General features: G+C 38.7%; 1 protein-coding gene and 1 non-coding gene across 2 annotated transcripts; both read left to right on the top strand.

Annotated features, from left to right (window-relative positions):
• The first annotated feature begins 35,261 nt into the window (after positions 1 to 35,261).
• Positions 35,262 to 41,761, top strand: TPT1 (tumor protein, translationally-controlled 1). Its single transcript, XM_053707996.1, has 6 exons — positions 35,262 to 35,418; positions 38,207 to 38,280; positions 39,144 to 39,331; positions 40,171 to 40,276; positions 40,498 to 40,614; positions 41,154 to 41,761. The coding sequence occupies exons 1-6, from the start codon at positions 35,391 to 35,393 to the stop codon at positions 41,154 to 41,156; spliced, it is 516 nt and encodes a 171-aa protein (XP_053563971.1). The 5' UTR covers positions 35,262 to 35,390; the 3' UTR covers positions 41,157 to 41,761.
• Positions 40,953 to 41,083, top strand: LOC128654769 (small nucleolar RNA SNORA31). The gene has a single exon (XR_008401496.1). It is a non-coding gene; the product is annotated as a small nucleolar RNA SNORA31 (small nucleolar RNA).
• Positions 41,762 to 72,089: the final 30,328 nt, after the last annotated feature.

Below are 72,089 nucleotides of genomic sequence, written 5' to 3'. Positions count from 1 at the left end.
AACGGCATCACAGTGTATTCATAAAGGCCGTAACGTGTACGGAAGGCTGTTAACCACTCATCCCCTGCTCTCATTCTAATCAAATTGTAGGCACCTCTAAGATCCAGTTTCGTATAAATAACAGCACCACGTAACCGTTCAATTAGTTCAGGAATGAGAGGCAGGGGGTATCTGTTTTTTTTTTGTACATTTGTTAAGTTGCCTATAGTCAATGATTGGACGAAGGCTACCATCCTTATTCTTAACAAAAAACATAGATGCTCCAACGGAGGATGTGGAGGGTCTAATGAAGCCTTTTTTCAAGTTATCATCCAGATAGTCTTTCAAATGAGCTAATTCTGGCTCTGAAAGCGGATATATATGACCAATAGGTATGGTACTGTCTGGTATGAGATCTATAGGACAATCATAAGACCTGTGTGGTGGTAGTTTGTCTGCCTCAACCTTATCAAAAACGTCACTAAATTCTTTATAACAATCAGGTAGGCTATGGACAGATAAATGGTATAAAGAGTGTTTAGTAAAACATGAATGTTTACAAAATGCAGAATCAAAGATCACAGAACCTTCACACCAAGAGATAGTGGGGTTATGTCTTATTAACCAGTTTAAGCCAAGTATCATAGGATAAACTGAAGTGGGAAGTACATCGAAAGACAACTGCTCAATATGACCAGACTTTGTTATCACAGTAATGGGAATGGTGTGATGTGTTATGGGACCTGAACTGAATAGAGAGCCATCAACCAAACGTATAGCAAGTGAAACACTCTTTTTTATTAGTGGGATCTTATTTTTAACAACAAACGAAATATCTACAAAATTCCCAGATGCGCCAGAGTCAACTACGGCCTGTACGTCTATCTTCCGATGATGCCACTGTAGGGAAAGAGGAAGGGACAAATGAGAATTGAAATCATGTACCATATTGATTATATGATAACTAGAAGGTGTCTTACCCTTCTTTTGGCGAAGAAGTAACGGACAATCCTTAACAGTATGATCTTTATCAGCACAGTATAGACAAAGGTTCAGTAATTTACGCCTAGCTTTTTCTTCGGGTTTTAGAGGACCACGAATCACTGCTACATCCATAGGTTCATCAGAGGACCTTGTTGGTAAGGTTGAAGGTGTAGCATGATAAGTGGATATTCTTCTGTAGCTTGCATCAGTAAAGGATCTTTCAGATTTTCTTTCCCTTAACCTTCGGTCTATACCTATGCTGAGTGCCATGAGAGCTTCTAAATCATCAGGAATGATACCACGTGCAAGCTCATCTTTTATTGCTTCACTGAGACCTAACCGGTATTGATTCCTTAAGGCTGGAGTGTTCCACTGAGTGTCCGGTGCCCAACGTTTGAAATCCGTGATATATTCTTCCACGACTCTTTTCCCTTGACGTAAGGACCTGATAGCTGTTTCTGCTGTGTTCTGTTTATTGTGATCCTCATAAAGCAGAGACATAGCAGAAAAGAATGCATCGAGAGAATTTAAGATGGGATCATCATTCTCATAAAAGGCATTAGCCCAAGACCTGGCCTCACCACGTAAGAATGAGATAACTGTTAATACCCTGACCCTATCTGTTGGGTATGATTTAGGTTTCAGAGTTAACATCAGTGTACAAGAGTTCTTGAAATCCCTAAACAAAGCTCTCTCCCCAGAGAATTTTTCAGGAGGGCTAATTACAGGTTCAGTTGAGGTTTCAGCTACGGGAGGCTTACTGGCAAGATGGTCATTAATGAATTTTCTGATGTTCTGGTTCTCCAATTGTATCTCCCTTAGTCCCTGTATCATGTGATCCATACTTTGAGCTAGGGAGCCAACCCTATTGTAAAGCTCTGTTATATCCATTTAACAAGGTACTAGTTATTTTTTATAAGGCTTGGTAATATGTTATGTTTAAGTATGAATTAGTACCCTTGTTTTTATGCAGGACCACTCAGTCTCACACCTTACCTCGGGTTCACTAAGATCTAACTTGTGGAACCCTGTTATGCTCATAGATCTGAGGGTCACTACTGTAGGATACAGTGTGAAGATGGTATACAAGAGAAATGGAATGAGCAAAATCACAATATAGTATGTAATGTAGGATAACTCCAATTCCAAAGTTTAGAGAGATTCAAAAACTTATTCACTTTCCAAAATAGTTGCAGACTCGCATCACGGACATATAAAATATTTACATAGCTTGCACACACACACACACTCTTTAGTTATAGTTGTGCAAGGTAAGTTCACAGGTCATTTACAGCCGGATATAAGATTTGCAGTAATAAGTAGTTGCTGAGTTAAAGTCAGTTTAAGCACATAAAGTACATCAGTGGTTAATGCTAGAGGGAGCAGTACCTTGAAGCATAATGTTAGATTTGCAGAAGTCACTATGCAAGTAAATGTAATGAACCACAAACGGAAGAAATGATTTCAAAGTTAGTACATGAAATAAGCTGGTTAATAGCTTGGTATGGCAGGTAAACTTGATTACTTGAGGCAAAGCAGAAACAATTGACATGAGAGGCAAGATATCCTTATTTGTACATTGGTAATACAGACCGGTAAATCCTGATGGTAGAATATACAAACCGGCTTCCCAATTAGTATCCTCAGCGTGGAGCAGAGCGGTATTACCGAAGAGGCAACGCAGACAGCGTGTGCTGAGATTCAGTGAGTGTGTGTGGCAGCTGCGGTTTCACACAGAGACAAGTCGGGTGTGACGTCACACGCCAACGGAACAGCATGCGAGTGTACAGGATGCAAGCAGCAGCGTGAGAGACAGGATCAGAGGTGAGGTGCTGCAATTCCACAAGTCTTGAGAAACTGGAAATTAGTATCAGTAGAAGGAAATCCCAACTTAGACAGGAGGGAATAGCTAGGTGTGTAGCGTTCAGGAACAGTGAGCAAATTACCAAGCAACGTTCAACACTAGGTGGAGCCTTAAATAGCAGTATGGTAATTAGAAGTTAAAGGTACAGAATGGTAAAACCCTGACAGGTAGGCAACTTCATCAAGGGAATGCAATGTGACATTTTAGAAAATCGGTCAACCACCATAAGGATAACAGTATTGCCATTGGAAACAGGGAGCTCAACAATGAAGTCCATGGAAAGATGTGTCCAAGGACGCTCACCATTAGCAATAGGTTGAAGAAGACCCACAGGAAGACGTTGAGGAGTCTTATTCTGTGCACAAACTGAGCAGGAGGCAACATACGCAGCAACATCAGAACGAAGACTTGGCCACCAGAATTGTCGAGTGACAGACCAAATCATTTGGTTCTTGCCTGGGTGACCTGCGGCTTTAGGATAGTGGTAAGTGTGCAAAAGTTTAGTTCGAAGATTCTCAGGAACAAAACACTTACCACTAGGTTTCTCAGGAGGTGCATTGGTTTGTGCAGCCAGGATCTCCTCCCCCAAGGGAGAAGCCAAATTAGTACGTATGGTAGCTAAAATATGGTCAGGCTCTCACTTCCCCTGCAAACTTTAGGCCCATTTCGTTATTAAACATAGACATTAAAATCCATTAGAATAGACATTAGAAGCGCGAGAAAACACCAACAAAGTGCTCCAGATACTAAACCACGCCCAAGTTGAGGGAGTGCCTATGGCTCTCTTTTCTACAGACGCAGAGAAGGCCTTCGGCCGCGTCGACTGGCTTTTTCTGCGTCAGGTTATGAAAGCAATGAACTTTGGGCAAGCCTTTATTAATATGACTTTTGCATTATATTCAGCCCCTAACGCACGCGTTAGACTAAATGGAATATTATCAGACAAATTCACTATATCAAATAGAACTCGGCAGGAATGCCCCCTGTCCCCACTTCTTTTTGCTCTCTCAATAGAAGCGCTAACGCAGAAGGTTAGAAAAAACCCAAACATCAATGGGATACAAGTTGGGAATGAAGAGCACAAACAGGCTTTATACGCCGATGATATCCTCTACACCCTTACGAATATTGATACCTCAATCCCCGAGCTTTTGAAGGAAATAGAAGAGTATGGCGCGCTGTCTAACTTTCATCTAAATTTATCAAAATCAGAACTTCTCAATATAAATGCCCCCATTGAACACATTCAGCTCTTAGCAACGAATTATAAGGTGCCCATAGCTGTTTCCAAACTGAAATATCTAGGTATATTCTTATCTGCAAACCCCTCAGACTTCTTTAAAAATAATTACTTAACCTTGCGGAAAGAGATAATTAATGATCTGTCCTCTTGGAGGAATAAGTCATTGTCTTGGTTGGGGAAGATAGGCCTAATCAAGATGAATATTTTACCACGTATATTGCACGTAATGCAAACAGTCCCAATTCATTTACCGACAGACTTTCTGCCCCACTTACAGAGAACCATAGAACAATTTATCTGGACAGGCACAAGGCCAAGAATACCTAAAAAGACGTTGTACCTTCATCGAGATAGGGGAGGCCTGGGCTTTCCAGACTTAGCATTATACAGAAGGGCCATTCTTTTACAGAGACTAGTTGAATGGTCTCATAACACCACACAAAAGCAATGGGTTAGAATAGACGGACAGATCCTTCAGTTAAATAATGTCGGAACCCTGGTGTGGATCCCTGCATCAAAACGTTCCAAACTAATCCAAAAATATCATCTTACACTCGAGACCCTACATGTATGGGACAGACTAATAGCCACGAGCACACATATATCATCCACTTTCTCACCAATGCTTCCTATCATAGAAAACCCCGAGACACCATATTACGAGCTAGGCAAACGCATGTGCACACCTTATAGTTTGAGAGCAGGAATTTTACACTTTGCACAGGAGGAGGGAAGGCTTCGATCACAACAAAAATTGCAGGAACAATTTGGGATCATTTTTTCCTCATGGTAAAGGTACCATCAGCTTTCACATTTCTTGATGTCCCATAAACAAAAGAACAAATTTATTAGAGACCTAACACCTTTTGAGACATTGTGCACAGGGACCATTCCGCCAAGGAGACTGATCTTGAAGGTGTATAAACTTCTTCTCACACCACCCGACACACAGTTACCTTCATACACTAGGGCATGGAATAGGGACCTTAGTAATACAATAGACGAAGATGAATGGCTCAAATCTTTCGGGCTGATTAAGCGTTCTTCTGTGTCAGCCAAAGTACAGGAAATACAGCTCAAGCTAGTGACCGGGTGGTACTATACACCTACCAGACTACACCAGTTATTTCCATCAGCCAATGCCGCATGCTGGAGACGGTGCAGAGAGTTGGGCACGCTCATACATATCTGGTGGGCTTGCCCCAGATTGACCAACTTTTGGGCGACAGTCTTAGGGGAAATGTCAGCTAAACTGAACACAATTATACCAAATACACCTGAAACCCTGTTGTTCCTACATCTTCCTAACATTAAAACTAACCACAACCGGGCCCTCCTTTTGTTAATGCTCACAGGAGCTAAGAAACTCATCCCAAAGATGTGGAAATCTAGGGAGGTCCCCACGCTGGCAGATTGGCGCTCCTCGGTAGAGGAGCTATTAATTATGGAAAAATTACATTACTTCAGGAGCAGCCAATTGGCTACATATGAATTGATGATGTCCGTTTGGAACCCTGCCCCTGTGTGTCGCCTGTAAATTACAATCCTTACCCATGAAACCACTCCCATAGGCCTGCAACCTTTCCATCCCCCTTTTTTTCTCTCTCTCTCTTCCTTTCCCCTCTCTCTTAACTAAAATGCAACCTTTCTTTTTCCTTCCCCGGTGTACTTTAAAACTTAATGAATGTAATATTTGTCTGTATAGGTTCGTATAATTATTGTTGAAAAATGTTAAAATGCCAAGCTTTTTCTCACTGTACTCTGAAACTGGTATGTGGGGATGCGCTGCGCACGCCATTACATTTATACTTTGTAAACTTTTATATGAACAGTGACTCAGTATTTCTGACTGATTTGTTGAATAAAGCTTGTTTAAACACAAAAAACAAAAAAATGGTCAGGAGGTATAACAGGAGTAGGTACAGACTCCTCCTTGGACAGAGGCGAAAATTGTCAAGAGAGGGCATCAGCCCTAACATTCTTACTACCAGGCAGGTAGGAGACCACATAATTAAACCGAGACAAAAATAGCACCCATCTTGCCTGTCGGGGCGACAAACATTTTGCTTCAGATAGATAAGTTAAATTCTTGTGGTCAGTAAGAATGAGCACTGGCACGCTAGTACCCTCGAGAAGATGCCTCCATTCCTTGAGTGCCAAAATTATGGCCAGTAATAACCTACTCCAGTCTCAGACGCATCGACCTCAAGAACGAAAGGCAGGACAGGGTAAGGATGAGCCAGAACTGGAGCGGCAGCAAAGGCAGTCTTAAGACTATCAAAGGCATTAATGGCAGTAGGTGACCAATGGAGTGGATCATTCTCTTTACGGGTCATGTCTGTGATAGGTTTGACCAAGGAAGAAAATAATAAACTTTCTATAGTAATTGGCGAACCCCAAAAAACGTTGAATAGACTGAAGACCAACTGGGCGAGGCCACTGCAGAACTGCAGATAACTTGTCAGGATCCATGGAGAACCCTGCAACGGAGATAACATAACCTAGGAAGGTTACTTGAGTCTGATGGAACTCACATTTCTCAAGTTTACAAAACAGACCGTTCTCACGTAGTCTCTGAAGAACCCGTGTAACATCAGAACGATGAGCCTCAAGTGTTGGTGAGTGTATGAGGATGTCGTCTAAGTACACCACAACACACTGTTGCAACATATCTCGTAGGACATCATTAATAAATTCCTGGAAAACAGCAGGAGCATTACATAGGCCAAAGGGCATTACAAGATACTCATAATGCCCGCTCCTGGTGTTAAACGCTGTTTTCCATTCGTGGCCCTCCTTGATCTTAACGAGATTGTACGCTCCTCTCAAATCAAGTTTAGTAAAGACCGTAGCTCCCTTGAGGCGGTCAAAGAGTTCCGTAATGAGCAGAATAGGGTAAGCATTCTTAATGGTAAGACGATTAAGACCCCTATAATCGATGCATGGTCTTAACTCACCACTCTTTTTCTTCACAAAGAAGAAGCCAGCCCCTGCAGGAGAGCAGGATTTGCGGATGATCCCCCGCGACAGAGCATCGGCAACATACTCCTCCATAGCACAATTCTCTGCAACAGACAGAGGGTAAACCCGGCCCTGAGGAGGAATGGCTCCGGGATGCAGGTCTATGGCACAATCGTAAGACCGGTAAGGAGGCAACGTACCGGCACGCACCTTGTCAAAAACGTCTAGGAACTCTCGGCACTCCTCTGGCAATTGAGATACGGAAGAAGTGCACAAGACTTTAACTGGTTTCTGAAGACAAGTGGAAATACATTGCGGGGACCACGACAAAATTTCGGACTTGCACCAGTCGAGACTGGGATTGTGCTTTTGGAGCCAGGGATAACCCAGAACAACCAGAAAATGCGGAGAGTTTATCACCTGGAACTGGAGGGTTTCAAAATGGAGAGCCCCAACAGCCATGGACAACGGAGCAGTTTCGTGAGCAACGAGTGCAGGCTGAAGGGGCCTGCCATCAATGGCCTCAATAGCAAGCAGAACGGACTGAGGCAAAACAGGAATGGAGTGCTTTGACACAAAAGCACTGTCAATAAAATAGCCCGCAGCACCGGAGTCAACAAGAGCCTGGGTGACTATGGAGGAGTCCACCCAGGAAAGGACAACCGTGACCAAAGGTTTCTCCTTAAGCGGTTCCGGGGACGAGGATAAACCACCCAAGGTCTGCCCCCGACAGGACCTTAGGTGTGAGCCTTTCCCGGCCGTGTAGGACAAGACTTCAAAAGGTGGCCCTGTAGCCCACAATAGAGGCAGAGCCCCTCCCTCCTCCTAAAGGCCCTCTCCGCTGCGGAGAGACGCATGAATCCCAACTGCATCGGCTCAGCAGCACCTGGTGACCCGGGACCAGTAGGCATGGGAGGAGAGGGAGGCATGGGTGGGAACGAACAAGTAGGAGACAACGGAACAGGAGGCTTTCACAAGTGCTCCTTGAAAGAGGGCCTCTCTCTTAGTCTGATGTCAATTAGGATAAAAAAAGACACCAATGCCTCGAGATCCTCTGGTAAATCTCTGGCAGCAACTTCGTCTTTAATCGCATCAGAGAGCCCATGAAAGAACGCGGCAACAAGGGCTTTATTGATCCAACCAACCACTGCGGCAAGCGTATGGAACTCAATAGCATACTGAGCAACAGATCTTGTACCTTGCTGAATGGACATGAGTCATTTAGCAGCAGAGGAGGAGCGAGCCGGAACATCAAATACCCTTCGAAAGGAGGCCACAAATTCAAGGTAATTTAAAATCACAGGTTTATTAGTCTCCCACAAGGGATTAGCCCAGGCAAGAGCTGTGTCAGAGAGTAACGAGATGAGAAATCCCACCTTAGCTCTGTCAGAGGGAAATGCCTGAAGAAACATCTCAAAGTAAATGGCCCCCTTGTTCAAAAACCCTCTGCACTGAATAGGATCGCCTCCATATCGCTGAGGTAGAGGTGCAGAACCGGACATGCTCCTGGTAGGACTAGGTGCAGCAGCGGAAACAGGAGCAGCCATAACTTGTGGGACACTTTGGTCCAAATGTGCAGTGCGAGTCAGCAGGGTTTGCAGGGCTAGTGCAAATTGATCCAAGCGGTGATCCTGTTCATCCATCCTGGAAATGATGGCAGGTAAAGGTGGATTATTAGCACCATCAGGATTCATGGCCTTTGCGTAATGTCAGGGTGCCAGGAATCAGACTGAGACGAGATGTGCAAAAATAATCACACCTTTATTAATAACAAAAAAATAATAAAAAGTCCACAATTCAAATAACAAGCCAGGAGTCAAAACCAGAGCTGGTAGTCAGACGAGCCGAGTCAGGAGCCAAAGCGAATAATCAGACGAGCCGGAATCAGGAACAAGGAAAACAGCAGAGTCAGGAACAAGCCAGGGATCAGGAACCATGAAGGACGTCAGACAGCCAGGTATTACACAGGAACTCTCACAAACAGGTCTGAAACAATGCAAAGGCAAAGCATACTGAACAGAGGCCCTTTAAATAATAAGTGATGACATCACAATTCTGAGACTGCATCCTGTCTCACACAGATGATGCACACAGTCTGGCCATAAAAGGAAGTGCAGGAAATGAGCAGCATTCCCCACAATGCACCATAGTCAGCAAGAGAGGTGAGTAAAATGGCTGCCAGCAGCACATGGCAAACAAAATAGGGAAAAAAACCCTGACAGGTACCTTCTTTTTAATTATGAAGAACTGTAACTCAAAAGACATTATGAAATAATAAAACAGTTTTATTTGTTACAAAGTTCACAGAACATGTTTATAAATAAAAATATTACAATAAAATATATTAATAATAACAACAATAAATAACAAATATAAAATCACAACCAACCAAAAGTGCAATACAGTAAAAAATATAACAGTGCACTGTTTAATCATGAGGTACAACACTATGGGCTAGATTACATTTGACTGGTAATCTTTACCAATGCTCTCATTACATGTACAACCACATTAAAGTCTATGGAGTTGGAAATGTGAACAGAGAATTGGTAAAGCTTACCAATCAAATGTAATCTAAATCTAGTCCTATAATTGCAGGATAAGTGTTCATTGGAATTAACTTACTTTTTCCTATGAGTACTCTTCCTGCAATTATATAAGCTAAGTACAGGGCCGGATTGGCCTATGAGGATACCATTAGATTTCCTGGTGGGCTGCAGCAGTTGGGGCTGGAAAGCTACAATTTAAAGGGGTGATGCAATTGGGTTGTAGGGCTGTTATATAACATCAATCAGACATTTGTATTTATTACAAAGTAATATAATTTAATTCTAAAAAAAATATTGGGGAAGGAGTGTCCCAGTAAACCCCTTTGAGAAAAATGGGACATGTGCATTCTACCGACTTAACGGAAAATAGGGCTGGTCTTCATATTTTTCCAGGGCTGCTTTTTAATCCAAGTCCAGCCTTGGCTATGGATGTTCCTCAGAGTACAGAATGTTTTGAACATAATTGTGCAAGATGAGAACTAGCAGTATAACAGGCAATCTAGCAATTAGAATATTTTTTTTAAAGTTAGTGGCAAGTTCTTTTTAAGGAACAGAAGCATCTCTGCATGTTTAGCTATAATTCTGTTTTTGCTATTAGTAAGGTTCGACTCTAAGTTTCCATTATTGAGCTGGAAATCTCAGTTTATTAACTGTCCAGTACTCCATTGGTTTGTCTGAATGAAGTAAAGTAATCTCTCCTACAATAATACAAATAACAGCAATTTGTATTGGCAGAACAGTAGTAAACAATTTTTAGTTTAGTCTCCAATCCAGCTTAAAATGAAATGGGAACATGCAGTTTGAAAAAACGCCACAAGATAGCATATGGGTAGGAAGTGGAGGTATCGGTTTAAGTATTAGTGCATTTGCACGAGTACAAGTACTCATGCAAATACTTGGTATCGATACCGATACTAGTATCGGTGCAACCCTAGTATTTGTTAACTGTTCTAAATAATTATTTTTGTGAAATCTTTCCTAATTGCCAATGTGAATGTTTCGTTTGTTTATAAGTGTGTAATTTGTTGTTCTTGTTCTTTTCTACAGTGATGCAGATCCAAACGTATTTTTTGAATCCTCGTTTTGTGTAAATGTTATGTAGTATTTGTTGCAAATAATTGTGATTGTTGAATGTGAATCTGCTATGTTGTGTGAGCGATTGTTGTTTGTACATTTGACATGATTATTATTGGTGTTATTAAGTTGTGTGTAATGTGACAGAGCTATGTGTAGTTCTCGCAATATCGAGTATTAGATGAAAAATCTGTTTATTTTTCCATCGATCTCTATGGGGGAATCCATTACATGGCCGTGAATACGCAAGTGAAATAAACGCGGTATTCGTGTTAACGCGATGCATGACGACATTCTTTTAAGACTTGTAATACCTATGTTACGAAGAGTGCGCAATAAACATTACGCATAACACAAAACTAGTAATCTAGGCGAAAGTTTATGTTACATAATGTTTAGCTGTAATTTCTTCCAAACCTACTCCAACCCACTCCCGATGCTTACCGGGCGCTGGACAGGTCCGGCTAAAACTTACCGGGCCTTGAGGTCACTTAGGTTGAGAACCACTGACATAGACTACCCTTTGTGGATATACTTTACTTATGATCTTGACTACAATTTGAAAGTTCTGTGAAGACTTTGTTAAAAGGATAACTAAACACAGTAGAATAGCTTAATCAGTAAATACATAATAAAAAGACAGTGCAAAAGCACTTAGTTTGAATTTTAAACGAGTAGTAGATTTATTGCTGACAAATTTTAAAGTTAGTTTTATTTTCACTCCCACTGAATCATGTGATAGCCATAAGCCAATCACAAAATGAAAAAGGGTGGCTACTTTCTTCTATGGGATATTAATATCCTGTACACAAAATCTTCATCCTAAAAAGAAAAGAACACTCCAAAAGTTAAAAACATGTTTATTTAAATCACAAAAATAATTTAAAATACATATCATAGTATTTAACAGTATGACACATATACATAACACAGTGCATACACATGTACAATATACCCATAATCCCCAGCTCCTACAGGGTTATTATTTATATCCTATTTTCGCTATTGTTTGGCAACAAAAGAAGTTCAGTTCCGGCTGACATAAATTGTGTTGTCATTCAATACTCATTTACATTACACCTTCACTGCAGGTGGCGATGCTGCGTTTTAAAATTCCACCAGAGGCAGAGAAGCAGAGAGGTATAGTAAAACACCTCTTGATTAACCCCTTAACGACCGACTACGTATGCCATACGTCCTCAAAAAAAAAGCACTTAACGACCGAGGACGTATGGCATACGTCGTCGGTTTAACAGAGCACTGGAAGCGATCGAAATCGCTTCCAGCTGCTCTAACAGTATTGCAGGCTTGCCTTGAGGTCTAGGCATCCTGCAATACTGTTCCCGAGTGCCGGGACCGGATTGATCACTCCCCCACGAGTGATCACTTCCGGTTTCGCTCCACGTGGAGCCCGGCAGTGTTTCAGAGCATCGGAAGCGATCGGACACGCTTCCGATGCTCTGCTTGTGTGCTAAGTGCCTCGGTGGGTCGAGGCACTTAGTTAGTTGTAAAATAAAAGTTAAAAATAAAAAATAAAAAAACGAATAAAATAAAAAAAAAAGCCCTAAATAGCCCCCCCCTCCCCCTTCACTAGGCATCCAAGATGGCGATGCCCAGTGCATCATGGGGCCTCTGGGGGTGTCCCTAGCCTGCATCATCATAGGGGCAAGCTAGGGTCACCCAATCTGAGCCTCCCACCCTAAAAAAAAAAATAATAATAAAATACCCCATTTGTCTGATCATGTCAATATTTGTAAATATTGACTATGATCAGTGTGGATCTCCCTCCCTCTCCTCACTTGCCATTTTGTTGGAGAGAGAGAGAGACCTGTATTTAGCAGAGAGAGAGATTTATTTCTTTTATTTGTTAAAAAATATAGAACCAAAGGCTCTTTTCAGAGCCATTTTGCTGTCTGTGCGTTTTTTTAGGGGTTAATTTTGTTGTTGTAATTTTTTAAAAACCCAAAGGCTCTTTTCAGAAACATTTAGTTAATTTAATTTAATTTTCAGAGCCATTAACCCCTAGCTTGCCAGTGATCGCTATATATCACTGGCAGTAGCAAAGGTGCACTTTTTTTTTTGCTGCATTTTGCTGTCTGTGCATTTTTTTAGGGGTTAATTTTGTTGTTGTAATTTTTTAAAAACCCAAAGGCTCTTTTCAGAAACATTTAGTTAATTTAATTTTCAGAGCCATTAACCCCTAGCTTGCCAGTGATCGCTATAAATCACTGGCAGTTGCATAGCTGTACTTTTTTGCTGTCTGTGCATTTTTTTAGGGGTTAATTTTGTTGTTGTAATTTTTTAAAAACCCAAAGGCTCTTTTCAGAAACATTTAGTTAATTTAATTTAATTTTCAGAGCCATTAACCCCTAGCTTGCCAGTGATCGCTATATATCACTGGCAGTAGCAAAGGTGCACTTTTTTTTTTGCTGCATTTTGCTGTCTGTGCATTTTTTTAGGGGTTAATTTTGTTGTTGTAATTTTTTAAAAACCAAAAGGCTCTTTTCAGAAACATTTAGTTAATTTAATTTTCAGAGCCATTAACCCCTAGCTTGCCAGTGATCGCTATAAATCACTGGCAGTAGCATAGCTGTACTTTTTTGCTAGTTAATTTAGTTAATTAATTTAGGCCTAGATTTGGAGTTCGGCGGTAAAAGGGCTGTTAACGCTCCGCGGGCTTTTTTCTGGCCGCACCATAAAATTAACTCTGGTATCGAGAGTTCAAACAAATGCTGCGTTAGGCTCCAAAAAAGGAGCGTAGAGCATTTTTACCGCAAATGCAACTCTCGATACCAGAGTTGCTTACGGACGCGGCCGGCCTCAAAAACGTGCTCGTGCACGATTCCCCCATAGGAAACAATGGGGCTGTTTGAGCTGAAAAAAAAACTAACACCTGCAAAAAAGCAGCGTTCAGCTCCTAACGCAGCCCCATTGTTTCCTATGGGGAAACACTTCCTACGTCTGCACCTAACACTCTAACATGTACCCCGAGTATAAACACCCCTAACCTTACACTTATTAACCCCTAATCTGCCGCCCCCGCTATCGCTGACCCCTGCATATTTTTTTAAACCCCTAATCTGCCGCTCCGTAAACCGCCGCCACCTACGTTATCCCTATGTACCCCTAATCTGCTACCCCTAACACCGCCGACCCCTATATTATATTTATTAACCCCTAACCTGCCCCCCACAACGTCGCCGACACCTGCCTACACTTATTAACCCCTAATCTGCCGAGCGGACCTGAGCGCTACTATAATAAATGTATTAACCCCTAATCCGCCTCACTAACCCTATCATAAATAGTATTAACCCCTAATCTGCCCTCCCTAACATCGCCGACACCTAACTTCAATTATTAACCCCTAATCTGCCGACCGGAGCTCACCGCTATTCTAATAAATGTATTAACCCCTAAAGCTAAGTCTAACCCTAACACTAACACCCCCCTAAGTTAAATATAATTTAAATCTAACGAAATAAATTAACTCTTATTAAATAAATTATTCCTATTTAAAGCTAAATACTTACCTGTAAAATAAATCCTAATATAGCTACAATATAAATTATAATTATATTATAGCTATTTTAGGATTAATATTTATTTTACAGGCAACTTTGTAATTATTTTAACCAGGTACAATAGCTATTAAATAGTTAAGAACTATTTAATAGTTACCTAGTTAAAATAATAACAAATTTACCTGTAAAATAAATCCTAACCTAAGTTATAATTAAACCTAACACTACCCTATCAATAAAATAATTAAATAAACTACCTACAATTACCTACAATTAACCTAACACTACACTATCAATAAATTAATTAAACACAATTCCTACAAATAAATACAATTAAATAAACTAGCTAAAGTACAAAAAATAAAAAAGAACTAAGTTACAGAAAATAAAAAAATATTTACAAACATAAGAAAAATATTACAACAATTTTAAACTAATTACACCTACTCTAAGCTCCCTAATAAAATAACAAAGCCCCCCAAAATAAAAAATTCCCTACCCTATTCTAAATTAAAAAAGTTACAAGCTCTTTTACCTTACCAGCCCTGAACAGGGCCCTTTGCGGGGCATGCCCCAAGAATTTCAGCTCTTTTGCCTGTAAAAAAAAACATACAATACCCCCCCCCCCAACATTACAACCCACCACCCACATACCCCTAATCTAACCCAAACCCCCTTAAAGAAACCTAACACTAAGCCCCTGAAGATCTTCCTACCTTGTCTTCACCATACCAGGTTCACCGATCCGTCCTGGCTCCAACATCTTCATCCAACCCAAGCGGGGGTTGGCGATCCATAATCCGGTCCAGAAGAGGCTCCAAAGTCTTCCTCCTATCCGGCAAGAAGAGGACATCCGGACCGGCAAACATCTTCTCCAAGCGGCATCTTCGATCTTCTTCCATCCGGAGCGAAGCGGCAGGATCCTGAAGACATCCAGCGCGGAACATCCATCCGGACCGACGACTGAACGACGAATGACTGTTCCTTTAAGGGACGTCATCCAAGATGGCGTCCCTCGAATTCCGATTGGCTGATAGGATTCTATCAGCCAATCGGAATTAAGGTAGGAATTTTCTGATTGGCTGATGGAATCCTATCAGCCAATCGGAATTCGAGGGACGCCATCTTGGATGACGTCCTTTAAAGGAACAGTCATTCGTCGTTCAGTCGTCGGTCCGGATGGATGTTCCGTGCTGGATGTCTTCAGGATCCTGCCGCTTCGCTCCGGATGGAAGAAGATCGAAGATGCCGCTTGGAGAAGATGTTTGCCGGTCCGGATGTCCTCTTCTTGCCGGATAGGAGGAAGACTTTGGAGCCTCTTCTGGACCGGATTATGGATCGCCAACCCCCGCTTGGGTTGGATGAAGATGTTGGAGCCAGGACGGATCGGTGAACCTGGTATGGTGAAGACAAGGTAGGAAGATCTTCAGGGGCTTAGTGTTAGGTTTCTTTAAGGGGGTTTGGGTTAGATTAGGGGTATGTGGGTGGTGGGTTGTAATGTTGGGGGGGGGTATTGTATGTTTTTTTTTACAGGCAAAAGAGCTGAAATTCTTGGGGCATGCCCCGCAAAGGGCCCTGTTCAGGGCTGGTAAGGTAAAAGAGCTTGTAACTTTTTTAATTTAGAATAGGGTAGGGAATTTTTTATTTTGGGGGGCTTTGTTATTTTATTAGGGGGCTTAGAGTAGGTGTAATTAGTTTAAAATTGTTGTAATATTTTTCTTATGTTTGTAAATATTTTTTTATTTTCTGTAACTTAGTTCTTTTTTATTTTTTGTACTTTAGCTAGTTTATTTAATTGTATTTATTTGTAGGAATTGTGTTTAATTAATTTATTGATAGTGTAGTGTTAGGTTAATTGTAGGTAATTGTAGGTAGTTTATTTAATTATTTTATTGATAGGGTAGTGTTAGGTTTAATTATAACTTAGGTTAGGATTTATTTTACAGGTAAATTTGTTATTATTTTAACTAGGTAACTATTAAATAGTTCTTAACTATTTAATAGCTATTGTACCTGGTTAAAATAATTACAAAGTTGCCTGTAAAATAAATATTAATCCTAAAATAGCTATAATATAATTATAATTTATATTGTAGCTATATTAGGATTTATTTTACAGGTAAGTATTTAGCTTTAAATAGGAATAATTTATTTAATAAGAGTTAATTTATTTCGTTAGATTTAAATTATATTTAACTTAGGGGGGTGTTAGTGTTAGGGTTAGACTTAGCTTTAGGGGTTAATACATTTATTAGAATAGCGGTGAGCTCCGGTCGGCAGATTAGGGGTTAATAATTGAAGTTAGGTGTCGGCGATGTTAGGGAGGGCAGATTAGGGGTTAATACTATTTATGATAGGGTTAGTGAGGCGGGTTAGGGGTTAATAACTTTATTATAGTAGCGCTCAGGTCCGCTCGGCAGATTAGAGGTTAATAAGTGTAGGCAGGTGTCGGCGACGTTGAGGGGGGCAGATTAGGGGTTAATAAATATAATATAGGGGTCGGCGATGTTAGGGGTAGCAGATTAGGGGTACATAGGGATAACGTAGGTGGCGGCGATTTGCGGTCGGAAGATTAGGAGTTAATTATTTTAAGTAGCTTGCGGCGACGTTGTGGGGGGCAAGTTTGTGGTTAAGAAATATAATATAGGGGTCGGCGGGGTTAGGGGCAGCAGATTAGGGGTACATAAGTATAACGTAGGTGGCGGTCGGCAGATTAGGGGTTAAAAATTTAAATAGAGTGGCGGCGATGTGGGGGGACCTCGGTTTAGGGGTACATAGGTAGTTTATGGGTGTTAGTGTACTTTAGGGTACAGTAGTTAAGAGCTTTATAAACCGGCGTTAGCCAGAAAGCTCTTAACTCCTGCTATTTTCAGGCGGCTGGAATCTTGTCGTTAGAGCTCTAACGCTCACTTCAGAAACGACTCTAAATACCGGCGTTAGAAAGATCCCATTGAAAAGATAGGCTACGCAAATGGCGTAGGGGGATCTGCGGTATGGAAAAGTCGCGGCTGAAAAGTGAGCGTTAGACCCTTTCATCACTGACTCCAAATACCAGCGGGCGGCCAAAACCAGCGTTAGGAGCCTCTAACGCTGGTTTTGACGGCTACCGCCGAACTCTAAATCTAGGCCTTAGTTAATTTAATTTAATTTTCAGAGCCATTAACCCCTAGCTTGCCAGTGATCGCTATAAATCACTGGCAGTTGCATAGCTGTACTTTTTTGCTGTCTGTGCATTTTTTTAGGGGTTAATTTTGTTGTAATTTTTTAAAAACCCAAAGGCTCTTTTCAGAAACATTTAGTTAATTTAATTTAATTTTCAGAGCCATTAACCTCTAGCTTGCCAGTGATCGCTATAAATCACTGGCAGTAGCATAGCTGTACTTTTTTGCTAGTTAATTTAGTTAATTAATTTAGTTAATTTAATTTTTTTTAGTAATTGTTTTCTGTGATACAAAAATGTCACAGAAAAGATATAGTGCTGAGGAGGCGTATGCCATCCTTGCGTCAGAGTCAGATGCCTCTATTTCTGACTCAGACCCCAATTTTGACCCTGCCATGTGCTCAGATACATCACTAGATGCAGTCTCAACTGATAGTGATGTATCTGTGGCTGCTAGCCCCCCTGCCAGCCCCCCTGCCAGAAGGAGGCGTGTTGCTGCCATTGCTGCTGAAGAGTGGGTAACGCCTCATCTCCAGAGGCCAGATATCCCACCCTTCACAGCAAATGCTGGCATAAATATAGATGTGGCAGGTTTTAGCCCCCAGCAGTTTCTGGAAGTGTTTCTGGGCGATGATATATTGGGGAACATTGTCGCCCAAACTAATTTATATGCCCATCAGTTCCGTGCTGCAAAGCCTGGAACATATTTGGCAAAGCAGCAATGGGCCCCCATCAATGTGCCAGAATTCAAAAAATTCTGGGCATTGACTATGCTGATGGGCATCATAAAGAAACCCTCCATTCGCTCCTACTGGAGTACTAGCCCCATCTGCTCTACCCCCATTTTCTCCCAGACTATGTCGAGGAAGAGGTATGAAATGATTCTGCATTTCATGCACTTCAGCGACAACAGCCTGTGCCCCCCTAGGGAGCATCCCCAATTTGACAGGCTGTATAAAATCCGCCCCCTGATAACCCACTTTTCTGCCAGGTTTGCAGAGGCTTATACACCTGGAAGGAATATATGCGTTGATGAATCCCTAATGAAGTATAAGGGAAGGCTGGGATTCAAGCAGTATATTCCTTCCAAACGCTCCAGATATGGGGTAAAGGTGTATAAGCTCTGTGACAGCGAGACTGGGTATACTCAGGCCTTCCGGGTGTATGAGGGAAAGGATAGCCACCTTGACCCTCCAGGTTGCCCAGAACATATGGGAACCACTGGCAAGATTGTCTGGGACCTGATATTACCCCTAATGAACAAAGGGTATCACTTGTACTTAGACAATTTTTATACAAGTGTCCTTTTGTTCAAGCTACTGTATTGCTTTGATACAGTAGCTTGCGGTACAATTAAAAAGAACCGCGCAGGTTTCCCAGGACAGCTTGTACGCACCCGGCTACGAAGGGGGGAGACCTCAGCTCTGCGCCAAGAGGAGCTGTTGGCACTGAAGTACAGAGACAAGAAGGATGTATACCTTCTTACCACCATCCACACAGAGAGGACGGTGGCGGTTTCTGTACGTGGCAGAGCTGAGATCATAAGGAAGCCAGTGTGCATCAAGTCTTATAACCGGCATATGGGTGGGGTTGATCTGGCTGATCAGCTGCTGCAGCCCTACCTAATTATGCGGAAGACAAGGGCCTGGTACAAAAAGGTTGCAATTTACCTAATGCAGATTGCAACCCACAACGCTTTTTTGTTGTTCAAAAAAGCAAACCCCAGAGTTAAAAAGACTTTTTTACAGTTTCAGCTCCAGATTATTACGGGGATTTTGTACCATGATGCACCTTCTCCCCGGGCGGTGATGGGAGAGAGCAGAGTTGGGGCTACCCATTTTATTTTTAAAATCCCCCCTACTGCGACAAAGCAGAAACCACAAAAAAAATGCAGAGTCTGTACCAAGAGGGGGAAGAGAAGGGACACCATATATTACTGTCCTGATTGCCCTGGACAGCCTGCACTCTGCATTGGGGACTGCTTCAAGCGGTACCATACAATGGTCAATTTTTAAAAAAATAAATACATTTGCTGTTACATATATATATATATTTTTTGGTTATGTTTACAGTTAGATGTTTTTTTGTTTTTTTTACTTTTACTGTGCCAGATTTTTACATTTCACTACTCTATTTTTTTCTAAAATTGGGCCTGTTTTTTTTTTAACCAAAACCCCTGTCAAACCTATGCATGGGGGACATAGGTGTTCTCAGGGTGCCTTGCAGAAAACAACCTGAAGTATGTTTTTGTAATAACTTACAACAGTCTCTTCTAAATTATAGTCAAAAAGCAATGTGTCTGTAAAAATGAAAATTGAAAAATTACCACCATACACTTTCTCCAATTTTTTGGGCTAAAACGGTTGCTTCAAAGGCATCAAAGCACACCATATACAATACCTTGGGGTGTCAACATTTAAAAAATATACACTTTGAATGCAATAAATAAAAGTGGGGTATGCGATAGGCCCCAAACTAAAGATAGGCCTATCAGAAGAAATACTCTCATTTTTAATAACTAAAATCACAAGTCATAAAATTGTAACATAACCTTCCCAAAATCCTGGCAAACCTATGCATGGGGGGCATAGGTGTACTCAGGGTGCCTTGCAGAAAACAACCTGAAGTATTCTTTTGCAATAACTTACAACAATCTCTCCTAAATCATAGTCAAAAAGCAATGTGTCTGTAAAAATGAAAATTGAAAAATTACCACCATATACTTTCTCCAATTTTTTGGGCTAAAACGGTTGCTTCAAAGGCATCAAAGCACACCATATACAATACCTTGGGGTGTCAACATTTAAAAAATATACACTTTGAATGCAATAAATAAAAGTGGGGTATGTGATAGGCCCCAAACTAAAGATAGGCCTATCAGAAGAAATACTCTCATTTTTAATAACTAAAATCATGTAACATAACCTTCCCAAAATCCTGGCAAACCTATGCATGGGGGGCATAGGTGTACTCAGGGTGCCTTGCAGAAAACAACCTGAAGTATTCTTTTGCAATAACTTACAACAGTCTCTCCTAAATCATAGTAAAAAAGCAATGTGTCTGTAACAATGAAAATTGAAAAATTACCACCATATACTTTCTCCAATTTTTTGGGCTAAAACGGTTGCTTCAAAGGCATCAAAGCACACCATATACAATACCTTGGGGTGTCAACATTTAAAAAATATACACTTTGAATGTAATAAATAAAAGTGGGGTATGTGATAGGCCCCAAACTAAAGATAGGCCTATCAGAAGAAATACTCTCATTTTTAATAACTAAAATCACAAGTCATAAAATTGTAACATAACCTTCCCAAAATCCTGGCAAACCTATGCATGGGGGGCATAGGTGTACTCAGGGTGCCTTGCAGAAAACAACCTGAAGTATTCTTTTGCAATAACTTACAACAATCTCTCCTAAATCATAGTCAAAAAGCAATGTGTCTGTAAAAATGAAAATTGAAAAATTACCACCATATACTTTCTCCAATTTTTTGGGCTAAAACGGTTGCTTCAAAGGCATCAAAGCACACCATATACAATACCTTGGGGTGTCAAAATTTAAAAAATATACACTTTGAATGCAATAAATAAAAGTGGGGTATGTGATAGGCCCCAAACTAAAGATAGGCCTATCAGAAGAAATACTCTCATTTTTAATAACTAAAATCATGTAACATAACCTTCCCAAAATCCTGGCAAACCTATGCATGGGGGGCATAGGTGTACTCAGGGTGCCTTGCAGAAAACAACCTAAAGTATTCTTTTGCAATAACTTACAACAGTCTCTCCTAAATCATAGTAAAAAAGCAATGTGTCTGTAACAATGAAAATTGAAAAATTACCACCATATACTTTCTCCAATTTTTTGGGCTAAAACGGTTGCATCAAAGTCATCAAACCACTCCATGTATAATACCTTGGGGGGTCAACTTTTTAAATATAATCACATTTATGGAAAACAAATAAATTGGGGTATGTTAAAAGACCCCCAAAAAAAGACGATAGGCAAAGAAAATATGTTAAATGTGAAAAAAAATCACAAACACATGTCAGACATTTGGCATTGCACCGCCCAAACAAGCCACCAAACCTATGCATAGGTGGTATCACTGAACTCAGGAGATGTTGGTGACCACATATTGGTGTCTTCTTTGGTAGTAACACATAACAGGAGCTGTGAATCCATGTCTAAAGTACAATGTATGTGAAAAATAACACAAAGAAATGAATGCCCAATAGTTTGACAAAGACTAGTGGTTGAATTAGTGTATGGAAAGTGTTAAAACACCTGCATTTGAAATACCCTAGGATGTCTACTTTTCAAAAATATATGGTTTTATGGGGGTAAATTACATTGGCCGGCTTCAGAAATGTCTTAAATAGAACATGGGTGCATGGGATGTGAAAATGGGAAGTGTAAAAAATGGAATGCGCTTCCTAAAAATAAGGCCTTCTAGCCCCCAGAGAACCCAACACACCTATACATGGGTGGTATCACTGTACTCAGGAGATGTTGTTGAACACATATTGAGGTGTTTTTTGGCAGTAAACACATAACAGGAACTGAGAATCCATGCCTAAAGTACAATGTGTGTGAAAAATAACACAAAAAAATGACTACCCAAAAGTTTGACAAAGACTGGTGGTTAAATAAGTTCATGGAAAGTGTGAAAATACCAGCATTTCAAATACCCTAGGGTGTCTACTTCTCAAAAATATATGGTTTTATGGGGGTAAATTTCATTGACCGGCTTCAGAAATGTCCCAAATAGGACATGGGTGCATGATGACCGATGTGAAAATTCCAAGTTGAAAAACTGGAATGCGCTTCCTAAAAATAAGGCCTTCTAGCCCCCAGAGAACCCAACACACCTATACATGGGTGGTATCACTGTACTCAGGAGATGTTGTTGAACACATATTGAGGTGTTTTTTGGCAGTAAACACATAACAGGAACTGAGAATCCATGCCTAAAGTACAATGTGTGTGAAAAATAACACAAAAAAATGACTACCCAAAAGTTTGACAAAGACTGGTGGTTAAATAAGTTCATGGAAAGTGTGAAAATACCAGCATTTCAAATACCCTAGGGGGTCTACTTCTCAAAAATATATGGTTTTATGGGGGTAAATTTCATTGACCGGCTTCAGAAATGTCCCAAATAGGACATGGGTGCATGATGACCGATGTGAAAATTCCAAGTTGAAAAACTGGAATGCGCTTCCTAAAAATAAGGCCTTCTAGCCCCCAGAGAACCCAACACACCTATACATGGGTGGTATCACTGTACTCAGGAGATGTTGTTGAACACATATTGAGGTGTTTTTTGGCAGTAACACATAAAAGGAACTGAGAATCCATGCCTAAAGTACAATGTGTGTGAAAAATAACACAAAAAAATGACTACCCAAAAGTTTGACAAAGACTGGTGGTTGAATTAGTGCATGGAAAGTGTTAAAATACAAGCATTTGAAATACCCTAGGGTGTCTACTTTTCAAAAATATATGGTTTGATGGGGGTAAATTCCATTGACCAGCTTCAGAAATGTCCCAAATAGGACATGGGTGCATGATGACCGATGTGAAAATTCCAAGTTGAAAAACTGGAATGCGCTTCCTAAAATTAAGGCCTTTTAGCCCCCAGAGAACCCGACACACCTATACATGGGTGGTATCACTGTACTCAGGAGATGTTGTTGAACACATATTGAGGTTTTTTTTGGCAGTAACACATAACAGGAACTGAGAATCCATGCCTAAAGTACAATGTGTGTGAAAAATAACACAAAATAATGACTACCCAAAAGTTTGACAAAGACTGGTGGTTGAATTAGTGCATGGAAAGTGTTAAAATACAAGCATTTGAAATACCCTAGGGTGTCTACTTTTCAAAAATATATGGTTTGATGGGGGTAAATTCCATTGACCAGCTTCAGAAATGTCCCAAATAGGACATGGGTGCATGATGACCGATGTGAAAATTCCAAGTTGAAAAACTGGAATGCGCTTCCTAAAATTAAGGCCTTTTAGCCCCCAGAGAACCTGACACACCTATACATGGGTGGTATCACTGTACTCAGGAGATGTTGTTGAACACATATTGAGGTTTTTTTTGGCAGTAACACATAACAGGAACTGAGAATCCATGCCTAAAGTACAATGTGTGTGAAAAAATAACACAAAATAATGACTACCCAAAAGTTTGACAAAGACTGGTGGTTGAATTAGTGCATGGAAAGTGTTAAAATACAAGCATTTGAAATACCCTAGGGTGTCTACTTTTCAAAAATATATGGTTTGATGGGGGTAAATTCCATTGACCAGCTTCAGAAATGTCCCAAATAGGACATGGGTGCATGATGACCGATGTGAAAATTCCAAGTTGAAAAACTGGAATGCGCTTCCTAAAATTAAGGCCTTTTAGCCCCCAGAGAACCCGACACACCTATACATGGGTGGTATCACTGTACTCAGGAGATGTTGTTGAACACATATTGAGGTTTTTTTGGCAGTAACACATAACAGGAACTGAGAATCCATGCCTAAAGTACAATGTGTGTGAAAAATAACACAAAATAATGACTACCCAAATGTTTGACAAAGACTGGTGGTTGAATTAGTGCATGGAAAGTGTTAAAATACAAGCATTTGAAATACCCTAGGGTGTCTACTTTTCAAAAATATATGGTTTGATGGGGGTAAATTCCATTGACCAGCTTCAGAAATGTCCCAAATAGGACATGGGTGCATGATGACCGATGTGAAAATTCCAAGTTGAAAAACTGGAATGCGCTTCCTAAAATTAAGGCCTTTTAGCCCCCAGAGAACCCGACACACCTATACATGGGTGGTATCACTGTACTCAGGAGATGTTGTTGAACACATATTGAGGGTTTTTTTGGTAGTAACACATAACAGGAACTGAGAATCCATGCCTAAAGTACAATGTGTGTGAAAAATAACACAAAATAATGACTACCCAAAAGTTTGACAAAGACTGGTGGTTGAATTAGTGCATGGAAAGTGTTAAAATACAAGCATTTGAAATACCCTAGGGTGTCTACTTTTCAAAAATATATGGTTTGATGGGGGTAAATTCCATTGACCAGCTTCAGAAATGTCCCAAATAGGACATGGGTGCATGATGACCGATGTGAAAATTCCAAGTTGAAAAACTGGAATGCGCTTCCTAAAAATAAGGCCTTCTAGCCCCCAGAGAACCCAACACACCTATACATAGGTGGTATCGCTGTACTCAGGAGATGTTGTTGAACACATATTGAGGTGCTTTTTGGCAGTAACACATAACAGGAACTGAGAATCCATGCCTAAAATACGTGTGTGAAAAATAACACAAAAAAATGACTACCCAAAAGTTTGACAAAGACTGGTGGTTGAATTAGTGCATGGAAAGTGTTAAAATACCAGCATTTGAAATACCCTAGGGTGTCTACTTTTCAAAAATATATGGTTTGATGGGGGTAAATTCCATTGGCCAGCTTCAGAAATGTCCCAAATAGGACATGGGTGCATGATGACCGATGTGAAAATTCCAAGTTGAAAAACTGGAATGCGCTTCCTAAAATTAAGGCCTTTTAGCCCCCAGAGAACCTGACACACCTATACATGGGTGGTATCACTGTACTCAGGAGATGTTGTTGAACACATATTGAGGTTTTTTTTGGCAGTAACACATAACAGGAACTGAGAATCCATGCCTAAAGTACAATGTGTGTGAAAAATAACACAAAATAATGACTATCCAAAAGTTTGACAAAGACTGGTGGTTGAATTAGTGCATGGAAAGTGTTAAAATACAAGCATTTGAAATACCCTAGGGTGTCTACTTTTCAAAAATATATGGTTTGATGGGGGTAAATTCCATTGACCAGCTTCAGAAATGTCCCAAATAGGACATGGGTGCATGATGACCGATGTGAAAATTCCAAGTTGAAAAACTGGAATGCGCTCCCTAAAAATAAGAGCTTTTAGCCCCCCGAGAACCCGACACACCTATACATGGGTGGTATCACTGTACCCAGGAGATGCTGCTGAAGACATATGAGGGTGTTATTTGGCAGTAACCCTTAATATTATCAGTAAATGTATTCTTAAATTGCTATTTTGTCAAAAAATCAAATTATTTTTTTTTCCCCCCCAAACTTTGGCATAGATTGGTGGTAAAATGGTTGCATGAAAAAAGTCAAAATACCCCAAGTTTAATACCTTAGGTTGTCTTCTTTTAAAAAATATATACATTTGAAGGGTTATTCAGGGATTCATGACAGATATTGGTGTTACAATGTAACTATCGCCAATTTTGAAAAAACATGGTTTTGAAATAGCAAAGTGCTACTTGTACTTATTGCCCTATAACTTGCAAAAAAAGCAAAGAACATGTAAACATTGGGTATTTATAAACTCAGGACAAAATTTAGAAACTGTTTAGCATTGGTATTTTATGGTGGTTGTAGATGTGTAAGAGATTTTGGGGCTCAAAGTTAGAAAAAGTGCATTTTTTTTCATTTTTTCCTCATATTTTATATTTTTTTTTATAGTAAATTATAAGATATGATGAAAAAAATGGTATCTTTAGAAAGTCCATTTAATGGCGAGAAAAACAGTATATAATATGTGTGGGTACAGTAAATGAGTAAGAGGAAAATTACAGTTAAATACAAACATCGCAGAAATGCAAAAATAGCCTTGGTCCCAGATGGTCAACAAATTGAAAAGTGGTCTGGTCACTAAGGGGTTAAGCCGCCTTCAAATAATGATTTCAGCTCTTTATAAAAATTTTACAGCCAATCTTGATTGCAAAACAGATAAACGGGTGTACCCACCGGCTCATATTATACATTATTCATATTACTGGCATTTATCCAAATAGTGCAATACTGTAACAAAAGGTACTTTGGTTTCTCAGAATCTTTGAAAAAAAGATATTATGTATCCCACAGCAAGTTAATAGTTTATTAAATGTAATTGTTGTTCTCTTAAAGGGACATAATACTCAAAATACAAATATGGCTATGTGTCCGAAGCATTGCTTTTAAAACAGAACTATACATATTTGCAGTATAATGTTTCTTTTTTTTTCCAAAGTTCACTAATGTGTTACATGAATTGGCTCAAATCTCCATGTATATTTTATTTTAATCTAAAAGTGGTTCAACTGACGATTCCCCCTTAAACTGCATTTCTGAGGCTTGTAATGAAATAGGTGGATTTAGTTTTTGGTCGTACTGAAAAAGAGGACACTTCATTTTGTAACCCACACCCAGTCACAGGCACACCTCTTATGTATCATAGCATATATAAATATGAGCCAATTTCCTTGGGGCTAAACTGATTAATATTAAACTATAATATCAAACAATTTTTGATCTAATTTAGAAAAATAAGACTGTAATTATTATTGACTTCACGTCTTTCTGCACTGTGGGTAGGTACAGTAAAGTCAATATTAAACTTTGGTGATTCAGATAGAGTATATAGGTTTAAATGGACATTGTACACTTGATTTTTATTTGCATAAATGTTTTGTAGATGATACATTTATATAGCTTATCTGGGAGTGTTTTTGTAAAAATCTATAGTTTTGTTTATTTTTAAATAACATTGTGCTGATTTTCAGACTCCTAACCAAGCCCCAAAGTTTTAGATGTATACTGATGTCTACAGACTCCTGCTTGTGTAATGGGTCTTTTCATATATAGGGGAGTGGGAAGTTTCTGCTCTTCCTACTTTATCTACCCCTTTCAGTGGGTGTCCCAGGCTAATCTCATCAACAGTGCTAAACTGGGAGCTTATAAGTAAGTTTTTAAAAGTTTTATACTGGATTTTTAGATCAGTATCTGTGCATATTCTTCTTTATAGTAGTGTCTATTAAATGCAGTTAAATGAAAAATGGTGTATACTGTCCCTTTAACCCTTTAAGGACACAGCTTTCAGTTTGCTCAATTGTTTTATGACGGAAAAATTCCATCATATGTCCTTAAGAGGTTAAGCAAGTTTCCATTTACTTATGTTATCTAATTTGTTTCTTTTTCTTGGTATCTATTGTTGAAAACCATACCTAGGTAGGTTCAGAGCAGCACTTGTAGGAGCCATCTGCTGATTGCACATATATGCCTCTTTTCATTGGCTCACAAGATGTGTTCAGCTAGCTCCCAGATCAATGGTTCCAAAAGAATAAAGCAAATTTGATAAAAAAGTGAATTGGAAAGTTGTTTACAACTGTAAGCTCTATCATGATAAGAAACATTTTGGATTGCATATCTCTTTAACAAGTATAATTGCTCAAATATAAAATGCAAGCATTAGAGACTGCTCTGATCGGATAACACTGTATGTCAGCAGTAGAATTAAAAACGAAATCGCTATGCAAACATACGGCTAGATTACGAATATTTCGTTTTGAGTTGTGCGGTGCTAACAAGCAGTTTTTTCTCACCGCTCACTTACCTGCAGCGCTGGTATTACAGGTTTTTACAAACCCGACGTTAAAAGGCAAGAAGTGAGCATTGAGCAAAATTTTGCTCATTACCGCACTCCAATACCAGCGCTGCTTAACCCCTTAATGACCACAGCACTTTTCCATTTTCTGTCCGTTTGGGACCAAGGCTATTTTTACCTTTTTGAGGTGTTTGTGTTTAGCTGTAATTTTCCTCTTACTCATTTACTGTACCCACACATATTATATACCGTTTTTCTCGCCACTAAATGGACTTTCTAAAGATACCATTATTTTCATCATATCTTATAATTTACTATAAAAAAAAATATAAAATATGAGGAAAAATTGAAAAAAACACACTTTTTCTAACTTTGACCCCCAAAATCTGTTACATATCTACAATCACCAAAAAACACCCATGCTAAATAGTTTAAAAATTTTGTCCTGAGTTTAGAAATACCCAATGTTTACATGTTCTTTGCTTTTTGTGCAAGTTATAGGGCCATAAATACAAGTAGCACTTTGCTATTTCCAAGCCACTTTTTTCCAAAATTAGCGCTAGTTACATTAGAACACTAATATCTTTCAGGAATCCCTGAATATCCCTTGACATGTATATATTTTTTTTTAGTAGACATCCCAAAGTATTGATCTAGGACAATTTTGGTATATTTCATACCACCATTTCACCGCCAAATGCGATCAAATACAAAAAATCGTTCACTTTTTCACAAATTGTTTCACAAACTTTTGGTTTCTCACTGAAATTATTTACAAACAACTTGTGCAATTATGGCATAAATGGTTGTAAATTCTTCTCTGGGATCCCCTTTGTTCAGAAATAGCAGACATATATGGCTTTGGCGTTGCTTTTTGGTAATTAGAAGGCCGCTAAATGCCACTGCGCACCACAAGTGTATTATGCCCAGCAGTTAAGGGGTTAATTAGGGAGCTTTTAGGGAGCTTGTAGGGTTAATTTTAGCTTTAGTGTAGTATAGTAGACAACCCCAAGTATTGATCTAGGCACATTTTGGTATATTTCATGCCACCATTTCACCGCCAAATGCGATCAAATTGAAAAAAAAGTTAAATTTTTCACAATTTTAGGTTTCTCACTGAAATAATTTACAAACAGCTTGTGCAATTATGGCACAAATGGTTGTAAATACTTGTCTGGGATCCCCTTTGTTCAGAAATAGCAGACATATATGACTTTGGCGTTGCTTTCTGGTAATTAGAAGGCCGCTAAATCCTGCTGCGCCTCACACGTGTATTATGGCTAGCAGTGAAGGGGTTAATTAGGGAGTTTGTAGGGAGCTTGCAGGGTTAATTTTAGCTTTAGTGTAGAGATCAGCCTCCCACCTGACACATCCCACCCCCTGATCCCTCCCAAACAGCTCCCTTCCCTCCCCCACCCCACAATTGTCCCCGCCATCTTAAGTACTGGCAGAAAGTCTGCCAGTACTAAAATAAAAGGGTTTTTTAAAAAAAATAAAAATTTTTTTAGCATATTTACATATGCTAGGGTGTAGGATCCCCCCCCTTAGCCCCCAACCTCCCTGATCCCCCCCAAAACCGCTCTCTAACCCTCCCCTCTGCCTCATTGGGGGCCATCTTGGGTACTGGCAGCTGTCTGCCAGTACCCAGTTTGCAAAAAAAAGTGCTTTTTTTATTTTTTTTGGCTTTTTTCTGTAGTGTAGCTTCCCCCCCCACACAGACAATCCCCCACCACCTTGCTGATCTTTTTTTTTTTAAATTTATTATTATTATTTAGAAATTTATACATTTTTTATTAATTCATTTTCTGTAGTGTAGCGGTTCCCACCCGCTCCCTCCCCGTGCACCTGCCCGCCCCCGCTCGTCCCCGCCCACGATCCCGCCCCCCCTGCACATAACCAGGGCCATCGATGGCCGCCACCCGCCTCCCGGTCCGGCTCCCACCCAACAAAGCAGGGAGCCACCGATCTCCGGTGCAGAGAGGGCCACAGAGTGGCTCTCTCTGCACCGGATGGCTACCAAAGGTTATTGCAGGATGCCTCCATATCGAGGCATCACTGCAATAACCGGAAAGCAGCTGGAAGCGAGCAGGATCGCTTCCAGCTGCTTTCCACACCGAGGACGTGCAGGGTACGTTCTCAGGCATTAACTGCCTTTTTTTTGAGGACGTACCCTGCACGTCCTCGGTCGTTAAGGGGTTAAGTCAGTGGTGAGCTGGTCGTACGTGCTCGTGCACGATTTCCCCATAGCAATCAACGGGGAGAGCCGGCTGAGAAAAAGTCTAACACCTGCAAAAAAGCAGCGTAAAACTCAGTAACGCAGCCCCATTGATTCCTATGGGGAAACTAAAGTTTTGTTTACACCTAACACCCTAACATGAACCCCGAGTCTAAACACCCCTAATCTTACACTTAATAACCCTAATCTGCCGCCCCAACATCGCCGACACCATATTTATTAACCACTAATCTGCCGCTCAGGACACCGCCGCCACCTACATTATACTTATGAACTCCTAATCTGCTGCCCCCAACATCACCGACACCTACATAATATTTATTAACGCCTAATCTGCCGCCCCCAACATCGCCGACACCTACCTACATTTATTAACCCCTAATCTGCTGCCCCCAACATCGCCGCCACTATAATAAACATATTAACCCCTAAACCGCCGCACTCCCGCCTCGCAAGCATTAGTTAAATATTATTAACCTCTAATCTGCCGTCCCTAACTTTGAAGCCACCAACCTACATTTATTAACCCCCTAATCTGCCGCCCCCAACGTCGCCGCCACTATACTAAATGTATTAACCCCGAAACCTAAGTCTAACCCTAACACCCCCTAACTTAAATATAATTAAAATAAATGTAACTAAATATTCCTATCATTAACTAAATTATTCATATTAAAAACTAAATACTTGCCTATAAAATAAACCCTAAGCTAGCTACAATATAACTAATAGTTACATTGTAGCTATCTTAGGGTTTATTTTTATTTTACAGGCAAGTTTGTATTTATTTTAACTAGGTAAAATAGTTATTAAATAGTAATTAACTATTTAATAACTACCTGGCTAAAATAAATACAAAAATACCTGTAAAATAAAATCTAACCTAAGTTACAATATCACCTAACACTACACTATAATTAAATAAATTAACTAAATTAACAACAATTAAATAAATTAAAGGGACAGTCTACACCAGAATTGTTATTGTTTTAAAAGATAGATAATCCCTTGTTTACCCATTCCCTAGTTTTGCATAACCAACACAGTTATATTTATATATTTTTTACCTCTGTGATTATCTTGTATCTAAGCCTCTGCAGACTGCCCCTTTATTTCAGTTCTTTTGACAGACTTGCAAGTTTAGCCAATCAGTGATGGCTCCCAGGTAACTTCACGTGCACGAGCACAGAGTTATCTATATGAAAAACATGAACTAACACCCTCTAGTGGTGAAAAACCTGTTAAAATGCATTCTTAAGAGGCGGTCTTCAAGGTCTAAGAAATTAGCATATGAACCAACTAAGAATACCAAGAGAACAAAGAAAACTTGGTGATAAAAGTAAATTGGAAAATTGTTTAAAATGACATGCCCTATCTGAATCATGAACGTTTTTTTTTGGACTAGACTGTCCCTTTAAATTAAATTAGCTAAAGTACAAAAAAACAAAAACACAAAATTACAGAAAATAATAAACAAATTACAAGATATTTAAACTAATTACACCGAATCGAATAGCCCTATCAAAATACAAAAAGCCCCCCCAAAATAAAAAAAAACCCTAGCCTAAAATAGACTACCAATAGCCCTTAAAAGGGCCTTTTGCAGAAAACCCGTATCAGTAAAAGAGTTCTCATGAAACCACTGGGAAAGGGGGGGTTGGGGGTACCTTTAATCTCTCAATATTACAAAGCTGTAGTATTACAAAGGGTATTAGAATGGCATGAAAACAAGTATACCAAAGCTCGGACATTCATAGATGCACACCTGTTGGGTTTTCCGATGAACGGTCCGTTATGTTGAATTAAACACACAGGTAGACCCATTTTGGCTAAGACATCCCAGTTATATGCCCACTTTTTCCGCACATGGGACACAATGAGGCTTAAGACTAAGGGGATCACTACATTCATCTCCCCCATGATACCTGTTCCAATAAATGCAGAATTCAACAAGGGAATCATCCATACTGAGTCGTGTTCCCTAGATACGGGCCCGACAATTCCGTTTGCATGTCTAACAGAGGGAGGGAAATTGAAATTGAGATCTCAGCTTACAGAGCTTGCTGGCGGAGTTTTCTCGCAGTGGTTAAAACACGCTCAGTTAACACATTTAATAGGATCCTCACCCCATAAGCGAAATCTTTTGAGGAGCTTGACAAAGTTTGAGCGCCTTTGCTACGGGGGGGGGGGGGGGGGGGGGTTGGGGGTGGTACCCAGGGGGTCCTTGTCCATAACAAAAAAAATATTAGATGACACTCTCACTTTACCGCCATCCTCATATGACTCACATTGGCAATCTGAACTGGGCCTATCCATATCCAGAGAACAATGGGACAATATTTGCTATCACTCTTCTAAGTCATCCTCCTCCCCCAGGATCCTGGAATTGAATCACAAACCTCTGTTTCGGTGGTATCTTACCCCAGACAGGATTAAACGCATATACCCTAACTCCAACGCATCCTGTTGGAGGGGTTGTGGGTCGCCTGGTACTATAGCCCATATATGGTGGCACTGCCCGAAGTTGCTCCAATTTTGGGGAGAGATCACCAATCGCCTGAAGTCTGTCATGGGGGAGCAATTTGAGCTGCCCCCTGTCACGGCTCTCCTTAGTTATAAACCAAATAAGACATGCAAAATTAAATGGAAGCTCCTACAATATAGCTTAAACAGTGCTAGACTACTCATTGCCCGTAAATGGAAATCGCCTTTTGCCCCTACCCTACAGGAATGGTTACATAACACATCAGAGCTCCTTGAGGTGGAAGAATACTCTCATTTCATAAATGGCAGTCTTCCCCTATTCCATAATATACAGTTTTACTGGCAAACGCTCTTTAAAGGACCAGTAAACACAGCAGATTTGCATAATCAACAAATGCAAGATAACAAGACAATACAATAGCATTTGCTCTGAATTTCAGATGAGTAGTAGATTATTTTCTAACACATTTCAAAGTTATGTATATTTCCACTCCCCCTGTACCATGTGATAGCAATCAGCCAATCACAAATGCATATACGTATAGTCTGAGTTCTTGCACATGCTCAGTATCGCGCCATTAAACTGAATGTGCTCGCTCCTGCTTGGGTATGGTAGCGAGAGCGAGCTACATTCAGTTTAATGGCGCGATCGGGCGTGCTGTGACTAGACAGCGTGCCCGATGCGCTTAGGTAAAAAACAGACCCGCTCAGTAGAGCCAGGAGCGGCGTTCTGAAAAATAGATTATCGTAGGTAAATATCTTTGCTATACTCTGCTTTAGAAACGTGGCACTAGGCTAATGTTATATAATTCTGCACTGTGTGCATTATTATATAACCTTATTTGGTGGGGTTACTGGCCCTTTAAGGGTGTATTGGGTAGGTTTTATTTTTAGGTTAGGGCCGCAAAAGAGCTAACTGCCCTTTTAAGGGCAATGCCCATTCAAATGCCCTTTTCAGAGCAATGGGGAGCTTAGGTTTTTTTAGATAGTATTTTATTTGGGGGGTTGGTTGTGTGGGTGGTGGGTTTTACTGTTGGGGGGGTTGTTTGTATTTTTTTTTACAGGTAAAAGAGCTGATTACTTTGGGGCAATGCCCCGCAAAAGGCCCATTTAAGGGCTATTGGTAGTTTAGTTTAGGCTGTTTTTTTTATTGGGGGGGGGGCTTTTTTTATTTTGATAGGGCTATTAGATTAGGTGTAATTAGTTTAAATAGCTTGTAATTTATTTATTATTTTCTGTAATTTTGTGGGGGGGGGTTTGTACTTTAGCTAATTTATTTGTATTTATTTTAGCTAGGTAGTTATTAAATAGTTAATTACTATTTAATAACTATTTTACCTAGTTAAAATAAATACAAACTTGCCTGTAAAATGTAAAATAAAAATAAACCCTAAGATAGCTACAATAGGAATAATTTAGTTAATGATAGTAATATTTAGTAAGATTTATTTTAATTATATTTAAGTTAGGGGGTGTTAGGGTTAGACTTAGGTTTAGGGGGTTAATACATTTAGTATAGTGGCGGCAACAGATTAGGGGTTAATAAGTGTAGGTAGGTGGCGGTGATGTTAGGAACGGCAGATTAGGGGTTAATAATATTTAACTAATGTTTGTGAGGCGGGAGTGCGGCGGTTTAGGGGTTAATATGTTTATTATAGTGACGGCAACGTTGGGCGCGGCAGATTAGGGGTTAATAAGTGTAGGTAGATTGCAGCGACATTGAGGGTGGCAGATTAGGGGTTCATAAATATAATATAGGTGGCGGCAGTGTCCGGAGCGGCGGATTAGGGGTTAAAAATTGTATTTTAGTATTTGCGATGCGGGAGGGCCTCGGTTTAGGGGTCAATAGGTAGTTTATGGGTGTTAGTGTACTTTTTAGCACTTTAGTTATGAGTTTTATGTTACGGCGTTGTACCATAAAACTCTTAACTACTGACTTTTAAATGCGTTAGGACTCTTGACGGGGTAGGGTGTACCGCTCACTTTTTGGCCTCCCAGGACAGACTCGTAATACCGGCGCTATGGAAGTCCCATTGAAAAAAGACTTTACGAAGTTTATGTAAGTCGTTTTGCGGTAAGGCCAAAGAAGTGTGCGGTACACCTATACCTGCAAGACTCGTAATACCAGCGGGCATAAAAAAGCAGCGTTAGGACCTAACGCTGCTTTTTTACCCTAACGCACAACTCATAATCTAGCCGATTGTTTTGCCATTTATAATACCAAACGTGTTAAAAAGAAAAATTATAAAACATGTACATCTCACGTCAGAATATGAAACGTTAAAAAAAACTTGTATGAGAAAGTATGTACACGTTAGAAAACAGTTATAGTATTTTTTTTAATACTTTACAATGCATTTTACTTACTAAAAACTGATGTCTAAACACACAACTCTTAAACTCTGTGAAAGTGCACAGCTAAGTAAAATGTCAAGTAACTTCATTCTATTGCTATAGTAGTATCCCATTTTGCAGCGCAATTAAAAACATCAAACGATCTTCACCGAGTTGCTACGGTGAAGCTGTGTATTTATTACATGTTGTACACTTTATGATCTATAAGGAAGAAAAGCACACTCCGACCAAAGAGGGCGTTGCAGTCGCTTGTTGTGAAGAGACGTATTTGTAGTTGATACCACCCAGTTACTGACCACAGTGGTCACACTTCCAATCCTCCCCCCTTTCACTAGCGTTGCAAGCCCGGGGCTTCCCTTGTGTCTGCGCAGGGGTAATGACGTCACTGTGACCGCGCCGCGTCTATATGAGCAGAGTGAGGCGCTGACTCGTTCCTTTTTCTCTGCCCACCATCTGTCGGCGCTGAGCACAGAACAGACTGCTCCGGGGTCCCCGACACTTAAACCGCCAAAATGATCATCTACAAGGACATTCTCACCAGTAAGTAGAACTTATCTGTGAAGGTGGAAGCGCTGTTCGCGTATAAAATGTATAGATAAAGTAAAATGAATATACTCAGTTTATAGTTGGCTAATGTGGCGTCTCGTTGCAGTAGACGGAAGTGTATTGTGTGTAATATATATATTACTTAGAATTTACACTGATCGGATGGTCGGCCTCACGCCATAGTTTTCTTGCCTGTGCGAGCTTCTGGAAAGTTCTCGTGCAGGTTGCGGAGGTATGTGCCATTTTAGCTGGTGAGGGTGTACAAAAGGCTGCATGGCGGAAGGGGTGAGGTTGAATAGTCTGATGGGGCCTTCCTGAGCGAAATTATTATTAACCCTCTAACTGCCAGAGCAGCTGCAAGTTTCGGCAGTGTAATCTTCTGTCCAAGCGATATCTTATACTGTCTGCTACAAGGGTTTTTCTAAGAGTTGTGCAATGCGTTACTGACCAATTACACCGGTTTTAGAGCTATTGTGACGTCAAGTTTCCCGCACCCTGTTAATGCGTCACCACCGGAACTAGAGAAGGGCGTTTGGGTGGAGACTCTCGTGCTTTCATATTTTTTTTTATTATAGCGATTTAACCCCTCACCTCCCGGAATACTCAGCCTTGTATGCATTGAATTGCTATTGCTGTCATAGTTAAATTTAGCATTTCAGTCCATTGGATGTGAAAATAACTTGCGTTCCTGAAAAATGTTCACCTATCAGCATAGCAGTATTTTCTTTTGTATAACTTTTATATTACCGCTCTAAAGTGATTGTATCCTTTAAGCTAACCGGAAGTACGATTCTAAAATTGTGTGTGTGTGTGTATGTATATATATATATATATATATATATATATATATATATATATATATATATATATATATATATATATATATATATATATATATATATATATATATAAAAATCCATTTTAGATGGAACAAAATTGACTATTACATTCAAATTTGTATTGGCAATTTCCTGATCAAAACTTAAACAATTAAGACTTTTTTTTTTTCCTTTCTATACACACACATTAAATCCAGACCGTTCATTTTGCTTTTAAATTGTCAGCATACACAAATTTTCGTTTAACTGCATGTAATAAACACTACTATAAAGAATATGCACAGATACTGATATAAGAATCCAGTATATAACCTTTTTGTTTAAAAAAAAAATAAACTTCCAATTATTCACTGTTAAGGTAAATCTGGGATACTCACTGAAAGGGGCCGGTAGTAGACCCTCCCCCCTGCATATGAAAAGATCCATTATACAAACAAGTGATCTAATGTGTCTATACATCTAAAGCTTTGTGGCTTGGTTAGGAGTCTGAAAATAAGCACAATGTTATTTAAAAATAAGCAAAACTAAATTTTTACAAAAACAAGGCCAAATGGGCTTTATAAATAGATCTACAAAACATTTGTGCAAAGTCTTGTGTACAATGTCCCTTTAAGCAGGATATGTATGTACTGTTCATTGATGGCTGAGAACTTCACAGCTCTTTTGGTGGCTAATGTGTGTATCTATACTAAAATAATTAAAATGGCACTTTAAAGGTGCAACAGTACATTTCCATTCTCTTTAAAGTGAATGTAAATTTTCACGAATGAAAGCCCTGTTTTTAAAAACACTATTAAAAACAGGGGCATTTTATTTAAAGAGACAGTCTAGTATAAATTATTAATATAATATAGTATATTAATATAACTGTTAGTTGTGCAAAACTGGGGAATGGGTAATAAAGGGATTATATGTCTTTTTAAAACCATAACAATTCTATGGTAGACTGTCCCTTTAATGAAAATTTACATTGCAGCCATTAAAAAAAAAAATACCTTTTATTCCTTTCGAGCTTGGGACACCAGAGCAGCAATTCCCTTAGGTCAGAAATGACAAATCTAGCTTCCTCCAATAACGGCTTCTCCGCAAACATTACCCAAGGCTAAACCGTGATTGGAGGAAGCCGGATTCATAATTTCTGACGAGACGAACTGGGTGCGTGGGAATCGCTGCTCCGATGTTCCAAGCTTGAAAGGAATAAAAGGGATGTATTTAAAGGGACAGTCTAATCCAAAACAAACTTTCATTATTCAGATAGAGAATGTAATTTTAGCAAATTTCCCAATTTACTACTTTCACCAATTTTTCTTTATTCCTTTGGTATTCTTAGTTGAAAGCTAAATCTAGGAGGGGTTCGTATACTAATTTCTAAGCCCTTGAGGGCTGCCTCTTAGCTCAGGGCATTTTGAAAGATTTTCACCACTAGAGGTTGTTAGTTCATGTGTTTTCATATAGATAACACTGCTCATGCACGTGGAGTTACCTAGGAGCCCGCACTGATTGGCTAAAATGCAAGTCTGTCAAAAGAACTGAAATAAGGGGCAGTTTGCAGAGGTTTACATACAAGGTAATCACAGAGGTAAAACATGTATTATAACTGTTGGTTATGCAACACTAGGGAATGGGTAATAAAGGGATTATCTATCTTTTAAAACAATAAATTTTCTGGTGTAGACTGCAGCTGTTTTTTTTGAAGGTACAATGTAAACTTTCATGAATGAAACTGCCCCTGTTTTTAATAGTATTTTTAGAAACTGCTTTCGTTCGTGAAAATTTACATTCACTTTAATGTTACTATTTTGTATAATTAAAGCTTTTTTTTTTTTTTAATAATCTTGTACTCGGTCCGCATTGTCTCTCTTTAAATGCTTTTGCTCCTCAATATTTCTCTTAGCTGCCTGTGGAAGTCCATGTATGTAAAATATATATTTTTTTATTCTTAGACGATGAAATGTTCTCCGACATTTATAAAATCAAAGAAAGCTGTGGTGGGTTGTGTTTCGAAGTTGATGGCAAGGTGAGTCGCCTTTTTATTTATTTATTTATTTATTTATATATATATATATATATATATATATATATATATATATATATATATATATTCCAATATTTTTACATACTGGAGTGTAGTATTGATTCTTTACTTTATAATTTGCAACAGGTATTTCCTATTGTAACTTAAAGGTCCATTAAATACAATATAATTGCATAATTTAAAAGTGCATAATAAAACCATGCAATAACTTGGTTTGAATTTCAAACAAGCAGTAGATTATTTTGTTTTGACAGATTTTTCTTTTCGCTGGCACATTGTGTACTGTGACAACCTTCAGCTAATCAGAATAGTATACAAATTAACATGTGTACATGCTTTGTAGGAGCTGGTTTCTCTGAAAATGTGCAGAGAAATAGTGCTCAAAATTTGATAATGGAAGTTAATTAGAAAGTCTCTTAAATTTGCTCTATCTGAATCATAAACGTTCCATTTTTAATCTAGTGTCCCTTTAATTACTGGTTACAGACTCTCTTTAGATACAATAATGCTCCCAGTTGGTGCTTGTGACAGGCACTATAATGTTAGTTTTCCATTGCTCTATCTGGTGACTTCGGTAAATTGACAGAAAAGCAGGTCTGATTTCCCTGCTAGCTCAACCCATTTAATGGGTTGTGGTTCCAATTGGCAGTAACATATTTTTTTTTTTTTTTCATATACAAAACTATACCTAAAGATGAAATTTCCCTAAGTTTTAAAACTTGTAGCTGATGTAACAAGTAATTGTAAAGATATTACGTTGAAAGGGACAGTACTGTTTAAAAAAAAAAAAAAAAAAAAAAAAAACTAAGTCAGGATGAAAGTTAATTGGTACCTCTTTTATTTAGATGGTTACCAGAACAGAAGGCGAAATTGACGCTGCCCTTATTGGTGGAAATGCATCTTCCGAGACCCCAGATGAAGGGACGGACTCAACAACAGTCACTGGCGTTGACATAGTGTTGAACCACAAGCTTGTGGAAACTGGCTTCACCAAGGAATCTTACAAACGATATATTAAGGGCTACATGAAAGCGTAAGTAGACCATTTAAGTTTTGTAACCCCAGATATGCAAGTCCAGGCAGTGTTCACCACCACAGTGTAACTTGGCTCAGAGACCGATCAACCACTATTCAACAGTTTGGCTTCATTTTAAGGAACAAGTGTTAAATAGCTTGTTAGGTTTTAGCTTTTGTCCTCTGTCAAAGAAGCTAAAATGCAAATTTATTTGTTGGATACTGTAAAGAAAGCATATCTGTTCAGTGTTTGCAGACATTGCGGCTATTGCAATGCCTCACAATTGAATTTTTACTAATTTTTAAAGGGAAATAACATCCACAATTATAATTCACATTGAAGCATTTTTTGATAGCTTTTATTAGACGCATTGTTGCTAATACAGAACTATCTGTTTCAAAAGCATGCATTGTGCACTTGCTCAGAGCCTAATTTGAATCCTCTGGTAATTACTCAATTTAATAGTCATGATACATGCACCACTGCCTCTCTGAGCAGCCGCAGTATTTAAAATGCTGGTTCTCTGAGAATATTTAGCTATACCTTACATGCACGTGCAGAGAAAAATTAACTCTAAGGGATACCTTTTTACAAGAAGCATTTTTGCCGATACATGTATATTGCACATTTTTTCTATTCAAAGGTGTAATTCATACATGTGCATTTAAATTTTGACCAGAATGTCCCTTTAAGAAGACAAACTCAATGGTGTGGTGCTCTAAAACAGAACTGTGCAATGCCAATTTAATAAACTAGTATATGCCTTATAAGATTGAACATTTTGAAAAACTGTCAGATGTTAAATCCTGTCTGAACTACTTAGAAAGTTCTGTAACACATACACTGATTTTCTTTAGCATCAAAGACAAACTTGAAGAATCTAATCCAGAGAGAGTAAAACCCTTCATGTCAGGAGCTGCAGAGAAAATAAAGGCCATCCTTGGCAACTTCACTAACTATCAGGTAACTTGTTGATATTCTTACTCTAGTTAAAATAACAGTTGTTTGCAACACTTTATAAATAGTGATGCAAACTCCTTTAGAAATTACTAGTCCTTTGACTAGATGCCTTGTAGTAAACACTAATTGTTGTAAAGAATCTACATAGGCTTGTATTCTTCATCCATTATTGATTAATCAAACTGAGTTCTTGAAAATATAACTTGTATCTCCCCTGTTTCCAGTTTTATATGAGTGAGAGCATGAACCCAGATGGTATGGTGGCTTTGCTAGACTTCCGTGAGGATGGAGTTACTCCCTACTTAACATTCTTCAAGGATGGCTTGGAAATTGAAAAATGTGTAAGTTGGTTTTGGTGTATCACTTTATATAATTTTTTTTTTTTTTTTTAAATATAAAGCTGATATTTTATAATGAATAGACATGAGGGAAATTTCCCGCAGAGTATTTTTTTTTGCCATATTTGTAACAATGTACTTTTATTTTTTTTATTTTTTTACTATTGTTTCCATCTGTACTTGTCTAAGCGCACAAGTATTCAGAGATAATGGGGTTCAAAATTTGCCAACTTTGCTATTCAATAAAGCTGCCCATAGTGTCTAGCAATGGCTAGCGTAGAATTTTTTTTTATTTTTTTTTTTTTTAAATTTTATACCCCCCTTACTACATGCAGTTTCATAAGCATCTACTGATAGACCATAAGCTCCCATGGTTGCTTCTTGGTTTGCACTCAGATGCAAAAGAGAAATTTCTTGTGCTTTCTGTCAGTCTCGTTCAGTGACTTTCCAGATTGAACTGAGAAAGACAAATCCTTCCCAACAAAACTTGAGTTCTTAAGGCTAACTTTTTTTTTTCTTATTTTTCTTATTTTTCTTTGCAGTAACCAACCTTGGAATCGCCATTTATAGCAGATTTCTTCCGCTTTTCATCCATAAAACAGCAGGATTGGGCAAAGTTTCAAAGACACTGCATCTGGACTGACTCCATTGGGCTTCATTCGTTTGTTTTTTGGCTCCTAAATAATTGCAATGGGGACATTTTTTAAATTTATGTACCCACTTGTCATTGTGAAATAAAATTCATTGTAACCCACTGAAAGGCAGTGCCTCTTGGTTTGGTGTCTCCTGGGAATGTTAATTCTAAGGGTATAACCTGGGTTTAAGTTGGTTTGCACATAAATACCCTGCTCATTATGACTGTACTAAACGTGCACAAGGATGTGGACCTTCTGTTATGGACAACCTTCACATATATAAAGGAAATAACCCCTGGATTTTCAATTACTACACTCTTACAATTTGCCTTCTCAGCAGCCAGTTCTAGCTGTTCCATGTACTTCTCGCTTTTGGAGGGGGATCATGCTGTTAGCGCCAACTGATAGAGGATTAAAATGACTGTTGCCTGCTCAAACAGGTTTTTCCCCCTCATCATGAAGGGATCTTTCTTTTAAAGAGAAATATGACCCTCTAAAATAAAATCTCAAAACTCTTCTGTTGTGCAATGTGTTTTTTTTTTTTCCCCCCCTCCCTTGCAGCTTAATTGGAAACCCTGTGTACTTGGTTGCAAGGACGTTAAGGTGTCATGAAACCCACTTTTTTTCTTTTTTTTTTCTTTCATGATTCAGAAACAGCTTGTGTTTTTAAACAACTTTTCCTGTCTATGTAAATTTGTTTTGTTCTTTTGGTATCCTTTGTTGAAAGGATACCTAGGTACTCAGGAGCTGCTGATTGTTGGCTGCACATATATGCTTCATGTTCTTGGCTTGCCCAGTGTGTTAACTAGCTCCCAATCATGCATTGTTGCTTCTTCAACAAAGGATGCCACTAAAATTAAGTAAATTAGATAATATAAGTGAATTGGAAAGTTGTTTAAAATTGCATGTGCCATCTGAATTTTGACTTGAGTGTTTAATATTCTAATCACTTGTTCTGCTGGCTTACACTTAAAGGGACAATCTCTAAACTTTCATGGGGGAGTAGCATTAATAAATCTGCTTGCACTTATCACATGGAAGTGATTTGATGTCTGATATATCTACCAAAAACTTTCAAAGGGTTGAGAAATGCTAATACAATGGCTTTTAGTAACTAATTTGGAAGCTGTAGTGGACTCATTCTTAATAATTGGGGCACCCTGGAAACGACATCCTTAGAATAATGGAAAGTAATATGAATTGTAGAGGTTATTGAATAGTAGAATCTGTTTTGTGACTTCCACACACATTTTTACATTTAAATCACTATTCAGTAGATGTATTTGAATCCTTCCTTCAGATTCGAAGGTGGCTGATCTTAGCATTTGGCTCTTTGGAGCCAGATTTTTTTTGTGTGGAAGTTCTGGTTCCTGGTGTTGCACTTTCAATAGAATAAATCGGGCTCAAGAGCGAATGCCACGAGTTGCTGCCTTCATCTTTGGATCCTAACAGAGTATTCTGAATGCACACGTTTACTATTCAGTAAGACTAACTCATGGCTTTTTAAAAAAAGTTAGAATTTTAGAATAACTTCAGAATATGTAACTTTTTTTTTTTTTTTTTTTGTGATAGAAAACTTGACACTTGATTTTTCAGTGTTCATTGTGTGCGGACAGTCTAATTTATGTAAATCCCTGTATAGTGATTGATCACCAGATAAAACCATATTAAAGTATTACAGGAATTGCACTCATGCTTTTACCAGCACTGGCATCGTTGCTTCTACTGTCTGGAGTATATGATATAATTTTATTAAATGCCCATGACCTTTTAATTTATATTGGTGAAGCGTTTAGAGGATAACATTACAAATCAAATATCAGATGCAAAATTGAGATCCCGGTCTCTAACTTTCTATCAGCAGGAAACTATTGGCCAATTAAGATTTCAAGTGCCCTAAAAGAGGGTGGAGATGGAGAACACCTTTTCAAAAGTCAGCAGTGTACTGGATTTATTAACTTGGGCCAATGGTTTCTAAAGATTGTAACAATGATTTTGATCTATCTTTTTTACTTATACATGGAAATGTTGGATTACAGAATTTTTTATTTTTTTTTTAAATTTAAAAATTCTTTTAGCCATAATAGTTTTTAATTAACCCCTTAAGGACCAGCGACGTACCCTGTATGTCACTGGCCTTTTTTTGGGACTTGATTATTTTATAGCGCGGTCTTGCCACCAGCGTTGAGACTGCTCTATTCCACAGAGCCTGCTAGAGGGAGGGCATTAATAGCGTGTTCTTGCTAGACTTGTGCTATTATGTCCTGAAAAAACCCTTAACGACCAGTGACATACAGGGTACATTGTGGTCATTAAGGGGTTAAGTTTTTATACATACACATTTTAATAAAGGATGTCATTTAGAAAACATCCTAATGGTGATCTGTTGATAGTGGAGTACACCTAGCGCCTACTAAATAAGACATCTGGCTTTGATAATTTGACACCTAGTTGTCAAAATGGAAAGATGAAACTAATAAGGTATACCAAAGCGCCAACTATTCGAAGGCTGGGTCTGGACCTAATGCAATATTATCAAACTATTACAATAAACAATTTGAGTACACAATAAGTTAAAAACATGGATCCATGTATAAACAATCAAATTTATACAACAATAATAGCTAAATGAATAGTTAAAACAAATAGTTATGTAACAGATATAGCATTTAAAATTGTGCAAACATTGCTCTTAAAAATATTCCTAAAAAATTCAAAATTTAGTATAAGGCTCACAACAGAAATTCAACTTTGTGTTTACCACATACACAAATTTATACAGCAATAATAGCTAAATGAATAGTTAAAACAAATAGTTAAATAGCAGATATGGCATTTAAAATTGTGCAAACATTGTCTTAAAAAATATTCCTAAAAAAAATCAAAATTAAGTATAAGGCTCACAACAAAAATTCAACTTTGTGTCAACCACATACACATAATAGGTGAAATATATTAGTTATATAATATCTAACAATAATGTTCTCGATTCTATGCAATGCTCCTAAATATTGCCAATAGTGACTAATGTGTAAGGCTCAGAGTAAGACCTTTAACGGTGTGTTTAACACATACGCATTGTCAAGTAAATATTGTGACAGCAATAAGCCAATGTAAAAAATGTGTATCAAAAAAGTTGTGTACAAAAATTATTAATGGTCAAAAAAAATAGGTTGATCTTCAAACGTGAATTAAGAACAAAGATTATGAAAAACCAAAAATTTACAAAAACATTGATGTGTTCAAATAGTAACTTATATAAATGTAAATAATAGTCCAACAGTGAAAACTTAATAGAAAAAATAATCCAACAATAAATTATAAGTTGTGTCTCTTTAGGAAAAAACAATAATCCTTAAAGGGACAGTAAACCTAAACATTTTTATATAATTCTGCACATAGTGCAGAATTATATAACAGCCTTTTTTTCCCTTTTAATATTTAAAAAATATGCCGCTTTTACAGACCCGCTCTCTGCTGAGCGGGTCTGTTTTTTTAAGTCAGCGCATCGGGCCAGCTGTATAGTCACAGCCCGGCCCGACCGTGCCATAAAGTTATTATTTGAACACACCACAATGTTTTTGTAAATTTTTGGTTTTTCATTTTTCACAATCTTTGTTCTTAATTCATGTTTTTTTGAAGATCAACCTATTTTTTGACCATTAATAATTTTTGTACACAACTTTTTTGATACACATTTTTAACATTGGCTTATTGCGGTCACAATATTTTTTAATTGACAATGCGTATGTGTTAAACACACAGTTAAAGGTCTTACTCTGAGCCTTACACATTAGTCACTATTGGCAATATTTAGGAGCATTGCATAGAATCGAGAACATTATTGGTTAGATAATATTATATAACTGATTAATATATTTCACTTATTGTGTGTATGTGGTAAACACAAAGTTGAATTTTTGTTGTGAGCCTTATACTTAATTTGGAATTTTTTAGGAATATTTTTTAAGAGCAATGTTTGCACAATTTTAAATGCCATATCTGTTACATAACTATTTGTTTTAACTATTCATTTAGCTATTATTGTTGAATAAATTTGATTGTTTATACATGGATCCATGTTTTTAACTTATTGTGTACTCAATAAATTGTTTATTGTAATCGTTTGATAATATTGCATTAGGTCCAGACCCAGCCTTCGTATAGTTGGCGCTTTGGTATACCTTATTAGTCTAATGGTGATCTGTCACAGGAAGTAGAATTTCTGTACCTGTTTAGGGTATAAAAGACAACAAAGTTTGTATAGGTGCTGGCATGATTGTAGGACTGAAACGTCATGGGCTCTGCCATGAATTATTAATAATTTGTAGGCTGGAACTCCCCTTTGCTGGTATGATTTGGAGTTGGCAGCACAAAACCTACAATACATTACTGCCAGGAGGCATTAACAAAGTTTCTCTTTTATTCTATTCACGCTGTTTTGTACTTGCCAAGTATTTCTGCAACAGTCATTTGTACTTGGAGTCTTACTGTAATATGACAATGAGCAACGACAAAGTGACCTGAGCCGTAGTGGTTAGTGCCAAAAAGGGGCATACCCAAAAAAGTGAATGAGAGAAAAAGAATAAAGGGATGGGCAGGTGGGAGAAACGTAAAGAAAACATAAATGAGGTGAAAGACATAAGCAATGGCCAGCCTTCTTACTTGAACTCAGAGCCTTACTGTATTGTAACGATGTGCAACAAGAAATTGACCTGAGGTGTGCTGTAATCACATGGTCAGTATGCCTAAAAGGGTGCAAAAAGAGACAAAGTAGGATGAAGGTAAATGTTTATTCAATATTACAACAGAGTTAACTAAAAAAGAGAAGACATTTCAACTTGTGGATCAGGACAACATTTTGCAAAACAAGATGAATTCCATGTCCTAACCTCTTGCTTATGTGAACAGGGACCCCATGTCAAAAAGCTGCTGATGCAGCTCCTATTCTAAAGGAATGGCGAAGGTTAGGACCTAGATTTACTAAAAGTATGCAACAATCTTTAAAGGGACACTGAACCCAATTTTTTTTATTTTGTGATTCAGATAGAGCAATGCAATTTTCTAATTTACTCCTATTAATTTTTCTTCTCTTGCTATCTTTATTTGAAAAAGAAGGCATCTAAGCTAATGAGCCAGCCGATTTTTGGCTCAGTACCCTTGTCAGCACTTGTTTATTGGTGGGGGAATTTATCCACCAATCGGCAAAATGGGCCAGCATCTAAACTTAAACTTTGCAAATAAAGATACCAAGAGAATGAAGAAAATTTGATAATAGGAGTAAATTAGAAAGTTGCTTAAAATTGCATGCTCTATCTCATCACGAAAGAAAAAAATTGGGTTCAGTGTCCCTTTAATAAACTGAGTTGACGTAAAGGGAGCATAAGGTAAGAGTGGGCCATCCCTAGGTCTACCTGACAGCTGAAACATGAGCTGGTCCAAGGCAGCTATCGAGCACCAAGAGTTATTGGTCTTAAAATATGAACGTCAATGCAAGCCCCTGTCTGATGCGTCTTACAGGAATCCAGATGCAGACCCTAATGGTCAGGGAATCTGTCTGAGGACCACACAGGACTTATTACCAGTATACGTGAATTTACCTGGTCTCAAAAAAAACATAAAAGACCAATGGCCGCTTTTAGAGACTAAGTAACAAACCAAAAGGAGATTTGGACAATAGACCAGATAAGTTACGGAAAATCTCTCCAGTAATTGGAAGCCTTATAGGGGAGCTACTTTTCTGAATTCCTTTTTAAAATAGCTTTGATAGAATGCGCTATAAACAAGGAGGGTCTATCAGGGTACAACAAAGCTAGGAAATGTTGAATACCTGCTAAATACAGTTTAACGGTATTCTGAGAAAGTTTTAACTGAGTGGCAGTAGGCCACAAAAAACAACATATATTGAATATTACTATAGTCTAAATTAGGATATGAAGTCTAGAACAACTTGAAAATATTCCAAGCCGTATTATCTCTTCATAGTGTTAGATGACAAGGAATCATTTGTTAAAGTGACTGCGTGATGCCAGTAAGTATTTAGTCCATAGTTAACAAGTGATGAGGGACAGAAGTGGCTCTGTCATCTGCATCTCGAATCTGCTGAAAGAACAAGGGGAAATTAAATAGAGACAAAGCATCAGCAGCTGTGTTATCAATTGTACTGGAGGGACAACCAAATGAGCCTACGTAGAAAGGACATAAGTAATGAACTGGACCTACCCTTGTTAATAATGTCAGAAGTATCCTGATTGTCTGTAGAGTACACTATGGTATGGCCAGTCCACTGATGACCCCAAACCTGAGCAGCAGCAACTATGAGATAAATCTCAAAAAATTAAGAAGTCTGAGAAAACCTGTGTATTAACAGTACATCATCTGGCCAAGGCCCTGCCAGCCAATGAGTGCCAAAAATAGCAGTATAGCCTGTGGGGGCTGCAGCATCCGTAATTACTTTTGGAGAAGCATTCGAAACTGCCGGAATGAACATGGATATGCCATTTCAACATTGGAGAAACTTGTCCCACATATGTAAATCAGATAAGGCAGCAGAATCAAGTTTGGCACAAGAATCAGAGTCAAGGGCCAAAGGAAGCAGAGTCAAGAGCCTTGAAATGAAAGACCTCCCTTGGGGAATAATTCTCATAGCAAAATTAAAGGGACACTGAACCCAAATTTTTTCTTTCGTGATTCAGATAGAGCATGACATTTTAATCAACTTTCTAATTTACTCATATTATCAATTTTTTTTATTCTCTTGGTATCTTTATTTGAAATGTAAGTTTAGATGCCGGCCCATTTTTGGTTAACAACCTGGGTTGTCCTTGCTGATTGGTGGATAAATTCATCCACCAATAAAAAGGTGCTGTCCATTGTCTTGAACAAAAAAAATTGATAATAGGAGTAAATTAGAAAGTTGCTTAAAATTGCATGCTCTATCTGAATCATGAAAGAAAAACATTGGGTTCAGTGTCCCTTTAAGCATACCCAACAGTGACTGAAGCTGTTTCCTGGTACAAACTTGAGAGGCCATAAATTCATGAATATGATCTCTAATCCTAACTTCTCGGATGACAAAATAGCCTGCATGGACTGTTAGACTAACCTAATACCTAGAAAAGTATTGTAGCGGAACCCTCAACTTTATTGGCTGCTACTGGAACCTTGAGATCAGAAAAAACTAACAAAAGTTTCCATAGATCAGCAGGAAGCCTGAGAAGCACTTTCAATAAGTAGAAAATCATGAGTGTCTGACAGTGAATCATATAACTAAGAATTCAAAGAGGTGCCTGAGCAAAAATATCAAACAACCAAGGGCTACTTTTGGAACCAAAAGTAAGTTTAGTATAAACCCCTTAAGGACAAGGCCATTTTTCAGTTTCTTTCCCTTAAGGACCACGGCTATTTTTACATTTCTGCGGTGTTTGCGTTTAGCTGTAATTTTCCTCTTACACATTTACTGTACCCACACATATTATATACCTAGGCTGACCATATTGCCGCTTTAAGAAGGGACACATATGAAAAATACATATGTCAGGGTTCTTATACAAAACATTTCTGTAAAGAGCCCTGAAAACAGCCCTGACACATGTATTTTTCATATGTGTCCCTTTTTAAAGCGGCAATATGGTCAGCCTATATATACCGTTTTTCTCGCCATTAAATGGACTTTCAAAAGATACCATTATTTTCATCATATCTTATGATTTACCATAATTTATTTTATAAAATATGAGGAAAAAATGGAAAAAAACACACCCAAACAGCTCTATAACCCTCGCCCACTACCTATTTGCTGCCATCTTGAGTACTGGCAGCTGTCTGCCAGTACCCAATTTGCCTCCCAAAAAAGTTTTTTTTTAATGTAATTTACATTTTTCTGTAGTGTAGCTGCCCCTCCTCAATACCCCCTCCCTCTCCCAGATCCCTTTGATTATTCATCTCCCACTCTGCACTCATTGATGGCAGTGGTTGTTGCACAATCGCGCGCACACACTCCCTGCAGGCCCCCCGCGCTCCCGGCACCTGGCGTGCACATTCAGGAACCGGATGCCGGGTAGCGATGGGCCGCCCACCCGCCTCCCTGCAGTTGCTCTCACCCACCAACGATCGAGCCCATCGCTACCGGTGCAGAGAGGGCCACAGAGTGGCTCTCTCTGCATCGGTCTTGGGGGAAAAAGGTATTGCAGAGATGCCTCAATATCGAGGCATCACGGCAATACCTTCAAAGCGTCTGGAAGCGATCAGGGTCGCTTCCAGACGCTTTAAACCCTAATGTCGCACAGGGAGGGTACGTCTCTGGTCTTTAAAGACCAGTTTGTGTGTGACGTACCCTGTACGACATGTGTCGTTAAGGGGTTAAAATAATAAAACCCTCTCCATCGAATACCATGCCATTGCCAGAAGTAAGGTAAGATGGGTAGAAATTTAAAAGCATCAGAAATATCAGCTTTAGAAAGCCAAGCACCTTCACCTGCACTGATAATATATTGGATAGCCTGATCAACTGAAGCATACCAAAGCAAGAATTCCTCTGAAGGAATCAAGGAGTTAAATCTAGACGTGATGAATGAGGCGCTGACAAATTGTAAATCAAACAAAGTTTTTTGTAAAATTTACCTTTAACCAATCCAACTGTATTGACCCTCCAGTAGTGAAAAGGTGGTACAGAAAAAAGCCCAATAATAAAACCTTTATCCAAACTTACTCAGTGTGGCTAATTCAAAAAGAATTCGACCAAACTTCGACTCGACCAGACCACCTTTGTTTCGATTTGACCACCTTCGATTCCATGCGGTCTTGTTCGAATCGAAACAACCAACTTCAAACCGCCAATGAAAACTGGAAACGGAAACCAGGAAATGTAAAGAAAACATAGACAAGGTGAATAAGGCATGAGCAAGAATATATAGGTTAAGACTCCTACAAATTCAGACTAGCCAATGGCCAGTCTTCCTTTATATCTTTTTATTTTTTCAACATCCGATACATTACTCTGTAAAATAGAGTTAATTTCTGCATCTAGTTTTTGTGTTGATGACTCCAGAATTTGTAACAGGCTGTGTTATAAGCTGTAAGTGCTCTATATCTTTACAAGTTACAAGATACATATGTTCACTGTATCACTATCATTGATGCCAAGTAAAGTGTTCATTCCAAGTAACTTGATCTAAACTTGTAAGTAAGTGAGTAGTGTCCTTTAAATATGATGGCAACTGGAAAATGATGGACTGCAGAAGGGACTCAACCCAGCCTGAAAGGTTCTCAAACAAAAAGCCAATCCCAGACACAATGGGTCTGCCTTTTACATCCTCCAAGTATTTATGATCCTTGGGGAGGTGATGGAAAATCGGGATAACTGGAGAAGATACATAAAGAAATTCAAAAGTGTCTTGGTCAATAATCCCATCCTGCAGCCCATCGTCCAACATATCCATCAATTGGAGTTTAAATTCATTGATGTGGTCCCCATGTAATTGGAGATAAACATCAGGATCAAAGATTGGTCTTTCTGCCTCCGCTATATATATGTTTCTCTGTCAAGTATCACAATACTGCCCCCCCTTATCTGCTTGCCTGATGACTGTCATCTCGTTTGCTAATGCAATCCAAGGCCTGTTTTTGGTCCACAGTCAGATTATGGGGGGACCCTCTTGTGATACATAGTCAATTGTATTAAATCCTCCTCTATCCTATGGTGAAAGGCCTCTAAAAAGGGGCCTTCCCCTTCGTAGACTGATTTGACTGATTTGGGTTTATACCCATCATGGGAGGATTTGGTGTATATAGAGGGGGAAGAGGATTCACAACCCAATTCATGTAAGGTAATCACACCCTTCTTTAAAATCCATTATATCAATCATTTTTGGAATATCATATCCCTCAATATCAAAAAATTCATTTTGCAATCCAGACTGGACATGGTCCGTGGCTTGGAAATCTTTGTCCCAAAAATATTTCTTGAGAGTCAGATCCCTGACTAAGCGATTAACATCAATGATAGTCTCAAAGAGATTAAAATAAGTTTTTGGGACAAAGCCCAGACCCAGGCTAAGGACAGCTGTATCATGGACATGGTCCGTGGCTTGGAAATCTTTTTCCCAAAAATATTTCTTGAGAGTCAGATCCCTGACTAAGCGATTAACATCAATGATAGTCTCAAAGAGATTAAAATAAGTTTTTGGGACAAAGCCCAGACCCAGGCTAAGGACAGCTGTATCATCATTTGTCAGCTTGGATTTGGACAGATTCATTATTTTTATATTTTGTATCTTTGTTGATTACCCTGGCTAAACCCAAGGTTTATAGCAAAACAGAGAAACAAAGTGTCACTCTCGATCTGTGCCCATAAAACGTCACCTTTATTGACAACATGTTAAAAATAGGTATAATTGAGAGGAATCAAGTTCAAGGAGTCAGTGGTGATAACCGGCTTATGCGTTTCTGCCCTCAGGCCGTAATCATAACCATATGGTCAATCTCTATTAAACCCAAGTTTCCCTATAATACAGCAGTAGCCCCTGAGCTTTCATTGCTTACTGGTCTTTATCCGCTCAGGACTGTGTGATGGAGCCATGCATACTCTACCTTTAAGGGATAGGCACTCTACTATGCCCAGCTTTGCCTATTTTTAGAAAGATACAAATAAAAGTCAACATCAACATTTTTTTTCATTACGGCCTGTTATCTGTCTATTGTACCTGCTGGTCCTGACAACTTACTAAGGGCTAGATTACAAGTGGGCTTTTTCACACGTCGGGTTGCGCTCGTATTATGAGTTGAAAGTAAACTTTTCACTCACTCGCTAACCCGATGCGTGTCAAAAGACGAACTTAGAATATTGCACGCGCAATAACCTATTTCCCAATAGAAGTCAATGGAGCAAAAAAAGAGGAAAAAAACTAACACCCTACTAGTGGCAAACCTGACCTGAAAATATGAATATTTCACATTCCAATGATCTTCACATAGCAAAATATGTTCTATTTATTTATAAATACACATTTCTAAATATATCTGAAGGTTTTTAGGTATAATATATTCTACATATATCTGAAGGTTTTTAGGTATAATATATACTTATACCTATATATATATATATATATATATATATACACACACACACATGATTCTATTTAGGTAAAGATTTATATAGGTAGGATGAAGGTAAATGTTTATTCAATATTACAACAGAGTTAACCAAAAAAGAGAAGACATTATTTTTTTACTCTTGCTTATGTGAACAGGGACCCCATGTCGAAAAGCTGCTGATGCAGCTCCTATTCTAAAGGAATGGCGAAGGTTAGGATCTAGATTCACTAAAAGTATGCAACAATCTTTAAAGGGACACTGAACCCAATTTTTTTATTTTGTGATTCAGATAGAGCAATGCAATTTTAAGCAATTTTCTAATTTACTCCTATTATCAATTTTTCTTCTCTTGCTATCTTTATTTGAAAAAGAAGGCATCTAAGCTAAGGAGCCAGCCGATTTTTGGCTCAGTACCCTGGTCAGCACTTGTTTATTTTTTGGGGGAATTTATCCACCAATCAGCAAAATGGGCCAGCATCTAAACTTAAGCTTTGCAAATAAAGATACCAAGAGAATGAAGAAAATTTGATAATAGGAGTAAATTAGAAAGTTGCTTAAAATTGCATGCTCTATCTCATCACGAAAGAAAAAAATTGGGTTCAGTGTCTCTTTAATAAACTGATTTGACGTAACGGGAGCATAAGGTAAAGGTAAGAGTGGGCCATCCCTAGGTCTACCTGACAGCTGAAACATAAGCTGGTCCAAGGCAGCTATCGGGCACCAAGAGTTATTGGTCTTAAAATATTAACGTCAATGCCAGCCCCTGTCTGATGCGTCTTACAGGAATCCAGATGCAGACACTAATGGTCAGGGAATCTGTCTGAGGACCACACAGGACTTATTACCAGTATACGTGAATTTACCTGGTCTCAAAAAAAACATAAAAGACCAATGGCCGCTTTTAGAGACTAAACAAACCAAAAGGAGATTTGGACAATAGACCAGATAAGTTACGGAAAATCTCTCCAGTAATTGGAAGCCTGATAGGGGAGCTACTTTTCTGAATTCCTTTTTAAAATAGCTTTGATAGAATGCGCTATAAACAAGGAGGGTCTATCAGGGTACAACAAAGCTAGGAAATATTGAATACCTGCTAAATACAGTTTAACGGTATTCTGAGAAAGTTTTAACTGAGTGGCAGTAGGCCACAAAAAACAACATATATTGAATATTACTATAGTCTAAATTAGGATATGAAGTCTGGAACAACTTGAAAATATTCCAAGCCGTATTATCTCTTCATAGTGTTAGATGACAAGGAATCATTCGTTAAAGTGACTGCGTGATGCCAGTAAGTATTTAGTCCATAGTAACGAATGATGAGGGACAGGAGTGGCTCTGTCATCTGCATCTCGAATCTGCTGAAAGAACAAGGGGAAATTAAATAGAGACAAAGCATCAGCAGCTGTGTTATCAATTGTACTAGAGGGACAACCAAATGAGCCTACGTAGAAAGGACATAAGTAATGAACTGGACCTACCCTTGTTAATAATGTCAGAAGTAGCCTGATTGTCTGTAGGAGTACACTATGGTATGGCCAGTCCACTGATGACCCCAAACCTGAGCAGCAGCAACTATGGGATAAATCTCAAAAAATTAAGAAGTCTGAGCAAACCTGGGTATTAACAGTACATCATCTGGCCAAGGCCCTGCCAGCCAATGAGTGCCAAAAATAGCAGTATAGCCTGTGTGGAGGCTGCAGCATCCGTAATTACTTGAGGAGAAGCATTCGAAACTGCCGGAATGAACATGGATATGCCGTTTCAACATTGGAGAAACTTGTCCCACATATGTAAATCAGATAAGGCAACAGAATCAAGTTTGACACAAGAATCAGAGTCAAGGGCCGAAGGTAGCAGAGCCAAGAGCTCTGAAGGAATCAAGGAGTTAAATCTAGACATGTGATGAATGAGGCGCTGACAAATTGTAAATCAAACAAAGTTTTTTGGAAAATTTACCTTTAACCAATCCAACTGTATTGACCCTCCAGTAGTGAAAACGTGGTACAGAAAAAAGCCCAATAATAAAACCTTTATCCAATCTTTTACTCAGTGTGGCTAATTCGAAAAGAATTCAACCAAACTTTGACTCGACCAGACCACCTTTGTTTCGATTTGACCACCTTCGACCCGACCAACTTCAATTCCATGCGGTCTTGTTCGAATCGAAACAACCAACTTCAAACCGCCAATGAAAACTGGAAACGGAAACCAGGAAATGTAAAGAAAACGTAGACAAGGTGAATAAGGCATGAGCAAGAATATATAGGTTAAGACTCCTCCTACAAATTCAGGCTAGCCAATGGCCAGCCTTCCTTTATATCTTTTTATTTTTTCAACATCCGATACATTACTCTGTAAAATAGAGTTAATTTCTGCATCTAGTTTTTGTGTTGATGACTCCAGAATTTGTAACAGGCTGTGTTATAAGCTGTAAGCGCTCTATATCTTTACTAGTTACAAGATACATATTTTCACTGTATCACTATCATTGATGCCAAGTAAAGTGTTCATTCCAAGTAACTTGATCTAAACTTGTAAGTAAGTGAGCAGTGTCCTTTAAATATGATGGCAACTGGAAAATGATGGACTGCAGAAGGGACTCAACCCAGCCTGAAAGGTTCTCAAAAAAAAAAGCCAATCCCAGACACAATGGGTCTGCCTTTTACATCCTCCAAGTATTTATGATCCTTGGGGAGGTGATGGAAAATCGGGATAACTGGAGAAGAGGCTTGTGATACATAGTCAATTGTATTAAATCCTCCTCTATCCTATGGTGAAAGGCCTCTAAAAAGGGGCCTTCCCCTTCGTAGACTGATTTGACTGATTTGGATTTATACCCATCATGGGAGGATTTGGTGTATATAGAGGGGGAAGAGGATTCACAACCCAATTCATGTAAGGTAATCACACCCTTCTTTAAAATCCATTATATCAATCATTTTTGGAATATCATATCCCTCAATATCAAAAAATTCATTTTGCAACCCAGACTGGATATGGTCCGTGGCTTGGAAATCTTTGTCCCAAAAATATTTCTTGAAAGTCAGATCCCTGACTAAGCAATTAACATCAATGATAGTCTCAAAGAGATTAAAATAAGTTTTTGGGACAAAGCCCAGACCCAGGCTAAGGACAGCTGTATCATGGACATGGTCCGTGGCTTGGAAATCTTTGTCCCAAAAATATTTCTTGAGAGTCAGATCCCTGACTAAGCAATTAACATCAATGATAGTCTCAAAGAGATTAAAATAAGTTTTTGGGACAAAGCCCAGACCCAGGCTAAGGACAGCTGTATCATCATTTGTCAGCTTGGATTTGGACAGATTCATTATTTTTATATTTTGTATCTTTGTTGATTACCCTGGCTAAACCCAAGGTTTATAGCAAAACAGAGAAACAAAGTGTCACTCTCGATCTGTGCCCATAAAACGTCACCTTTATTGACAACATGTTAAAAATAGATATAATTGAGATGAATCAAGTTCAAGGAGTCTGTGGTGATAACCGGCTTACGCGTTTCTGCCCTCAGGCCGTAATCATAACCATATGGTCAATCTCTATTAAACCCAAGTTTCCCTGTAATACAGCAGTAGCCCCTGAGCTTTCATTGCTTACTGCCCAGCTTTGCCTATTTTTAGAAAGATACAAATAAAAGTCAACATCAACATTTTTTTTCATTAGGGCCTGTTATCTGTCTATTGTACCTGCTGGTCCTGACAACTTACTAAGGGCTAGATTACAAGTGGTCTTTTTCACACGTCGGGTTGCGCTCGTATTATGAGTTGAAAGTAAACTTTTCACTCACTCGCTAACCCGATGCGTGTCAAAAGACGAACTTAGAATATTGCACGCGCAATAACCTATTTCCCAATAGAAGTCAATGGAGCAAAAAAAGAGGAAAAAAACTAACACCCTACTAGTGCGCAAACCTGACCTGAAAATATGAATATTTCACATTCCAATGATCTTCACATAGCAAAATATGTTCTATTTATTTATAAATACACATTTCTACATATATCTGAAGGTTTTTAGGTATAATATATACTTATACCTATATATATACACACAGTATATATATATATATATATATATATATATATATTTGATTCTATTTAGGTAAAGATTTATATTGAAATATCTATTTACAAATACTTAGAACATATTCTGCAATATGCAGAACATTGGAATGTGGACTATAACACCTAATTAAATATGAATATTGCATAAATATGTTTTTTCATGTGCAAAGTGCTCCAATGCACTCCTATATATGTCTATATACTGTATGTGTGCATATGTATTTATGTGTTTATATGTGTACAGGGAGTGCAGAATTATTAGGCAAGTTGTATTTTTGAGGATTAATTTTATTATTGAACAACAACCATGTTCTCAATGAACCCAAAAAACTCATTAATATCAAAGCTGAATAGTTTTGTAAGTAGTTTTTAGTTTGTTTTTAGTTATAGCTATTTTAGGGGGATATCTGTGTGTGCAGGTGACTATTACTGTGCATAATTATTAGGCAACTTAACAAAAAACAAATATATACCCATTTCAATTATTTATTTTTACCAGTGAAACCAATATAACATCTCAACATTCACAAATATACATTTCTGACATTCAAAAAACAAAACAAAAACAAATCAGTGACCAATATAGCCACCTTTCTTTGCAAGGACACTCAAAAGCCTGCCATCCATGGATTCTGTCAGTGTTTTGATCTGTTCACCATCAACATTGCGTGCAGCAGCAACCACAGCCTCCCAGACACTGTTCAGAGAGGTGTACTGTTTTCCCTCCTTGTAAATCTCACATTTGATAATGGACCACAGGTTCTCAATGGGGTTCAGATCAGGTGAACAAGGAGGCCATGTCATTAGATTTTCTTCTTTTATACCCTTTCTTGCCAGCCACGCTGTGGAGTACTTGGACGCGTGTGATGGAGCATTGTCCTGCATGAAAATCATGTTTTTCTTGAAGGATGCAGACTTCTTCCTGTACCACTGCTTGAAGAAGGTGTCTTCCAGAAACTGGCAGTAGGACTGGGAGTTGAGCTTGACTCCATCCTCAACCCGAAAAGGCCCCACAAGCTCATCTTTGATGATACCAGCCCAAACCAGTACTCCACCTCCACCTTGCTGGCGTCTGAGTCAGACTGGAGCTCTCTGCCCTTTACCAATCCAGCCACGGGCCCATCCATCTGGCCCATCAAGACTCACTCTCATTTCATCAGTCCATAAAACCTTAGAAAAATCAGTCTTGAGATATTTCTTGGCCCAGTCTTGACGTTTCAGCTTGTGTGTCTTGTTCAGTGGTGGTCGTCTTTCAGCCTTTCTTACCTTGGCCATGTCTCTGAGTATTGCACACCTTGTGCTTTTGGGCACTCCAGTGATGTTGCAGCTCTGAAATATGGCCAAACTGGTGGCAAGTGGCATCTTGGTAGCTGCACGCTTGACTTTTCTCAGTTCATGGGCAGTTATTTTGCGCCTTGGTTTTTCCACACGCTTCTTGCGACCCTGTTGACTATTTTGAATGAAACGCTTGATTGTTCGATGATCACGCTTCAGAAGCTTTGCAATTTTAAGAGTGCTGCATCCCTCTGCAAGATATCTCACTATTTTTGACTTTTCTGAGCCTGTCAAGTCCTTCTTTTGACCCATTTTGCCAAAGGAAAGGAAGTTGCCTAATAATTATGCACACCTGATATAGGGTGTTGATGTCATTAGACCACACCCCTTCTCATTACAGAGATGCACATCACCTAATATGCTTAATTGGTAGTAGGCTTTCGAGCCTATCCAGCTTGGAGTAAGACAACATGCATAAAGAGGATGATGTGGTCAAAATACTAATTTGCCTAATAATTCTGCACTCCCTGTATATATGTCTGTAAATACATATATACACATTACATACATATGTACACATACAGTATATATATATATATATATATATATATACACATACATACATACATACATAGACATCTTTAGACATGTATATGTATGTATCTCAATGTTAAAGCCCTTTGCCTGCCTTTTTTTTTAAACACGTGAGACCTCATATCTTTGAGCCTTTATAAGTTTTTTGTGCTATATTTTTTTATATATTTTTTATTAGATGGTGTTATGAGTGTAAGTGTACTTCGTAATGTATTTTTGATGTTTTGTGCAGCTTTTTTGTTTTGCGAAACAGTTAACCAGAGATCTGAGGTTGTGCTGACCCGACGTGCCTTAACTTCAATTGCACTAAAGCGATTGCATTTACTTTCAACTTGTAAAACTGGAATACATTTCTATAAACCTCTCCTACGTCAATGTTTAGTCTGAACTCTTCCATCAGATTGATCTTTCTAAACCATTTGTAGCTTCCTCTGTAGACCCTACATGGGTATCCATATTTGATTTTCAGTAGACTATTGTTGATTTTACTGACTTTATTGGCATTTCTTTCCTGTACTTTTAGTCCATAAGTTCTTGCTGTCCTTTTTGCAATGTTTCTTCCACAGACTACCCCAATGCTTATTATTATATTATATTATTGATCTGTGCCCCTCTTAGCCAGACCAGAAACTCATCCAGGCATTACCTTCTTCACTTTTCAGTCTCAACTAGTGGGAAAGAATATGAAACATAAATGTCTAAAATCATGGTTTTTTTTTACAAACAGCTTTAGACAGACATAGATCAGTGGTACACCCTGATAAAAGCTATAACAAGAGTAATATTTTCTATATATATAAGGTTTCATTAGTTCACTTGAAAAATATAATATCCTAGTTAGGGATGGTTAAAGCAGATAAAGGGGTAGATTTAACAAGCAGCGGATGCTGCAATCTACTCCCGTAGTTCGCTGGAAACATAAGTTAAGAAGGAGCGGTCGTAAGATTGCCCGCAAATCTGTAGGGGGCAGCACTGCACAAGAATTTCACTAGAAATGCTTGTGCAATGATAAATGCCGACAGCGTATTTAGCAATGTCGGACGGAGATGAACTGCTACAGTGGATCATGTCCATCCGACATTTAATAAATTGGCCCGAAGTGTTATCTTTCATATTCAGGCTGATTTTTGTTAAGTCTCACCGAATTTATCAATCTATAGGTCAAAAACTAACACAGCTTGCATTGCATCCCACTCACTTTTGTCCTCCTTTGGGCAAAGTCATCATTTAACCCCTTCAGCTCATGCAACCTTGCATTGTCCTGTGACCAGGACCAAGCAAAGCTTAAAGCGTATTTCACACTTGACTGAAAAAATGTATATATATAATATTAAAAAAATGGATATGAAATATGTAACCCATAAGCTTATAAATATAAGTTTAATTCCTTGTCACATGATTGATGCACTTTATGGCCAAAAGTATGTGAACAATTGAAACATCACATCTATATGAGCTCGTTGGACATCTCATTCCAAAACCATGGGCATTAATATGGAGCTGGCCCCCATTTCCAGCATACTAGCTGCAACTCTTCTGTGAAGACTTTCCACAAAATTGTGAAGTGTGTCTGTGGGAATTTGTGCCCATTCAGCCAAAAGAGCATTTGTGAGGTCAGACACTAAAGTTGGCCGAGGTCTTTTTTGGCGTTCAGGTTCATCCCAAAGCTGTTTAGTTTAAGGACAGGGCTGTGTGCAGGCCACTCAAGTTCTTTCACACAAACTCGTCAAACATGTGGAGTTATTTGCTGTTAGAGAGTCTCTAAAATTTTCTGATATAAAGGAACAACAATTAAAAGTTTGGGTAATGAAATTAACTTGGAGACTAATTATTGAGAATTTATGAAACAATGGAAGAATCACAAGTATTGGAAGAAAAACATACAATAGTCGTCTGAGTTACCCAAATATCACCACTGTATTTATTGCAAATGCTTGGGATCCTCCAGTTATTTAAAGGGACATGAAACCCATAATTGTTCTTTCATCATTCAGATAGAGAATGCAATTTTAAACAGTTTTCCAATTTACTATTATCTAATTTGTTGCATTCTCTTGGTATCCTTTGTTGAAGGAGCAGCAATGCATTTCTGGGAGATAGTTAATACATTGGGTTAGCCAATAAAATTAGGTATATATGTGCAGCCACCAATCGGCAGCTTCTGAGCCTACCTAGGTATCCTCTTCAACAAAAAATACCAAGAGAACAAAACAAATTAGATAATAGATGTAAATTAGAAAGTTGTTTAAAATCACATGCTCTATCTGAATCATGAAAGAAAAAAATTGGGTTTCATGTCCCTTAAACTGTACATATCTAACATGCAGTTTCTACTTGAGGTCATCAAACCCATCTTCGAAATTGCAAGATTCATAAGGGATTTGCAGAACAAATGCCTGTATGGATGATTATAGGAATAGGAAATTAGTTTTCAGACTTTGAACACTTGTAGCAAGAATGACAGAAAATCTCCTTAAAGGGACATTGTACACTAAATTTTTCTTTACATAAATGTTTTGTAGATGATCCATTTATATAGCCTATCTGGGAGTGTTTTTATAAAAATATATAGTTTTGGGGGGGACTTCCGGGCGGCGGACATCTTAGGTCGCATTATTTGGAACTGCTTAGGCTCTTCAGAGAAATTTCTTATAATTTACTCTTCTTGGACCTAACTATTGCTTGGACCCTGTGAATTCAGTTTGTAAAAAGGTCCTGCACTAAATGAGCCGTGTGTCAAATTATTTGATGGTCCAAATATACCGAAGATTTTTAAGGCCCGCTGTCACCCAGTTTTAAGAAGCAACTGCAAGGTTCGGCAACAGATTACTTGCCCCGTACTGGGTTTATTTCAGTCATGGAGACCTTGGTGGATATATTCCGGGAACTTATGGCCCAGCATGAGAGAAGAATCTCTGAGAGGATTGATCGGATTCTAGCTACGTCAGTATCAAAGGATAATCTACCCGGCAGAGTATTACATACCATGGAGGCGCCTGTTATGCTTACGGGCATGAAGAACTCCATGTACCTGGAAACTGAGCTGATACTTACCCCGCAATTGCCACAGTTATCGGGTGAGCCGGAAGGGGAAGTAAACCTGGGGCGAAGGTGGCAGAAGTCTCCATCAGAACCTCCCGTTCCGGAAACAAGGCAAAGAAATTTGGGCCACTTTAATTCTTTTAGCAATGACGACGGAGGACTCTGGCCTTTCCATTTTGGTGTGAGTGTGGCCATATTCTGTGGGCGACAGCGGAGCAGCGCTCGAAGATTGCGCCTGGGAGAGCGACCGTCTCCCGGGAATGCAACATGGGTGATATGATTGTTCTTCTAAAGCCTCCAGGAGGGATGTTGGCCCTACCCGCTTTTGATTTTGGAGATATTGCATTCTGGCATAAAGGTGAGGGGTAGATGTCAGCCAGGATAATCTAGCAAGCACTGTATAAATACATTTTCCTGTAACTAAACCCAGGGTTATAATGGCATTTCTTTCCCCCCTGGGGGAGCGAGACTTTATAGAACTATCTTTTGGCCCAGTTTACGGCAAGTTTAGCTCCTGCAGGAATGGTATTGAATTCATATGACTTTATAATCATACTCTGGATGAAGGCTTCTTAGCTGGATATAATTATGGAATGATCTGCAAAAAGTGGATGCTTCATTGGGACAGTAAAACGTGTACGATTATATGCAATGCTGTTTGTACTGTCTTGCTTTCCATTATATGATGTGTTGAACACTAAATGTGGGGCTCTTGCTAGTGAGGAGCTTTAATTTCCTCTATTTTCCATACGTTTATTTATACTGCTGTCTAGGTTAAGCAATGTGTGCAGGGTAATCTTCCTATGGCCACCTGGTATTTTGTATTATTTCTGTAATCCAGCTGTTCCTATATAGCCTAGTATACACTTAAGGGGTTTCATGAATGTGTCACCGCTTAGAGAATTATAGAAACCTAGAGTAGGTAGGGAGTATTCCTCAGACTGGTAAGTGAGATGTTATATTTATTTATATGCAGGGCAGGGGGAGGCCTGGGCCAGATAAAATATATTTGACAGAACATGCTGGTAGCTTTATAACGAGGGTAGCTATTGTTTATACTATTTATACATAGAATGTGTTATTAATTGTGTCAAGTCGATTATCTCCTAATTTAAATAAGTAATGCACAGGTTGCAGCTGCTTTTTCTCCTACGCAATCATTTAACGGATATGTTATGGCCCGTTAGTGACCTACAAGGTCCTGGTTTTTAAGTAGAGGGCATAGCCTGCCATGTTACGCTGCATATTATTTATTTCAACTAAGGCTTCACAGCTACAGCTGCCTCTTCAGAGGTTCACAGGTGCATTATGATCATCTCTCAGTCCAGGAGTGATACCACATATACAGCCTAGTTAAAAGCTCAGACACAGTAGGTCTCAGTTTCAGTTATCTTGCTATAGTGCCCTCCTCAACAAGTGTTTTGCAAGTGATGTTGACTTTGTCCTGAGTTTAGAAATACCCAATTTTTACATGTTCTTTGCTTTTTTTGCAAGTTATAGGGCAATAAGTACAAGTAGCACTTTGCTATTTGCAAACCATTTTTTTTTCTTCAAAATTAGCGAATGGTGGTGTGTCAAGCTTTAGCTTCAGCAATTTTATCTACAACTTATTGGTTTTATTCTGGAAAGGACATTCTCTGAACAGTCAAGATTTTTTTTATTCTGGAGCCACTAAGCTTTGAATTGATTCCTTTTTTTCTTGAGCCCATTATATAATCTCTGTGTATATATCCTCAATAGGCATTTGTAATAAATTAACTTTTTTAGCAGCTGTAAGTTTTACGGCTGCCAGTAGGCATCCTCCACATGGTAGAACAGTTGTTTAATATAAATGATTCTCCAGTTCTCTCTGTCATCCTGATCCTAGGTTTAGCTTGGCATAAGCTATATGACTCCTAGATTTGTTGTTCCCCCAGAGAGACCGCTGTTTAAAAACCCCTATTGGCTACACTAGGTATAATAAGTATAATATGAAGAAGACTGTAATGATGTGTTCACAAAGCTGCAAATTAATCTCCACCATTGTCCTCATGAGGTTGCCTTTCATTTTTCGCAAGGATTTTTGATTCCTGAGGGCAGAAGTGTATTGTTTTCTGAAAGTAGATGTATTAAAAACAAACTACTGCTAAGATTTTTCAGATTTTCCTATGCTTTGCAAATTACTACAGGGGATTTATAAGAAATATTTCAGGATAGTTTCTTTCCTCAGACTTTAATGATTTATGGTACTGTCTCAGTAGGATCCCACTACTGCCTTTTTTCTTTCTTCTGAATTACCCTCTAAAGAATGTCTATTAGGCTTTTAAGAAGGGGAGAAATTTGTTAAAACGTAACAAGCTTAAAAATAGTGTGATAATAAATAAATAATTGTCAGGGATATTATATAACACATTGTAGGATAAGGAGAAATGCATGGAATAGAGACACTATTATAAATCATTTTATCAATAATCAATAACTATTTTTCTCAACTCACCAATGAAAACATACATTCTTTTTGTCATTCTGAAACTCCCTATTATGTACTAATAGGGTGGATATATCATAATGTAAAGTTACAAACATTCTATATAGCTCCCTCCATGTATTTATAGTAGTTACAGACACCAAAGCATTGGATATACTATGAGTTGGAGATTAGGAATACTAAACAAGGGCTAGATTAACCAGTTAATTAGTGTTCATCCAGCTCTGGATTGGTATAGCCAGAGGCGTAACTAGAAACCACAGGGCACCGGTGCAAGAATCTAAGAAGCCCCCCACCCCGCCAAAAAAAAGGTGAATTTGATATATAGCTTTTTTTTTTTTACATTTAACACAGATAAAAAATGTAAATCAGATTACATGTCTGCAAAAGGAGGTACCCTGTGCCCACAGTCTGTGAGATGGTCTGACCCCCTATTACTGTACATAGTGACACTGTTTAACCCACCAGTACTGTATATAGTGAGTCAGTGACACAGTCTGTAATCTGCCAGTGAGATGGCTGGCCTTACCCTACCTGCCCCAGTACTTTATAAAGTGACCAAAGTAGTCAGTGACATGGTCCAGCCCCCCCATACTGTATATAGTGGTACTGTAGAGTGACACTGTTTACCCCCCGCCCCCCATGCTGTAGTAACAAGGTCTGTAATTTGCTTGTTCCACAAACATACACACACACAGTCACATACATACACACACACACATAAACACCAATGGGTAAAACAGAAACACTAACCCCTGTAGTCAGAGACACTAGTGAAGCAGCATTTCACACTCACATGATATCAGTACAGGCAGTGGCAAGTCAACGTTTTTTAAGCTGGGACCCCGCCCTCAGGAGCCCAGTCGCAGTTTTGACCTCTGCAGCCCCTGTAGTTCCTCCCTGGGTATAACTAATAAGGCTGCTCACTTAAATTACCATGGTTAAAATATGCTGCCGTGCCTGTCTGGTGGCAGAAGTATTACTGCTTATTCACCTACTGGGTTTACCCTCCACTGTTTGCTTCAATCTTTGTCTTGTGGGATTGTGTAGAAATTATCTGAGGAATCCACTTGCAGGTATTTAGCACTCCTTTACATATACCTCTTACAGGGAACCTAAAGTGAAACAGGTCTGCTAGAGAGGTAGTAGGCACAAGGGCTGGTAAAAGTGCCAGGGAAAATCTAAAGCCGAAATCAGGAGGCTGCTAAGGTCAAATTAGAGAATACATCTGGAGGTAGTACAAGGGAGAGGCAGCAGGCAATGTCAAAGAAAAGCCCAAGTCAGCAACAGTTAGACAGTCTTTCAGACAACAATACTACAGGAAGGAGACAAAGGAGGGTCAAGGTCCAGGCAGAGGTCACAACCAGGATAAGTCCAATTAGGCCTTAGACATCAGGGGGGAGAGAGCAAAATCAAAGCCAATATGGGAAGCCAGAGGTCAGGGAGCCAGATGACAGCAGGAGGCAGAGGGCTTGAAGCAGGTAGGGGGAAATTGAATAAACAGGAACACCAAGATGAGTAACTGGGAGCTGGGGTCACTAATGACTTGTCACTAGAATAACCATGCAAGGTCTGGGAAGTTTCAGAGGAATTTATAGGGGATGTGACTATGACATACTGGAGAACCACTTGTTTGGGTGTTAGACTTTGGCGCTCACACTAACCCACCATCATCACTTTTAAACATTAGCACAATTTAGCACGCCACTGAATACAGGAGTAGAGGATAGTGTGCCCAAAACAAACTTTGGCTTTAGAGCGGTCAAGTCCAACCTATGGTATAGTGTGTCTGAAACTGTATAGGATAGAACAGTAGGAGCAGCACCCGGAGTCAATAGCGCGGCAGGACTTGTCTTTGGGGATAACATGGTATGAGCAGCATCGGGAGTTTTTAGGGAGGTAACCCAGTGTCCGTGTAGGTGAGTAGAGGGAAAGGGCTAACTATTGTCTGTGTCTAGTGGTTTGAGAAAGCTTGATAGAATTTTTTTCCCACATCTAGGATGGATTTTACTAAAACCAAATCTCACCAGCAAGGAGATACACATTCAATTTAAATTTGCTTTAGAATAAAATTTAGTAGTGTAAATGCATTAAAACACTCTTATCTGTATTGACTTTCACCTAATTCCTTGCATACAGCACTTGCTTTGAGGTCACCTGGCTGAATGAATACTGACATAGCTTTGTGCAACTGCATTTTTGTTAAAAACACAAACTGTCACACTATTTGTTTAAACTAAATGCTTTTTTTTAGTCCAGATTAATTTTCAACATATGCACCGTTGTGCCAGATTATTACATAACACATGTAACTCTGTTTTGAACAGAGTTATATATTAGAAATGAAAGACCTTTTATCCCAACCTGTTTCTGTATTATGGACTCCTCCTCTGGAATTTCTGCTTCTGAATGATATATTTATACACACACACATTTAAATGTATTGGTGTATAGGGCTTTCACAGAACATACATTCTTTGCTTTAAAGCACAGTATGTCATAGCACTCTATATGGGCATATTGTGCATCTGTTCTGATATGAGTTTAAACATAGAGATAAAACGTTTTACCACCAAGTTTATAAAAGTTAAATATTTCATATATGTAATACGTGAGTAAACACATCACAAATATATGTACAGTTACACTCATAATAACACTGTCTGATAAAAATGATTTTGAAAAATTGCATTAAAAAAAGTTATAAGGGCTCAAAGATATGAGTTCTCAGGTGTCAGAGAAAAAAAAGCATGCAAAGGGCTGTAACAAACAGATACATACATGTCTAAATAACAATGTTTGTAGATATTATTGTGGTCGGGTTAGCACACATGGAAATTTAGTAATCTTAAAGGGACAGTCAGCACCAGAATTTTTGTTGTTTAAAAAGAAAGATAATGCCTTTATTACCCATTCCCCAGTTTTGCATAAACAACACTGTTATAGCAATACACTTTTTATCTCTGTGATTACATTGTATCTAAGCCTCTGCAAACTGCCCCCTTATTTCAGTTCTTTTGATAGACTTGCATTTTAGCCAATCAGTGCTCACTTCAGGGTAACAATGTGCATGAGCTCAATGTTATCTATATGAAACACATGAACTAATGCCCTCTAGTGGTCAAAATGCATTCAGATTAGAGACAGTCTTCAAGGTCTAAGAAATTAGCATATGTACCTCCTAGGTTTAGCTTTCAACTAAGAATACCAAAAGAAAAAAAACAAAATTGTTGGTAAAAATAAATTGGAAAGTTGTTTAAAATTGCATGACCTATTTTTAATCATGAATGCTTTTCTTTCATGTAATTAGCAAGAGTCCATGAGCTAGTGACGTATGGGATATACATTCCTACCAGGAGGGGCAAAGTTTCCCAAACCTTAAAATGCCTATAAATACACCCCTCACCACACCCACAATTCAGTTTTTACAAACTTTGCCTCCGATGGAGGTGGTGAAGTAAGTTTGTGCTAGATTCTACGTTGATATGCGCTCCGCAGCAAGTTGGAGCCCGGTTTTCCTCTCAGCGTGCAGTGAATGTCAGAGGGATGTGAGGAGAGTATTGCCTATTTGAATGCAGTGATCTCCTTCTACGTGGGTCTATTTCATAGGTTCTCTGTTATCGGTCGTAGAGATTCATCTCTTACCTCCCTTTTCAGATCGACGATATACTCTTATATATACCATTACCTCTGCTGATTCTCGTTTCAGTACTGGTTTGGCTTTCTACAAACATGTAGATGAGTGTCCTGGGGTAAGTAAATCTTATTTTCTGTGACACTCTAAGCTATGGTTGGGCACTTTGTTTATAAAGTTCTAAATATATGTATTCAAACATTTATTTGCCTTGACTCAGAATGTTCAACATTCCTTATTTTTCAGACAGTCAGTTTCATATTTGGGATAAATGCATTTGTTTCAATCATTTTTTCTTACCTTAAAAAATTTGACTTTTTCCCTGTGGGCTGTTAGGCTCGCGGGGGCAGAAAATGCTTCATTTTATTGCGTCATTCTTGGCGCGGACTTTTTTGGCGCAAAATTTTTTTTCTGTTTCCGGCGTCATACGTGTCGCCGGACGTTGCGTCATTTTTTGACGTTTTTTGCGTCAAAAATGTCGGCGTTCCGGATGTGGCGTCATTTTTGGCGCCAAAAGCATTTAGGCGCCAAATAATGTGGGCGTCTTTTTTGGCGCTAAAAAATATGGGCGTCACTTTTGTCTCCACATTATTTAAGTCACATTATTTATTGCTTCTGGTTGCTAGAAGCTTGTTCACTGGCATTTTTTTCCCATTCCTGAAACTGTCATTTAAGGAATTTGATCAATTTTGCTTTATATGTTGTTTTTTTCTTTTACATATTGCAAGATGTTCCACGTTGCAACTGAGTCAGAAGATACTTCAGGAAAATCACTGCCCAGTGCTGGAGCTACCAAGCTAAGTGTATCTGCTATAAACTTTTGGTATCTGTTTCTCCAGCTGTTGTTTGTATTGTATGTCATGTCAAACTTATTAATGCAGATAAAATTTCCTTTAGTACTGTTACATTACCTGTTGCTGTTCCGTCAACATCTAATTTTCAGAGTGTTCCTGATAACATAAGAGATTTTATTTTTTAAATCCATTAAGAAGGCTATGTCTGTTATTTCTCCTTCTAGTATACATAAAAGTCTTTTAAAACTTCTCTTTTTTCAGATGAATTTTTAAATGAACATCATCATTCTGATACTGATAATGGTTCTTCTGGTTCAGAGGTTTCTGTCTCAGAGGTTGATGCTGATAAATCTTTGTATTTGTTCAAGATGGAATTTATTCGTTCTTTACTTAAAGAAGTATTATTTGCATTAGAAATAGAGGATTCTGGTCCTCTTGATACTAAATGTAAACGTTTAAATAAGGTTTTTAAATCTCCTGTAGTTATTCCAGAAGTGTTATCTCCCTGATGCTATTTCTGAAGTAATTTCCAGGGAATGGAATAATTTGGGTAATTTATTTACTCCTTCTAGACGTTTAAGCAATTATATCCTGTGCCATCTGACAGATTAGAGTTTTTTGGGACAAAAATCCCTAAGGTTATGGGGCTGTCTCTACTCCTGCTAATGTACTACTATTCCTACGGCAGATAGTACTTCATTTAAGGATCCTTTAGATAGGAAAATTGAATCCTTTCTAAGAAAAGCTTACTTATGTTCAGGTAATCTTCTTAGACCTGCTATATTTTTAGCGGATGTTGCTGCAGCTTCAACTTTTTGGTTAGAAGCTTTAGCGCAACAAGTAACAGATCATAATTTTATAGCATTATTATTATTCTATAACATGCTAATAATTTTATTGGTGATACCATCTTTTGATATCATTAGAGTTGATGTCAGGTATATGTCTCTAGCTATTTTAGCTAGAAAAGCTTTATGGATTAAACTTGGAATGCTGATATATCTTCTAAGTCAACTTTGCTTTCCCTTTCTTTCCAGGGTAAATAATCATTTTCGTTCCTTTCCTCACAACAAGGAACAAAAGCCTGATCCTTCATCCTCAGGAGCGGTATCAGTTTGGAAACTATTTCCAGTTTGGAATATATCCAAGCCTTATAGAAACCTATAGCCAGCTCCTAAGTACCTATGAAGGTGCGGGCCTTATTCCAGCTCAGCTGGTATGGGGCAGATTACGTTTTCTTCAAAGAAATTTGGATCAATTCCGTTCTCAATCTCTGGTTTCAGAACATTGTTTCAGAAAGGTACAGAATTGGCTTCAAGTTAAGGCCTCCTGCTAAGAGATTTTTTTTTCTTTCCCGTGTCCCAGTTAACACAGCAAAGGCTCAGCATTTCTGAAATGTGTTTCAGATCTAGAGTTGGCTGGAGTATTTATGCCAGTTCCAGTTCTGGAACAGGGGCTGGGGTTTTATTTTATCTCTTCATTGTACCAAAGAAGGTCAATTCCTTCAGACCAGTTCCGGATCTATCATTATTGAATCGTTATGTTAGGATACCAACATTCAAGATGGTTACTGTAGGACTATCCTGCCTTTTTGTTTAGCAAGGGCATTATATGTCTACAATAGATTTACAGGATGTGTATCTGCATATTCCGATTCATCCAGATCACTTTTAGTGTCTGAGATTCTCTTTTTAGACAAGCATTACCAGTTTTTTGGCTCTACCGTTTGGCCTAGCCTCAGTTCCAAGAATTTTTTTCAAAGGTTCTCGGTGCCCTTCTTTCTGTAATCAGAGAACAGGGTTTTGGTATTTCCTTATTTGGACGATATCTTGGTACTTGCTCAGTCTTCTCATTTTCGAAGAATCTCATACGAATCGACTTGTGTTGTTTCTTCAAGTTCATGGTTGGAGGATCAATTTACCAATCAATTCATTGATTCCTCAGACAAGGGTTTCTAGATAGATTCAGTGTCTATGACTCTGTCCTTGTCAGACAAGAGAAGTTTAACATTGATATCAGCTTGTCAAAACCTTCAGTCACAATCATTCCCTTTGGTAGCCTTATGCATGGAAATGTTGGGTCTTAGGACTGCCGCATCAGATGCGATCTCCTTTGCTCGTTTTCACATGCGACCTCTTCAGTTCTGTATGCTGAACCAATGGTGCAGGGATTACTCAAAGATATCTCAATTAATATCTTTAAACCGATTTTACGACACTCTCTGACATGGTGGACAGATCACCATCGTTTAGTTCAGGGGGCTTCTTGTTCTTCCGACCTGGACTATAATCTCAACAGATGCAAGTCTTACAGGTTGGGGAGCTGTGTGGGGGTATCTGACGGCACAAGGGGTTTGGGAATCTCAGGAGGTGAGATTTCCGATCAATATTTTGGAACTCCGTGCAATTTTCAGAGCTCTTCAGTCTTGGCCTCTTCTGAAGAGAGAGTTGTTCATTTGTTTTCAGATAGACAATGTCACAACTGTGGCATACATCAATCATCAAGGAGGGACTCACAGTCCTCTGGCTATGAAAGAAGTATCTCGAATTTTGGTTTGGGCGGAATCCAGCTCCTGTCTAATCTCTGCGGTTCATATCCCAGGTATGGACAATTGGAAAGCGGATTATCTCAGTTGCCAAACGTTGCATCCGGGCGAATGGTCTCTTCACCCAGAGGTATTTCTTCAGATTATTCAAATGTGGGAACTTCCAGAAATAGATCTGATGGCTTCTCATCTAAACAAGAAACTTCCCAGGTATCTGTCCAGATCCCGGGATCCTCAGGCGGAGGCAGTGGATGCATTATCACTTCCTTGGAAGTATCATCCTGCCTATATCTTTCCGCCTCTAGTTCTTCTTCCAAGAGTAATCTCCAAGATTCTGAAGGAATGCTCGTTTGTTCTGCTGGTAGCTCCGGCATGGCCTCACAGGTTTTGGTATGCGGATCTTGTCCGGATGGCCTCTTGCCAACCGTGGACTCTTCCGTTAAGACCAGACCTTCTGTCTCAAGGTCCTTTTTTCCATCAGGATCTGAAATCCTTAAATTTAAAGGTATGGAGATTGAACGCTTGATTCTTGGTCAAAGAGGTTTCTCTGACTCTGTGATTAATACTATGTTTCAGGCTCGTAAATCTGTATCCAGAGAGATATATTATAGAGTCTGGAAGACTTATATTTCTTGGTGTCTTTCTCATCATTTTTCTTGGCATTCTTTTAGAATACCGAGAATATTACAGTTTCTTCAGGATGGTTTAGATAAGGGTTTGTCCGCAAGTTCCTTGAAAGGACAAATCTCTGCTCTTTCTGTTCTTTTTCACAGAAAGATTGCTATTCTTCCTGATATTCATTGTTTTGTACAAGCTTTGGTTCGTATAAAGCCTGTCATTAAGTCAATTTCTCCTCCTTGGAGTTTGAATTTGGTTCTGGGGGCTCTTCAAGCTCCTCCATTTGAACCTATGCATTCATTGGACATTAAATTACTTTCTTGGAAAGTTTTGTTCCTTTTGGCCATCTCTTCTGCCAGAAGAGTTTCTGAATTATCTGCTCTTTCTTGTGAGTCTCCTTTTCTGATTCTTCATCAGGATAAGGCGGTGTTGCAAACTTCTTTTGAATTTTTACCTAAGTTGTGAATTCCAACAACATTAGTAGAGACATTGTGGTTCCTTCATTATGTCCTAATCCTAAGAATTCTAAGGAGAAATCGTTGCATTCTTTGGATATTGTTAGAGCTTTGAAATATTATGTTGAAGCTACTAAGTCTTTCCGAAAGACTTCTAGTTTATTTGTTATCTTTTCCGGTTCTAGAAAGGCCAGAAAACTTCTGCCATTTCTTTGGCATCTTGGTTGAAATCTTTAATTC

This window comes from Bombina bombina, chromosome 3 (genome assembly GCF_027579735.1).
Source record: "Bombina bombina isolate aBomBom1 chromosome 3, aBomBom1.pri, whole genome shotgun sequence".
In the NCBI taxonomy this organism is placed as follows: domain Eukaryota; kingdom Metazoa; phylum Chordata; class Amphibia; order Anura; family Bombinatoridae; genus Bombina; species Bombina bombina.
The sequence above is the reverse complement of the archived record's forward strand: the minus strand, read 5'-3'. Positions and strand labels throughout refer to the sequence as shown.

Bases quoted from the DNA above. Each gene is read 5' to 3' on its own strand.
- TPT1 (XM_053707996.1), top strand. From the start codon at position 35,391: ATGATCATCTACAAGGACATTCTCACCA. The intron at 38,281-39,143 runs GTGAGTCGCCTT...TCTTTTATTTAG, and splicing joins GTTTCGAAGTTGATGGCAAG to ATGGTTACCAGAACAGAAGG. The intron at 39,332-40,170 runs GTAAGTAGACCA...GATTTTCTTTAG, and splicing joins ATTAAGGGCTACATGAAAGC to CATCAAAGACAAACTTGAAG.